At 43.2% G+C, this 72,089-nt stretch overlaps 1 protein-coding gene across 2 annotated transcripts; it reads left to right on the top strand.

Moving 5' to 3' along the window:
• Positions 1–17,403: 17,403 nt before the first annotated feature.
• Positions 17,404–50,898, top strand: LOC127647568 (interferon-induced very large GTPase 1-like). Of its 2 annotated transcripts, XM_052131890.1 has the most exons (5): positions 17,404–17,449; positions 26,331–26,433; positions 26,542–27,171; positions 44,005–44,051; positions 44,474–50,898. In XM_052131890.1, the coding sequence occupies exons 2-5, from the start codon at positions 26,382–26,384 to the stop codon at positions 49,346–49,348; spliced, it is 5,604 nt and encodes a 1,867-aa protein (XP_051987850.1). In that variant the 5' UTR covers positions 17,404–17,449; positions 26,331–26,381; the 3' UTR covers positions 49,349–50,898. The 2 variants fall into 2 exon arrangements, with proteins under 2 accessions (XP_051987850.1, XP_051987851.1); XM_052131891.1 differs by lacking the exons at positions 17,404–17,449; positions 26,331–26,433; positions 44,005–44,051 and having other exon boundaries at positions 27,140–27,171.
• The last annotated feature ends 21,191 nt before the right edge of the window (positions 50,899–72,089 follow it).

Below are 72,089 nucleotides of genomic sequence, written 5' to 3'. Positions count from 1 at the left end.
GTAACCGCTGTGGACAGATGCTGTGTGATAATAATAAACACTAGCATGGCACTTTGACCTGTTCGGTGTCATCACTAGTGCGGGACAAGCCTTCAATGAACTTTGGGATGCTGCACGAGACAGTAGTGCTGATTTACAATAGCTAATAATGCTGCATAATGAAGATGAATGAGCAGAGGAAAGTCATATTGCTGAGCAACACTTAAACTACATTAGTATTGCCATGGCAACAGTGATAAAAGCTGGAGTCTGCGGCGCTGATTGGCTGTTTATTAAATATGAATCTCCATCTACCGCTGTGCAAGTTAACTTCAGGTTTAATTCAGTCATATTATAATTAAAAACTCAATCAAATACAAAATCATTGTTTAATCGTGCATATATATGACATATATTTTAATGAGATTACCATCAAGATTTGTGAATATTTATTTAAATGGTTTTGTAGAGAGTAGGAAAGAAACTGGTCACAATTAATAAGTCACTTTACTTTAGAGAAAGTTAAAAGTGAAACATTGTTTATCTCAATGATCCTAATGAAAGGATTTTGACAGATGAATTATTCTCATAGAGATGATGAGAATTATATACAGTTCGATGCCATAGTGTGTCAATGAACTAAAGTCATTCATGTATTGCTTTAACTGAGGATCTTATACATCATTTTGACTATTTATGTCAAAAAATATAAATTATTTATATTCAATATTTTTGTACCTCACTTTACTCACTATAATATAACTCTTTTGTGATGACTTTATGTTAATGTACATGAAAATTCAAGAATCATGATAGATATTAGGGCAATCCCACTGATCTGCTCTTCCCAATACATTTTCTTCAATGGTATTGGTCTATAATTTGACATATGTAGCACTTGATGAATTAGTTGTTTGAAGCTGATTTGCAATAAGTTATGTGCTGTATCTGTTCTTTTGCATCACAGATGATTCAGGGAGGAGAGAGGATGTTGAGGATAGTACTAGAGTGGAAGATTTAGGAACTGTAGAAACAGGCCCAGCCAGAGCAAAACTCAAAGAATACCCTCTCACCAGCTTTGGACTACAGGGAAGTGGTTGCTAGTGTGAAAATAAAATTGTCTGGGCTAAGCCCCGGATGTCCCTCAATGCTGGAAACACCTCTGCACAACACAATAATTATATACAATGAACAGTATACAATACACAAAATATATAATACACATACAATAAAATAAAGTGTATATGAAAAAAATAAAATTATATATATATATATATATATATATATATATATATATATATATATATATATATATATATATATATATATATATATATATACAGTAGTTGTATTGAGAATATGTTGACAGTCCAGTGTGAGATTATAGATGAATAAAGTGCAGTGCTAATTATTGATCCTGATAGATCAAGTGTTCAACAGTCTGATTGCTTGGGGGAAGAAGCTGTCATGTAGTCGGCTGGTGTGGGTCCTGATGCTGCGATACCGCCTGCCTGATGGTAGCAGAGAGAACAGACCATGACTCGGGTGGCTGGAGTCTCTGATGATCCTCCGAGCTTTTTTCACACACCGCCTGTTATAGATATCTTAGAGGGAGGGAAGCTCACCTCCGATGATGTGCCTGACAGGAAGTCCAGGATCCAGCTGCACAGCGAGCTGTTTAAGCCCAGAGCCCGGAGTTTCTCATCAAGCTTGGAGGGCACTATGGTGTTGAATGCTGAGCTGTCGTCTACAAACAGCATTCTCACATATGTGTTCGAGAGAGCAGTGTGTATTAGAGATACAATGGCCTCATCAGTGGAGTGCTTTGGTACTGGCACAATGGTTGATGTTTTAAAGCATGTGGGGACTACAGACAAGGAGAGGGATAGGTTAAAGATGTGTGTAAAACACCAGCCAGTTGGTTCGTGCACGCTCTGATGACTAATGCCGCCTGGAACCGTGGTTTTACGGATGTTCACCCATCAGAAGGATTGGGTTACATCCACAACAGAGACGGAGAGTGAACCAACTTCTGTAGCGTCAGCCGCGAGTGCTCTCTCCGTGAGGGTGGTGTTATTTCCCTCAAAACTAGCATAAAATGTATTTAGCTTGTCCGGGAGAGAGGCAGCGGTGTTCACGGCGGAGTTTTTATTCCCTTTGTAGTCCGTAATAATGTTAATTCCCTGCCACATACTTCTAGAGTCAGTGGTGTTGAACTGTCCTTCAATTTTGTGCCTGTACTGGCGTTTGGCTGCACTGATAGTCAAGTCAATTTTATTTGTATAGCGCCTTTCACAACACACATCGTTTCAAAGCAGCTTTACAGAATATCAGCATTAACAGACATTGAATCATTGAATTATAATCATAATTGAGCATTTCTCACATCATGGATGCGCACTATTTCCTCATGATCTATGTGTTTGCTCGTGTGCATGCGCAAGAGGGTACTATAATCGATGGCCGTGAGAAATTCATAATGATAATTATAATACAATGATTTTTGGGAACGTGCTTCCCCACTGATTTTGCATAACCGTGGTAGACATGGTACTTGATACATTTCTAGCAGGTGAAATTTTTACTGGTCTATTACACATTGACACAGAGCGATGCATCTGCTTGATGGTCTCGTTATAAAGCATCAACAAGGTATGCAGTCTTGCAGTGTGTGGTTATGATGGTACAGAATTTTCATGACCATTGAAGATCCAAGAAAAAGAAACTCACAAGCATTTGTCCATGCGACAGCCAGCTGTCATTATTCAAAATGCTGTCTGTAATTTTGACACATAATAAACAAGCAAGAAACTCATAAACTTAAACCATCTTCATGTGGCATCTCTCCCTCGGTGTCTGTGTGCATGTGAAAGAAAGAGCGTGAGGGAAAGGACAGTGCTCACAGCTATGTGAGAGTTACATTTTTTTACTTTTATGCATTAATAACTTACACACCTTTTTTAAATGTATTTTATACATTAGGGAGTTTAATTCTGATGGTGTGGTGTATTTTTATCAAGTTAAGTATACATTAATCAGGTGTAATCAATGTAAACATTGTTGATTTGTACCACAGTTATGTCTGACGGGCAAACATGCAGTTTACTGTGTGTGTGTGTGTGTGTGTAAAGGCCTGTGGTCATGATGGAATGTGTGCACAACATATGTGTGACTATTTGAAGGTATGTGCTGGAACGTCTAGGTTACGTATGTAACCTCCGTTCCCCTTCTGTCGCTCTCTCCTCGTTGTGTCAGAGAAGCGACACTAGGGGTCCACTTATAAACGTGCCATGCGCTGAGCCGTGTACGTGAACTGCTGATACAGGAGCGAGCAGGTATTCTTACGTGCAAAGGCGACCAGCTTTATCAGACTGCACGCACCCTTCCCCAATGCCCCATTAAAGCCATCAGAGTCCTTCTGGGTACCCTGGAGGGGGGAACAAGGTGATGGCCGCTAACCTGGGAACGGGCCAGCCTGGCTGGGTCTCTTTTCTCTCTATGTTTCTCGCATAGAGCAACTACGGCCGGGGCCCTTACACGCATTGAGGGAAGGGGGTCTTAGCCCTTCTTTCAGGGGGAGAAGACCCTGCGGAGGCCACACCTACCCTGCAGGGGAGGCAAAGAGTGGCAAATACATCACATGGCCTGTTAGGACCTATGTGGAAAAGTTGGTGCGGTTGTAGACACGGGGCTCCGCTCGTGAGTGGACAGTACTGCGGAATTACACACATCCGAACAGGAGGCCTTACCTGCAGAGCACCTATTCCAGTACAGGGCAGATTGGGTACCCGTAGTGGCTTGGGTCGGCGAGTTCCTCCGCTGAACTGCGGACCCAAAAGGGCTAGGGAGGAGTCAACCAGGGACCCGAAGATGGGATCTCCTGGGAACGGGGGTGCACTATTTTACCTCGGCTGAGGGAAAGGGCGCCAGGCACAAGCGATTCACCCGGCCAGATCGTCAGCGTGTTACCGAGTTCTACGGGCTCGGACCTGAGAAAACACGGGACGATACTGACTCAACTCGGAGATTGTAAAACCTCGAAAAAGTGTTTAGGTGTTGCCCACCCTGCTGCTCTGCAGATGTCTGCTAGGGAGGTGCCCCTGGCCAGTACCCACGAGGACGCAACACCGCTGGTGGAGTGAGATCAGATCAGCAAGGGGGGCACGGCCTGGGTGTGATAATCCAATGAAATGGCGTTGAAAACCCAGTGGGCAAGCCTCTGTTTGGAGACAGCGTTTTAATTTAATTTAATTTAATTTAAAAAAATTTCTGAATGAACTCCCGTATTTCCGGGGCATAAGTGGAGTGCAACTGCCCTATCCACCTGGGGAATCGTCGTGTATACGTGGCGCAGTCCACCGTCGAGGGTGGCGAGAGCGGATGAGCAGGTGGTGGTGTGACGAGTGGAGAGGGGTGCTCTCCACGATGTCATCAGCTCATCATGCACCTCCGGGAAAAACGGGACCGGGGGGGGGGTGGTCCGAGGGGGCGTACCCGGCGGAGCTGCACCCGCTGCCATCCCCAAATCGCCTCCATCACCAACCGCATCGTCCTCAATCCCATGGGAAGAAGGAGCAACACGGGGCGGCTGGAGTGGCTTGCTTTCGGTTGAAAGCAAGCTGCGACTGCAGTGAGAACATGAACCATCCACAAACACAGCCTCGGTGTGATCGCTACCCAGACACACGAGACAATGCCTGTGGCCGTCTGAAGCAGAGAGCACTCTACCGCATCCAGGAACAACACAGGGGCGAAAAGGCATCTTTATAAAGACGCATCCTTAAAAGGACGTTCAACTCCGCTGTGTTTTGCTCTTTTAGAGGAAATTACTCTTTTAAATAAAATCACTCTTTTATGGAAAAAACTCGTCTGAGTTTTTTTTTTCTGCGCTGTCGAAGCACCCAGGGGCAAGAATGCACAGCCGTGCACGAAGGAGAAAGCCGCTGTTGTGCGCCGTCAAGTCCAACAGCATGCAAAGCGTCAGAGGAATAACAGGAACTTGGTGTGTAACTCGCAGCAACTGCATACACGACCATCGGCTCCGAAGAAATTTTCTGAATGAACTCCCATATTTGCCCCGCTTAAATACCCGTATGTCCGGGGGCGGGATATGCAAATACCGTCTGCCAACTTCTCATTGGCCTTTTTTCATAGAATAGAGGTATATATATCGGCGCTCAAGAGAGACCCCTAGTGTTGCTTCTCCGACACAATGTGGAAAGAGCGACAGAATGGGAACTTCATGTGTCTAAGCATTGTGTAAGTCATTTCAATAACTCATTCTGGAACCAGACTCTCACCATTGCAGATTGCTGGGACAGATGATTTATTGAAGATACTTATATTGCAGGAGAAAGAAAAAAGACTGAGAAATACAGTATCTGGGCTGTTATATGATTGGTCCTCCTAATATCATGAATGCTGGTAATCATTACTGAATTGACATTTCAATTGTGGATTCAAATTTCTCTTGATACGTTGATTTCAGTCATATATGACTAATTGGATGTTTGATTCTCCAACTGCAGTGTCATATGCATCAACCCCAGCGGCGCGACCACCGCAGAGGATGTCATATGCCCCAGAAGCTTGGAAAGGTTTTAAAGGGACCGCGTGCCCGGCCTGAAGGAGGCGAGGCATTTCAGCACTGACTGCGCACGCTCGTTGGCGAGGCGGGCTGACATTGAGACTGAGTCTAATTCCATGCCGAGAAAAGAGATGCTCTGAACCAGGGCGAGCTTGTTCTTTTCCCAGTTGACCTGAAGCCCCAAATGGCTGAGGTGCCTGAGCACATCTCTGTGAGCGCATATGAAGATGCAACGGGACGGAGACATGCCGGAGGGGAAAGATCGTCCGTAAGCCGCCGCGCTTCCTTGGGTACGATGAAGTAAGGGCTGTAGGGAGCCTTCTTCATCTCGGTTGGAGGGACAGGCTCTATCGCGTCTTTGAGTAAGAGACGATTTCCACACGCAGGGATTTGGAGTATTTGCCGTGTACTGCGGTAAAGCGGACACCCACGAAGGGGGCGGAGGCCTGGCAAACTGAATTGCATAACCGAGTCGGATGGTCCTTGCCAGCCAGCGTTCCGTTGAAATCACAAAACAAAATGCACCCAAACGTGTACCTGCTCTTGATTTACAACCACTGATGAACATCTTTGGCTTTAATGAGAAAAATATTAAAATATACTATAATATATTAGACAGGGCCTAAAATGAACACTGCCAAGCGCCAAAAGCTCAGGACAGTTTACAGGCCAGTGCTTCATCATTACAAATTAAAATTCACACCAATCCAATTTTATTTACAAATAAATAAATAAATAAAATAAAATGATTGAACAATTTATACTGTTAAGTATTTATGGGACGTTTTACTCCAAATCAGCAAATACAGTTGATACAATTATAGAAATCTACATCATGTTTGGGAATTTGCAAGCGTGATATATTATCAGCCTGTGTGAATTTATGAAATTTTTAGTGGCAGATAGGTTACTAATCTAAAAGAGGAGAAAGGCATACTATAACCACTTTTTTAGTTTTCTCCAATGTGAACGGAGAAGTTTGTCCTTTTTCGGGCCACACGTCTTTTTTTATTTCCGCTATGAAATTTGGCTTGTGGTAGCTCATTATGACTAAATGCTACCTCCTGCACTCACGTTCATTCTCAACATCTGTAAATTTCTGTATTAGTGATCAAGCTGTCTTATTATAAGCATATTTGACAAAATCCATCTTTCTTCTAAATGTTAGCCTATGCTCGTGATGGAGTGCTATTGGAGCAACAGAAATGCTGATGTCCTGACTTACAGAGAGAGAAAAAAATGCTCCTCCGTGCTGGGCAAATTTCGAAATTTCCCTTCAATTACGCAACACTCCCGTAACGTGACTCACGTTCACTGATCAGGACGATTGGAACCACTGTCGGCTACAATGTGTATAGTGCAGTCTGACATAATGTCGCACAGTGTGCCATGTCCATATCAATGCATTCATATTGTACAGCCTGCAAGCAACAATCGTAAAGGACTATTATAAATCGTACAGTGTGCACCCGCCTTAAGACGCGAGGAAAGGAAACGAGGATGCACAAATAAGAAATGAGAAGCACCCGAAGTGATAAAACGGGGATAATGGCCATTTTGACGAATATCAACCATAAAACTAACTTAAGCACAGTCCGTAGGCAGTGGCTGTATCCAAAATCGCCCCCTATGCCGTCGTTATGTATTTCCTACATTAATAAACTATAGTTCACTTGAAGGAGTGAATGAAAATGAGAGTGAAATCGAAACCTGTGAATGTCTGAAGGGCTGCCGAGACACGGGAATTCATTCAGCGCTTTCACTGCCTGAGTATTCACCAACCTTTAAGTGTACCTCGGTTGTACACTCTTTATAAATGTATAATATGACTGAATACACTACAAATGGTTGTCCCCTCAAATCGTGCATTACATAAGTGTAACAGGGTGATTTGAAACACAGCCTTGTAGGTACAGCAAGGTACAGCAATACAGCAATAATACTGTGAAAACAACAGAAATCATTTACAGTGCTGGTAAGAAGCACAATATTTAGGCATTAACATTTCTCATAAGATGTCACATCTCTTCCACCTCAACTACACCCCTCTGTTAAATAAAATAGAAGATGACTTTAAACGATGGACCAAACATCCACTCACTCTCATTGGATGAATCGCCTCAGTTAAACTGAAAATATTACCTTAGATTAATTACCAGTTCTCAATGCTTCCCATCACTCCTACAGACAAATGGTTCAAAATGTTAGATTCACTAACCACTCAATATACTAGAAAAACAAAAAAAACTAGAATTTCACTCTCTACACTACAACCTCTCAACTACACTGACCTCAGTCAGTCCGGATCGGGAACAGCATCTCCAACACACTGAGCACTGGGGCCCCCCAGGGCTGTGTGCTCAGTCCACTGCTGTTCACTCTGCTGACTCACGACTGTGCAGCAATGCACAGCTCGAATCACTTCATCAAGTTCGCAGATGACATGACCGTGGTGGGTCTCATCAGCAAGAACGACGAGTCAGCATACAGAGAGGAGATGCAGCATCTAACGGACTGGTGTAAGGCCAACAACCTGTCTCTGAATGTGGAAAAAACTAAAGAGATGGTTGTTGACTTTAGGAGGGCACAGAGTGACCGCTCTCCGCTGAACATTGACGGCTCCTCTGTAGAGATTTTCAAGAGCACCAAATTCCTTGGTGTTCACCTGGTGGAGAACCTCACCTGGTCCCTCAACACCAGCTCTATTACCAAGAAAGCCCAGCAGCGTCTCTACTTTCTTCGAAGGCTGAGGAAAGCACATCTCCCACCCCCCATCCTCACTACATTCTATAGAGGGACTATTGAGAGCATCCTGAGCAGCTGCATCACTGCCTGGTTTGGGACTTGCACCGTTTCAGACTGCAATGCCCTTCAGAGGATAGTGAGGACAGCTGAGAAGATCATCGGGGTCTCTCTTCTCTCCATCAAAGACATTTACAAAAAACACTGTATCCGCAAAACAACCAGCATTGTGGACGACCCCACACACCCCTCACACAAACTCTTTATCCTCCTGCCGTCTGGCAAGAGGTACCGAAGCATTCGGCCCTCACGGCCAGACTGTGTAACAGCTTCTTCTCCCAAACCATCAGACTCCTCAATACTCAGGGACTGGTCTGACACACACACCCCTGTACACCATCCAACTTTTTCACATGTCCAGAGTTGCACTTTAATTCATTGTCACTTTACCTCGCTGCTACCTCAATAACTGCTATGTCCATAGAACCCTATTTCATAGTATGTTATGTTTACATTTAGCATTTGTTTTATTTTTTAGAAAGTGTCATCTTTTTCCACTATTCATTACAAATGTTGAACGCCACTGACTTTAGAAGCATGTAGCAGGCAATTAATTTCATCACGGACTTCAAAGGGAATAAAAACTCTGCCCTGAACACTGGTGCCTCTCTCTCAGATGAGCTTAATACTAATTTTGCGGGAAACAACCCCCGCCCTTGCGGAGAGTGTTCTCACGGCCGAAGCTACAAAGGTTAGTTCAATCTCCGTCTCTGTAGCATATGTAACACGATCCTTCCGACGAGTGAATATCCGTAAAGCCATGGGTCCAGTCGGCATTCTGGGCCGTGTCATTAGAGTGTGCACGAACCAAATGTCTGGTGTTTTTATGGACATTTTCAAACTTTCCCTTTCCTAGTCGGTGGTCCCCACATGTTTTAAAACATCCGCTATTGTGCCTGTACCAAAGTAACTCAAAATCACTTGCTTAAATGACTGGCGTTCTGTTGCTCTGACCCCATCATCAGCAAATGCTTTGAGAGGTTAATCAGAGATCACATCTGCTCTGTGCTGCCTGCCTCACTGGGCTCACTGCAGTTTGCTTACCGCAACAACTGCTCCACTGATGATGCCTTTGCATCTACTCTACACACTGCTCTCTCCCACCTGGAATAAAGGAGCACATATGTGAGAATGCTGTTTCTAGACTACAGCTCAGCATTCAACACCATAGTGCCCTCCAAGCTTGATGTGAAACTGTATTCCCTGTACACACATAATTGTGTGGCAACACATAGCTCCAATGCCATCATTAAAATGGCTGATGATAAAATTGACGACAATGGTAGGTCTGATCACTGACAATGATGAAACAGCCTATAGAGAGGAGGTGCACACTCTGACACACTGGTGTCAGGAGCACAACCTCTCCCTCATTGTCAGTAAGATCAAGGATCTTGTGGACTATAGGAGAAAAGACAGAGAAAACAGCCCCATCACCATCAATAGAGCATGGGAGGAGAGAGTCAGCAGCTTCAAGTTCCTCTGAGTCCACATCACTGAGGAACTCACATGGTCTGTCCACACCAAGCATGCCGCACAAGCTCTCAAAAGTGAAGCCAAAACGTCTCGATCGCCCCCCGGTGACTGGTCTTAGTATAGGTCATAAACCCCTCCTCCCCATGTTATTCAACGGGACGTGAGACCAACTAAACAATTAAATGACACTTCACATATCTTTTTTCCAAAGATAGAAACTACAGTAAATTACAGAAACTATCACGTTGATGTCATTTCAAGTGTTTGTTTTCAAAATAAGTTTGTTTTTAGTTATTTGATGCTATATAAACGGTGCTGTGACATCATGATTGACAGCTGTGATTGACAGATTCTCTGAGCGAAGTAGTCACTGAAGCACCAACATAATTTTTTTCGGGATCTTCGGAGGACTGAGGAGATTGGAGCTTTAAATTTAATATAAAAATTTCTATAATTAATTATTTCACACCATCATAATGGGTTGTTCTGCAGTAGAATGTGCTAACCGATCTGGCATGTCCGATCAATCTTTGAGTTTTTTTCGGTAAGTAAAATTTATAAGCTAATTAGTAAATAAATGTGACTATGTGGTTAGTAGTTGTATTTACCTTATTTTAACGAGGTACTGCAATCAGCAGACATCAAAATTGGAAAGTAATGGAGCAGACAGAGGCCACTTAAGAAAAGTGCAGGGGCGTGTGCTTGCGATTGATTCAGCGAGAGTGAGGGCGGGGTCTTGATTTCGCGGCTTTACTTCCTGCTCACTACTGCACAGGTCTGGTCCCGAAATCACAACTGCGCAGACTCAAGTCCCATGATGTCAGCGCCATATCGGGACACTGGCAGCTTCAGTTCTCACAATGGAAAAGAGCGAAGGGGCGTTGTCCATCTTTTTTTACAGTCTATGGTCTACACAGAGGCCATTGTCAAGAAGGCTCATCAGCGCCTCTTCTTCCTGAGACGGCTGAGGAAGTTTGGAATGAACCACCACATCCTCACACGGTTCTACACCAGCACTGTAGAGAGCATCCTGACTGGCTGCATCACCGCCTGGTATGGAAACAGCACCTCCCTCAACCACAAAGCCCTGCAAAGGGTGGTGCAAACTGCCAGGAACATCATCAGAGGTGAGCTTCCCTCACTCCAGGACATCTACTGTATACCAGGCGGTGTGTGAATAAAGCTCGGAGGATCATCAGAGATTCCAGCAACACGAGCCATGGGCTGTTCTCACTGCTACCATCAGCCAGGCAGTATTGCTGCAGGGGGTACAGTGCAGGCACAGATTTAGAAAGCAGAGGCCCCTGGGCACAAAATCTGAGATATTACGTGAAAGTACCCTGAACTAGAGAATGACTCCCACATATTATGCATTGATAAGTCTAGACCGCATATCTGGTCATAAAAATTAACAGTCAACATTAATACAACTACGTTACATGATTTAAAAAGCAACTTTTTCAATCATACGGGGACAGAGGGGTGGTGAAATGCGGGTGCTGGACTCTAGCTAAATCAGAAAAAATATTTATTTAGGTGGATCGGTGCACGTAGATTCTGAAGGCTTCGGCGCCGATACGGGCATCTATAATAATCAGGGTTTTTAATAAGGGAAAAAAGAAATAGATAGACCTACAATTTGAGGCTGTCAAACTGGTAATGTACGCTAACCTACCCGTCACCGCCGGGTCTCTGCCTCCTTCAGCGGCTTCCGAAGCACCTGCTTCGGTTTCTGTCTCAAGCGGAGTCGGAGATTGTGGTGGTCAGAGTCGGAGATTGTCCAGCCGGGCTGTGGTTCTCTGTCTTGTCGTGCTGGTGCTGATGCTCAGGTTCATCTGAAATAGCAAGGCTGGAAGTTGTGGTAAACTCCTCTTCGCTAGCATCACTGCAAGCGCCGCCAGGCTCTTTATTTGCGTCAACCCGACTTTTGGTGGAGAAGTGGAGATGGTGGGAATATTTCTCTGAATTAAATCCTCTCTGCTATCCTTCTCCCTTTTAGCTTTCCGTTTTGTGGCTCGACTGGTCCACTGTTTTTTATCCATGTCCTCAATTCTCTTTAACCGCCAGTCTTGCCACTATCAACAGTTTCCGCGGTAACCTAACTCATTTGTCATCATCAGACCGCACAGTTAGTGGGGTCTTGGAGGCCCCCTACAGGTCAGAGGCCCCCGGCCCAATCGGCCTGGTGGTAAATCCGGCCTTGGTACAGTGTATTTTTATTGTGTACAGTCTTCTTATTTTGTGTATACTGCATATTGTATATTGTGTTGTGTAACAAGATGGTGTGATGGTGGCATAGTGGGCTAAAGCACATAACTGTTAATCAGAAGGTTGCTGGTTCGATCACCAGTGAACTGAAATTAAGCAGTGTCAATTTACAGATATCACTTTACAGATAAACCACTGAACTTAAGGGTGGTCCAAAACATTAATTTATTATCAAGGAAGGAAAAAAGCTTTTATTTAGCTTGCCTATGCAAAGTGGCCATATTTCATCAAATAATATTCAAGTATTATGTATAATTAAGGGTCAAGAGACCAAAAGTACATATGTTGTCATATGAACAACCAGTAAGCTGTTTAATACATTACATATTATGAGTTCGTAACAGGGTTAAGGTTGGGGAAGGAGGAGGTGGGAACAGTCAAAATAATATTTCATTTAAACAAAAAGACACACAACACAAACACACATATGGCAGCTGCATGAGGCTCTCTCTCTCTCTCGAACTGCCGCTGTACTTATCTCCCTCCTCGACTGATTAGCCTGATTGGGGGCCGAGTGTGCATAGCCCCACCCTCCTCCTCATCACAGAGATTTGTTGGAATAAACTAAGAATCAGAAAAAAAACCTTTTAGACAGTACTTTCAGGCAATTAAATACTTAATGAATAATACAATTATTTAGTAGAGAAATTAACTTTTAAACTTTCTCACAGTATCTTATATTTGCCTTTCATATCTATTAAATCAACATGATCACACAGGATGTTGTTTCCGACACTTGTTGGATCGTAGAACCAAAAGTTGGCCCCTGTGCACAGAACTACTTTAGGGGCCCCAAAGCAGAATAGGAGAACTCTTGAGATATGTCCATCTACAGAGCCGCAGAGCCATACGTTAGATACTGTACTATTGGGAACTCCCCATTTTTATTTACATTTTTATTCCCAGCAATAGCTTGTTATTACAATATATATTGTTTTTATGAAAATATCATTGAATATCAATCTTGCCTTTCTGGGGCCTGGGTATCTTAGTGAGTAAAGATGCTGACTACCACCCCTGGAGTCGTGAGTTCAAATCCAGGGTGTGCTTATTGACTCCAGCCAGGTCTTCTAAGCAACCAAATTGGCCCGGTTGCTAGGGTGGGTAGAGTCATGTTGGGTAAACCTCATCGTGGTCGGTATAATGTGGTTCGCTCTCGGTTCATGCTGTCTCCGTGGTAATGTGCTCAACAAGCCACGTGATACGATGTGTGGATTCACGGTTTCAGATGCAGAGGCAACTGGGATTCGTCCTCCACCACCCGGACTGAGGTAAGACACTACACCACCACGAGGACTTAAGAGTGCATTGGGAATTAGGCATTCCAAATTGGGGAGAAAAAGGGGAGAAAACAATAAAAAAAAAATCTTGCCTTTCTGTGGACATTTCTCCCATGAAGGCCCCTCTTACTCAGGTTTACCATTACCTATGGTTCGATGCCTCTGCCTGGCATCAGGCACATTATGCAGACTTACTAACTGTTTCCCATCAGACATGTTTGCATTGGTTCAAGTCTGTTTACCTTCAACTGTGACACAACAAATCTCACCATTTTAAAATCAAATGTTCAATGTTTGTAGAACAGCATTCTTCCGCCTCAGAAATATTACTAAGTTACAACATATCCTCTCTGTTGCTGATGCCGAAAAATGAATTCATACATTCATGACCTCAAGACTAGATTATTGTAATGCATTACAGGGAGGATGTCCAGCAAGATCAATAAATAAACTTCAATTGGTTCAAAATGCAGCAGCCAGAGTGCTGACGAGAACCAAGAAATATGATCATATTAGCCCCAATTTATTATCGTTACATTAGATTCCTGATACATTTCATATTAATTTTAAAATTCTGTTAACTACGTACAAAGCTTTGAATGGTCTAGCTCCGCAGTGCTTAAGTGATCTTCTAACACGCTATATTCCAACACGTTCATTAAGATCGCAAAATTCTGGCCTATTAATAGTTCCTAGAATATCAAAATCCACTAAAGGAGGAAGATCCTTTTCATATTTGGCTCCTAAACTATGGAATAGTCTCCCTAACACTGTTTGAGATGCAGACACACTCTCTCAGTTTAAGTCTAGACTAAAGACTCTATTTAGCCAGGCATACACCTCATTTATCCTCCAACCCACAATTAGGCTGCTTTAGTTGGGTCTGCCACAACCAGAAACATTTATCGTCATCTATAACTCTGCAAAAATAAAACAATATGGCATCTACGCTAATATTATTCTATTTGTTTCCCTGTCTCAACCTCGGGATTCCTATCACGAGGTCACCAGAACCAGCAAGACCCAGTTCAGTTCCTGCTTAGTGTCGGACTTCACTGCTATGTGTCTCTGAATGATGATGACTAAATGCAGCCGGTGCCAGATAGACATCACTACAGTCTACTATGATGGACTTCAGAGGATGAACTGTTGCCAACTCCAAACATAAGACATGGAACACATCATACGCCATTGCCTATTGAGGGGAACTGGCCCCCACAATGTTTAAGGTTATTTTTCTCCATTAACCAACATTTTATGGACTTTTGTGTTCCTTGCCAAAGTCACCTTCAGCTTGCTCACTGGGGTTCTATATATTTTTACACCCAATTTAAAATCATATTTAATCAAACTACACAATGATGACTAAAACTTAATAGATATTAGAGTTTAATTTTCTGTTAATGCATGATTTCTGTAAAGCTGCTTTGAAACGATGTGTATTGCGAAAAGCACTATACAAACAAAAATGCCTTGACCATAAGTGCACTGTATCGCCAGCTTGTGATACCCAGGTTAACGATTGCATTATCTGTGACAATTTTGATTTAGAGGTTGCATTTTTTTACCCAAAACATTAAATGTTTCCTTCACTAATGGTCAGGGTTACGTTTGGGGTTTGGGTTGCGGGAACAGTTTATAAAATAGGCATTTCACTTGAATGTATTACAGCCTTTACAGCTGTAATAACAAACCAAACCAAAACACTTCTCTTTGAAATATAACAAAATTTATTGATGCAGTAATATCAATTAATAATCAATACAATGCAGTCAATAAACTTCCGACTTACAACTACAAATGAAACAGTGACATGATTATATATAGTAACCAAAATAAGCCTATAACACATGAGGACGGTGTGTGTGTGTGTGTGTGTGTGTGTGTGTGAGTGTGAGTGTGAGTGTGAGAGTGTATGTGTGAGTGAGTGTGTGTGTGTGTGAGCGTGTGTGTGTGTGTGAGTGTGTGTGTGTGTGTGTGTGTGTAGTGTAGTGTGTGTGTGTGTGTGTGTGTGTGTGTGTGTGTGTGTGAGTGTGAGTGTGAGAGTGTATGTGTGAGTGTGTGTGTGTGTGTGTGTGTGTGAGTGTGTATTTATCACTTTGTGGGGACCAAATGTCCCCATAAGGATAGTGAAACCCGAAATTTTTGACCTTGTGGGGACATTTTGTCGGTCCCCATGAGGAAAACAGCTTATAAATCATACTAAATTATGTTTTTTGAAAATGTAAAAATGCAGAAAGTTTTCTGTGAGGGTTAGGTTTAGGGGTAGGGTTAGGTTTAGGGGATAGAATATAAAGTTTGTACAGTATAAAAACCATTATGTCTATGGAAAGTCCCCATAAAACATGGAAACACTACAAATGTGTTTGTGTGTGTGTGTGTGTGTGTGTGTGTGTGTGTGTGTGTGTGTGTGAGAAAGGAGTGATGTGCACAAAAAGGCGGACGAGACTCTCATGAGGAGTACGTCACACAAGATTTCCGGCCAGATAATCTGTCCGCAAATGTGGACGGAGAGAAGCCGGTTAATGGCGTCTGTCCGTTTACCATGTGTCTCCTCATGGTCTCCTCAGGCGTCGTGCATGTGTGCGGTTAGTGCGACATAGAATAAAGTAGGAGAGAAGGCAGCTAACCGCCCCGATCTTTGGTTCTCTAATGGATAAACTCAGTGTGCCGGTCTCATCCACGATGAGTAAATACACAACAGTCCAACTTGGTTGGATTACAACACAGCAAATCTAATTTGTGGTAATAGTATGTTACATTAATTCCCTGAGTATTATTTTCGCAGCGATGAGAGGAATCGGTGATAAGATTCTAGCTCTGCCCAGACATAAACCTCTTACTTGGATCACGTGAGGGCGCAGGTAGAATGTGTGTTCATCCGTTCAACTCCGAGGCTCGGGTGATGACAGGAGGCCGTTTCCTTGCTCTGTTGGCAGGGGGTAAGGCAGCTGATTCTCTGTGGGCTGGCGGAGAAATCAACAACGTCAACTTTTTTGAAGAGGGAAGAGAAATCTTCTTTCTTCACTTCTGCACGCAAACTGATGAAGATGCGGATCGCTCGGTGGTCTCCTTCAGATCCGTTAGAGCGTTCGGTGGAACACAGAGTAATCTCGACTTGTAAAGCAATATGCCGATTGTATGGCCACAGTTTCAAGTCGTACGTTAATTCCTTGTGCATCCAGGCTACACCTGAGAGCAGCGATGAGCTGAGTCTATGCATGGCAGGTAAAGTCGCTGGAAGCAATGCCCAGAAGGATCTCAGAGGTATTTCTACTGAGTTGAGAGTTCGAATTTCACACAGTTGTAAAGTGAGCAAGACTTCATGGGATTTGTAGTCTGTTTTGGACTCCCTTTGTTTGATTTTGGCATGGTTTTTATCATTAAGATTTATGGGCCTCAGTCAGCCTTTATGACTGTGTTAGGCCTACCTTTGTCTTGTATCTGAATACATGAGGCCCAACAAACTCATTCCGCTTTTGTCCCAGTGGCATTGTTCCTCATTTTGGTAAGCACAGGCCAACTTCACTTGTGAAATGCAGCTACAAAATTGGCTGGAACGAAATCTGATTTGCTGGTAGTTATTTTTGGACCCTTACCTGTGATATTGAGTTGCTCTACTGCTGTGTGTCATTGGTGGGTGGTTGATCCATTGTCAGATGTATTTTTTGTTACTTGTTTTAACTATAACCCTCACTAAATGTATTATTTTATGTTAATACTGTGTGAAATACATCTTCCAGAGATGCTTGGCTTATTTCCAAATTGTCATGTGATTTACTGGAACAAGAGAAGAGAGATCGGTTATTTCTGCAGCCTACAGATCCTGTCTGACTGGTTGACATGTCGGCCTATATCTTACATCAGTACAAAGGACGATGACATTCAAATAATGTTAGGACATAAACAAAGAGCAACATGCTTGCCTTTCTGTTATGTCATGTGATTTTTAAGAAACCAAGACACACCCTTTGTATGTGTTTGTTTTTATGAAAGCTAACATTCATTTACTGGTTAAAGACGATGGAGAGATGACAGAGAGAGACTTCAAACTCAGGTTTGACTTTATTGATTCATAGCTAGAATTGTATTATTCAATTGCTTTGTCTGTATTTAAAGTGTAATTTTTTTTGCTTTTTTAAATTGATAGAACTGATCCAGTCAATTTGGCAAAGACAAGAACAACTGTATAAGACAGTTTAAAACAGAATGAAAGTTTAAGGTTTTGTTGTTTTCCGAAGAAATCAACTACAAAATGAAACTCTTCCAGTTCCACATATTTGTACAATAATACAATTTAAGTTTTATCTGAACATAATCTGAATTTAATTGTACTATTATGTTACAGTATTAATCAAAAAGTGCTTCTCCATTATTCTATTTCTGATATTTTTAACCCTGCACAGTGTTTCAAAAAGCTGTTGAAGTATGACATGTTAAATTTGATAGTTAATCTTCTTTTTAGAAATTAATCAGATACTGTCAAGTAAACCTAAGATACCTATATGTTTATACATGATAGTGAAGAAAGTTTTTCTCCTGAAGTGAATTATTATAATGGCACTGACTATCTCAAGCACTCGCCCATGTCTGCTCGCCCAGTCTGAGCCTGACGCCTACATGGGACCTCCTCCTCAGTCACTACCCGCCCCCTGCCGGGTGTGCGGAGGGAAGTAATTGCTTTGAGTCTTCTCTCAGCACCAGAGCCTCAGGCACACTTTTGCCTCCCGATGCCGCATTACCTGCTCCGCCCCGCTGCTCCGCCCTGCCGGGGACGTCAAAGATAATCGTCCCCTTAGTGCCCCTAGCACGGAGCTTGGACGTGTGGCTCTCACTTCCCAATCCATCACGCTGGCTGGCCGGGACCATTCGACTCGGTTATGAAATTCAGTTTACGGCGTAGATCCCTTTGCAGCAGGTGTCTCGACGCGTCCTGGTCACCACAGACTTGGTCGGGGCACCGTGTGCAATGGGCACGCAGCCGCGGGCCATTGGAAAGGGCCCCCGTTGTGCTGGTACATCAATTGCCTATAGTTGTTGGCTGTACTTCTTGCCCTGTGGAGGTTTCTCCCACTAGTTCAGGGCAAGCACGCCTTGACTTGTCTGTTGTCTCCTCCTTTGGAGCCAGCAACGACTCAAGTAGCTGTGTGCGATTCACATCCCGGGCAACCTCAGTGAGGTAGCGGACATGCTATCGTGACAACGTTCGCCCAGCGGAGAGTGGAGGCTTCACCCCCAGTCGGTCCAGCTGATTTTGAACGGTTCGGCAAGGCACAGGTAGACCTATTCGCCTCCCGAGAGACCTCCCACTGCCCGCTCACGTACGCCCGAACGGAGGCTCCCCTCGGGACAGACGTGCTGGCACACAGATGGCCCACGGGCTGCGCAAGTACGCATTTCCCCCAGTGAGCCTTCTTGCACAGGTGCTATGCAAGGTCAGGGAGGACGAGGAACAAGTCACTCTGGTGGCCCCCTATCTGGTGGACCTCTCGGACTTGATTCTCGGATCTCATGTTCCTCGCAACAGCCCCTCCCTGGCAAATTCCCATGAGGAAGGACCTTCTTTCTCAGGGACGGGGCACCCTCTGGCATCTGTGCCCAGACCTCTGGAACCTCCACGTCTGGCCCCTATGAAGTTATTTTTGGACCCTACCTGTGATATTGAGTTGCTCTACGACTGTGTGTCATTGGTGGGTGGGGTTTTGAGGAGCAACTGTCTAGCTAACACTCTTGCATTTTTGTTGATCCATTGTCAGATTTATTATTTTTACTGGTTTTAACTATAACCCTCACTAAATGTATTATTTTATGTTAATACTGTGTGAAATACATCTTCCCGAGATGCTTGGCTTATTTCCAAATTGTCATGTGATTTACTGGAACAAGAGAAGAGAGATCGGTTATTTCTGCAGCCTACAGATCCTGTCTGACTGGTTGACATGTCGGCCTATATCTTATATCAGTACAAAGGACGATGACATTCAAATAATGTTAGGACATAAACAAAGAGCAACATGCTTGACTTTCTGTTATGTCATGTGATTTTTAAGAAACCAAGACACACCCTTTGTATGTGTTTGTTTTTATGAAAGCTAACATTCATTTACCGGTTAAAGATGATGGAGAGATGACAGAGAGAGACTTCAAACTCAGGTTTGACTTTATTGATTCATAGCTAGAATTGTATTATTCAATTGCTTTGTCTGTATTTAAAGTGTAATTTTTTTTTGCTTTTTTAAATTGATAGAACTGATCCAGTCAATTTGGCAAAGACAAGAACAACTGTATAAGACAGTTTAAAACAGAATGAAAGTTTAAGGTTTTGTTGTTTTCCGAAGAAATCAACTACAAAATGAAACTCTTCCAGTTCCACATATTTGTACAATAATACAATTTAAGTTTTATCTGAACATAATCTGAATTTAATTGTACTATTATGTTACAGTATTAATCAAAAAGTGCTTCTCCATTATTCTATTTCTGATATTTTTAACCCTGCACAGTGTTTCAAAAAGCTGTTGAAGTATGACATGTTAAATTTGATAGTTAATCTTCTTTTTAGAAATTAATCAGATACTGTCAAGTAAACCTAAGATACCTATATGTTTATACATGATAGTGAAGAAAGTTTTTCTCCTGAAGTGAATTATTATAATGGCACTGACTATCTCAAGCACTCGCCCATGTCTGCTCGCCCAGTCTGAGCCTGACGCCTACATGACCTCTGGAGGTCCGAGCCTCGGGCACGCTTTTGCCTCCCAACGCCGCATTACCTGCTCCGCCCCGCTGCTCCGCCCTGCCGGGGACGTCAAAGATAATCATCCCGTTAGTGCTCCTATCACGGAGCTTGGACGCGTGGCTCTCACTTCCCAATCCATCACACTGGCTGGCCGGGACCATTCGACTTGACTCGCCTGACGTCTCCTCCTTTGGAGCCAGCAACGACTCAAGTCGCTGCGTGCCACTCACATCCCAGGCAACCTCAACGTGGTAGCGAACACGCTATCATGACAACGTTCACCAGCGGAGAGTGGAGGCTTCACCCCCAGTCGGTCCAACTGATTTGGGAACAGTTCGGCAAGGCACAGGTAGACCTATTCACCTCCCAAGAGACCTCCCACTGCCCGCTCACGTACGCCCGAACGGAGGCTCCCCTCGGGACAGACGCGCTGGCACACAGCTGGCCCACGGGGCTGTGCAAGTACACATTTCCCCCAGTGAGCCTTCTTGCACAGGTGCTATGCAAGGTCAGGGAGGATGAGGAACAAGTCACTCTGCTATCACGGTCCACCACGACACAGTAGACTGTAAGTCTTTGGGTAAGCGCGACTTGATTATCATGTTCCTCAGAGGTGCCCGGAGATTGAATCCCTCCTGGCGAAGCCTGTTCCCCTCCTGGGATTTCTCAGTGGTCCTCTCGGGCCTTCAGAGACCCCCCTTCAAGCTGCTAGAATCAGTTGAACTCAAGGCCCTCTCCCTGAAGAGCCTCCATCAAGAGGGTCGGGGACCTGCAAGCGTTCTCTGTCAGCAACACCTGCCTGGAGTTCGGTCCCGCAGACACTCATGTGATCCTAAGACCACGACCGGGCTACGTGCCCAAGGTTCCTATGACTCCCTTCAGAGACCAGGTAGTGAACCTGCAAGCGAAGTTGCCCCGGGAGGAGGCAGACCCAGCCCCTTCGTTGCTGTGTCCGGTACGTGCTTTGTGTATCTATTTGGACCGCACGCAGAGCTTTAGACGTTCTAAGAAGCTCTTTGTCTGCTTTGGTGGACAGTAGAAAGGAAACGCTGTCTCCAAACAGAGGCTTTCCCACTGGGTAGTTGACGCCATTACATTGGCCTATCACACCCAGGCCGTGCCCGCCCCCTTGCGGGTTCGAGCACACTCAGTGTGGCATCCTTGTGGGCACTGGCCAGAGGCACCTCCCTAGCAGACATATGCAGAACAGCGGGTTGGGCAACACCCAATACCTTTACGAGATTTTACAATCTCAGGGTTGAGTCGGTTTCGTCCTGTGTTTTCCCAGGTCCGAGCTGGTAGAACTCGGTAACGCAGGTGACAACTGACCGGGTGGACTGCTTGCACCTTGCGCCTTTTCCCTCCACTGAGGTAATACCATGCGCTCTTATCCCAGGAGATCCCACTAACTCGTCTCCCTGGATGACTCCTCCCTAGCCCTCTGGTCCGCGAATTCAGTGGAGGAATTCGCCGACCAAAACCCATGCGGGTACTCAATTTACCCTGTACTGGAAAAAGTGCTCCACAGGACAGGCCCCTATGTGGACTTATCCCCCTGTGTGTATTTTCCGCAGTACGGTCCCCTTGCGAGCGGACCCGCGTCTCCCTTGGGCAGTTTCCACTGCCCCCCGGTCGCCGTGTTTGGAGCAACTCCTCCCTCCCAATGAGGCAGGATCCACCGCGCCATTTTCCACATGTGACCTATAAGCCCATGTGATGTATTTCACCACACTTTACCTCCCCCAGTCTGGGCAGGTGTGCTCTCCGCAGGGTCTTTCCCCCCTGAAAGAATAGGAACTGGGAAAGAACGCCTTCCCCGATGCATGTGATAGCGTTAAGATGGCCACAGCTGCTTTAACTCTATGTAAGAAACATAAAGAGAGAAAAGGAGCGGCTGGCGTGGCTTGCTCCCATGCTTGGCATGTCGACTTGTTCCCCCCTATTGGGGTGTAAAGAACCAGAAGGTTTTGACGATTTTATGGGGCATTGGGGAAGGGTACGTGCAGTCTGACACAGCCTGTCATTTTGGCACGCTAACTACCTGACCGCACCTGTGTCAGCAGGGCACGTACACGGTTCAGCACATTGCGTGATTTAAATTGGACCCCTAGTGTCGCTTCTTCAACACAACGTCAAAGTGACCGACAGACGGGGAACGTCTAGGTTACTGTTGTAACCTAGGTTACCTTGTGTCCTCCCAGCCACGTCGCTGAACCGAGCCACTGTTGCAGCCGAACCTCATTGTCGGCTCCTCAGACAAATCCGTAATGAAACAGATGTATTTACCTTCCTTTATACCCATATGTCTGGGAAACTAGGAGGGAAATTAATGTTATCATGAGAATTTATATGTATTATATAAATGTACTGTTAGGGGTATAACAGTTATGACCCGGATCAGATATGGAGAAAGAAAACCAGGAGTCAAGAAGTTCAATCAAAGAATCCAAAATTTACTGAAGAATAGTTTGCAGTGAAATTGGTAGAGCCATAGGCAAAGTCTCACGAGGAGATCGAAAGCTAACTCGTACATTACAGAAAATTTTACATCAATTATACCATTTGCAAGGAGTACATTCTATTATTTAACTCCTGATTGGCTAAAAGAACATAAAGTCACAACATATAGATTGCTATGCTCTATCAACATTAATCAGCGCAATTGTCGTCCTGGGGCCCAAGATTTACATCTGAAGTGACCTCGCAGATGATCGCGGGCGTCTTCGAGTCGGCCTGGTGTGCCTCCCTAGGTTCAAAACCTGGGTAGAAGGTCAATACGCACACACAAAACACTGACGAACGACAGCTCTTCTCTGCGCACAAGGGAACCAGAGCCCACATTATCAGGCCATTTTACCCAAAACAATGAGATAAAAATATTCACTCCTCAGGCAAAGGAGAGGGAAGAAATAATAAGAGAGAAATCACACTTCTACTATTTAAGTGGTATTACATAGGATTTTAAATCATATAATTAGTTATGGACATGTAACGGTCAAACACAAAACATATCTATCACATATGTTTAACATTCTACCTGCCCCCCTCTCATCACAGCTAAGCTTATTCCCAAGAGACCTTCAACCTACGTGCAGGACAGAGAAAAAGGCTTCTGGAATGTTCCTAAAAGAGAGACTAGTTAACTCTTAACCCACATATAATTCAAAGTATATTTCAGTTATGCATAAGAAAATAGGATTGATTATGTGATCATGCATATAGTTAATTCATCACTTTATTAAAGAAGTTAAGCAACAGAATATAGATATATAGTGATATAAAAGGATATATGTATATGTATTGATATAACTGAAGAGACAAGGGATTTTTGACCCTCACCCTTCAGTACATAATATATGTTTAACCCCTTCATAACTCGGAGTTGTGAAGTAAGGATTTATTAACAAGTGCTTAACTTAGGGAAGATAATTTCAACAACAGCCTACAAAGGTGGATGTACTAAGATACTAGCATGCATCTATTCATTTAAAAAAGAGGGAGCTTGAGATTGCATACTGAATGTTGCAATAAATAGCTCTCTTACACAGTTAGAACCTATGAAGAGAGAGAAATTAGAGCCAATAGAAGTGTGGTCTTTAGCGAGATAATATGTAATTCAGCAGATTGCAAAGGCTTGATCTAGGGGACCTGTGAGTGCCTTCAGCACCAGGTTAAAATCCCAGGTTGGGACCATAGTTGGGCGAGGTGGGTTTAAGTGCCTCATGGCCCTGATGATCTTTATGATCAAATCCCGCCCCCCTACAGAGGAACCCAGATTAGAGTCACTACATAAACTGTAAGTGTACGTGAAGTCAGACCTGTGTCCAAACACTCTTGAAGAAACATTTGCCAGTGCAGAATTGTATTCATAACTGATTGAGCCAATGCTGGCACTTTGGCGAGTTCCATTCAGGGACCAAATGAACAGGTTCCAAAGTCCTGGCTGGGGATGTGTTTCTATTCGCCAGGCACTATTCATCGATGTGACAGCAGGTCTGCTGAGCAGTTCATGCGGTCTAGGACATATGTTACGCAAAAGGAGAGCAGATGGAACTCGCTCCATTAAAGGAGACGCCATGCCATGCTCATCATCGATAGTGATCGGATTCCATCCTGGTGATTTATGAACGATACTACTGTCATATTGTCCAGGTGAATCAGGACGTGGAAATGTAAGGACAGATATTTGTTTATGGCAATTCATATGCCATTACCGCTTGGCACCTGTCTAGATCCCGAAGGCTGCGCATCCATTACACAGTGAGCCCCAACCTGTGTTTGATCCCTGTGTCTTTGGTCACCACTTTCCACTTGAAAACCTGACACAGTATGACATCTTGCTGTTAAAAGGTTGGAGCTGTTCATGGTGCTAGAGCAGCTACAGAAGATAGCGGCATGTTATGCTAATGCACACACAGTGTTTGAGCCAGCACTGAAGAGGTCTCATATGTAAAAGACCTAATAGTATGATGGCAGATGCCGCTGCCATAAAACCCAGCACTTTCTGAAATGACTTCAGAGTGAATATTTTCTTTCTCAGTTTGAACTGAGACAGAAACTGAAGAATGCCCATGACGCAATCGCTTGTGAGGGCGAGGACTCCCAGAAAGGAGATGTGCTGACTGGTTGAGGTGTGCTTTTCGCCCAGTTGACATTGAGGCCTTGGCTGCTCAAATGAATGAGTAATAAGTCCCTGTGCCTGCCCTGCAGCATCTCTAATTGAGCTAGAAACAGCCAATCGTTGAGGTAATTCAAAGTGAACATGCCGTATAGTTTCAACGGTGCAAGCACCACATCGATACACTTTGTTAATATGTGGGAGCCAGGGACAAGCTGAAAGGAAAGTTCTTTGAACTGATATGCCGTAAAACCCTTTGTGGGCATTGCAGTTCAGAACAATCTCTATTGCATCTTTTTCAAGGAGATTGTACATTTCTGTGCATGTCCATTTACAGAACCGTAGAGGACAAAATTCAGTTGAAGCCAGGGACCAAATTGGACCATACACCCATGTTCGATCATTGTTAGCACCCATCCGGACATGCCCTTGAGGGTCCGCTACACGTCTGAATAACGGGACAATGAGCACCTCATTTAATTTGCTAGAGGAGGTTCAACACTGGGAAGCAGTTATTCACAGTGTACAAATGGGGAAGCAAGGCAAATTCTCAAGAATAGCCTGAGCTGAAGGGAAATATGTTCAAGAAAGTATGCATCCTTCAGGTTATGAGCTTGCAAACATGAGAGAGATAATTGTTTGCGCGTGATCATTATGAATTGAACCCAAAGAGGGAGAAATTCAAATGTCACAGATTCAGACCAGCAGAAGTCCACCGTCTTTCTACATTTTGATGAGAAAATAACTGATGTAACATCCTCTCTATGCACCGCATAGGGAACAAACACTATTGCATCTCTCATGAGGAGATCTACAATCTCAGAGTGCAGAATTGGCATTCCCTACACTGTAACCGTGGAGGAAAAAATACCACTGAAGCAAGGTGGCCGGCATGCAAATTGGACTGTATACCCCTGTTCAATTGTTTTTAGTTCTATCCTCCATGGCTACACTGTAACAATGTAGGATAGAATGCCATTGAAGCAAGGCAGCTTTCTCACCAACCAGAATGTGTAACCACACTCTACCATTTTTAGAACACACTGAGAAATGCTCGATAACCCAGGCCACTCGATCACGTAATGCGCAAGTGGGCGCAGTGTGTTAAGGGGAGCTGCTGGTGAGATACTGGTGTGCTTGCAGGGCTTACGCCAGCACAAAGTCCTCCCCATCGTCTTACAGCTCGACCTCACGGGCCCACTGTGCCTCCTTGTGTGATCACTGGGAGTCACAGACAAGGCTGGTTGGAGAGTGCGAGAGGTAGAATCGTCCCTCGGTATGTGGGCGATTCTCGAGCGAAGTGTCTTGAGACTCTTAACTCATAAATTGTGTTTTCATGTCTGGTTATATAGGCCAACTATGCGCCTAAATGGGTGGGGATCAAACACCATTTTTATGGTATAAAGGCTTCATCTTGTTCACCAGAGAAGGATTTCTCCATAGCTTCAGCTTAGTGACGCAATGTCGTGAACTGTAATTGAAAGGGAAGTAAATACAGAGGAAACAAAAAAAATCTTTTTTTTATTTTACTTCCACTATTTATGAATGTTATGATTATAATTTTGCAATGTTTCTTTCAAGTACAAAGAGGACCTTTTAGAAGAAAGAAGCAACACTAAACCTCACGCAGCCATGAGTGGAACATCAAAACAGTTGGACTCCAGTTTATCACTTGGCAACATCGGTAACAGAACAAACATACCTGTGACAAGAACCATCAGTTTATCAGAGCTGTTCTTATATTGGGGTGTATTGATGAGTTTGAAAACAATTATTATGTTGTTTATTGTAGATTCCAGTGCTTCCAATCTGACCATTGTACTGTTTGGAAATTCTGTGGCAGTCCAGTTTGGGCATGACAATATTCTGCTCAGAAATGAACAGCCATCTCTTGAAAATGCAAGAATGTCTGAGATTATTCCAGAACAGAAGAAGATATCAGACCGTTACGTATCAGTGATCAACATGATTGACTTACATGAGGCTGAAAGTAACCTGGACTCTGTGAATCATCTTATTGGTCAACTAGTGAATGACCATAACTTCCATGCCTTTATCTTTGTCGTGCGACTGGGCCAGTTAACCGATGCTGATAAAATGGGTATTGATTGGCTAAAGAGAGTGTTTGGAGAAAGAGTTCTTCAGTTTGTGATGATTCTCTTCGCCTATGAGAAAGAGGAAGAGTGGGACTCTATAATAGATGATCTGAAGAAGAACCCTGTTCTGGAGCAACTGCTGGAGAAATGTGGAGGAAGATATCACACCTGCAGCAATATCATGAACAACCAATCAGAGATGAAAGAACTCATGAACAAGATTGACCAGCTGTTTATTGAGAATAAACAGCAGTGCTATACCAGTGAGATGTACAACCAAGTATTACAAAAGAGTGATGATATGCAAAAGGTTACATTTCAAAGTGGTAAGAACTCAGATTTGGTTTCCTGATGTTTTACATATTTGTCCTTTGACATGTTTGTTTGCTCCTGATTGTTTTCTAAAAATGTAATTCATGAATACACATTACCATTCAGGGCTCGACAATAAGGACTGCAGTGTTAGAGAGCTTCATGCCAATTGCTATCACTTGCCCGATCGGGCCAGTGCTGCATTTATAAAATTAGTGCAAAAAAACAACAAGTGAGAGAACACAACTATTACACTGAGTGAACGAAGTATTCTAACCGACGAATGAGCGTGATTCTATTTAGCTCGCAAAGATGCACGAGCACATAATATACTGGACGCGCCAAGGCACAGTCGCGTGCACGCACAAGATCATGCAGTGACTGAACGCACTCTCCTATCACTGTCCTCGCTCTTTTCCAAGTGTCTTGGCAGCAGCTATTACCAATGTTTAGAAAATAGAAGGAAAAAAACCCACTTAATGAATTTCATAGTGGGATTGCATGTCTTACGCAACATTTTAAGTATCCCTGCACATTCAGTGTTCACAGTGTGTGAAATCCCCACATTTTTTGTTTTTACATGTTGGTGAAAAGCAGTAATCCACACATTGGAACAAAAAATCAACAGTTTCATTCTATAGGACTGAAAATCCATGCCGTGTATGTCTCATCAGCATCTCTCTCCGTGCAGCGTAGACTGTTTAATGTGCATGTGCTCTCGTAAACGGACAGAGCGCTAGTTTTAGTCCCACTGTAAAAAAACAAACACATTTTCTCTCATTAATTTTACAGATCAAGTGCGAATGAGACATAATGAACTTTGTTAAAACCCAGTTATACACGTGTCTGGAAATCAAGAGCTGCTCAATATTCAAAATGTAAGTACACATTTAATTAGGTTAGTTACAAAACATAAAAATTAATTAGACATGATAATGCCGTTTGATATTAAAAGAAGCAAGATCTCTCGGACTATTAGGCTATTATTATCAGAACTGTTCAGCTGCAGGTGAAGATGAATATTTGAAACAGTCTACTTCATATCATCCTCATAAAACACCTGTTACATGTCTCATTTCTGGACCATACAGGTATTTTTGTTTTTGTGATTTGTGAATCAGGCTGTATTGGTCTTAGGTTGTTTTTGCAACTGATTTGGAAGTCTCTTCTCAGGGTTTCACATGTTTATTACATTCAACCAATAATCAAATCTTTAACTCAGTGATTTAATCTTTGATCCTGTGTGTGAAAACACTACACATGGCCAAAATTTGCATGACAGCATGACTAAACGGGTGACCGAAATCCATCATCTGCACAACAGAACAGGAGGTTAATATGATGTATTTATGAATTTATATCTGTAAAGCACATACATGGAGCTTTTATATGAGGCATAAATCATATCTTGCAAATTATAAATGTGATTCAGTTTGGGGGGACATTGTTTTAAAAACATAATATATGTAAAAAATTATTATCTTCTGACACTTTTTTAAAGCCATGATGGTAACAAGAGCTATTTATCATTTTTGTATTGGGCCAGTGAAAATTTTGGCAGGGCCAGTAAAAGAATCTGCCATTCAGTGTTTACATCAAGGTCTTCAGTCCTTTTCACACATTTAATAATTGTAGGCTTTATTTTGTGCATACCTCTCGAGGGATCTGCCTGTGAAAGTTGTGAAGCACTACCCATGAGAGTGCTGCGCTCCCGGTTGGCGTGCTTTGATGAGCACGGTCAGGCTCGCGTTCCCCACGGTTTTGGTCCCGCGTCTGTTGAGGCAGCGCGGCGATTGAAATCGCGGGGTTCGCAGTGGGATTTTGCAGATGAGAATGAGACTGCTGCGGCACTTTCTCATTCTTCGTTTGAGGATCCCGAGCCTACTGTGAGTGGTGCAGAAGCCCGCGTCGCGGCTTCTTCTGCCCATGATCAGGTCCCGATGCTTGAGCTCTCTGCTTCCGAGGAAGTGGATATGCTCAGCATCGATGCGGACGACCGTGAGCCAAGCACGCCAGTTTTTGGCCAAGCTTATGAGGAGCTGATTGAGGTTGTGACGCGTGCGTGGCCAGACTGAATATCAGCTGGCCACAAAATGAGCAGGGAACGCAAGTTGAAAGCAAATTAGACGTCGCGTTTCCTGCGGCGCAGATCACAACCTCAGCGCCGGGGTTTGCCGTTTTTCCCCATCTCCACAAAGATATCTAAAACGAGATTGTGGGGTAAACCGCATTCGTCCCGTATCTCCAGCCCCAGTGTTTGATTACAGACGATGTTTTGGGGGCACGGGATATGGGCTAAAACCCCGGCGCTGCCTAGTAAGCCCTGCAGAGATACATCTGCTTTAATAAGTAGGGCTTACATGGCGGCAGGTCGGGCTGGTTCATGCCTGCATTTAATGGCTGTTGGTTTCCCGCCGTCTCTGACACTTCGGGCCACATAAATTTCCAGCGAACGCACACCGTGCCGTTCGTGTCAAAAAAAACAAAAAAAACACCCGAGACCAGCCTCGAGAGGCTGGTTTCCTTAGTTGAAGCTTCGGGAAAGAGGTCCTACCGAGGTGGTAGAACCTCGGAGGGCTGTCCCCCCCCGCTGCAGAGCAACCGAGGTTGCTCTCGCAGCGGAGTCCTCAGGAAATCGGTGTCGGTTCCCGCCGTCTCTGACGCTTCGGGCCACATCAATTTCCAGCAATTTCAAAAAATAAAAAACACACATCAATTGTGGTCACAAGAACTGTATCGACTAAATCCTGCCGGTCTTTCGCTTCAGGAAGTCGAGAACAGTGCTTGAAAAACACCCGAGACCAGCCTCGAGAGGCTGGTTCCCTTAGTAGAAGCTTCGGGAAAGAGGTCCTACCGAGGTGGTAGAACCTCGGAGGGCTGTCCCCCCCCCGCTGCAGAGCAACCGAGGTTGCTTTCGCAGCGGAGTCCTCAGGAAATCGGTGTCGGTTCCCGCCATCTCTGACGCTTCGGGCCACATCAATTTCCAGCAATTTCAAAAAATAAAAAACACACATCAATTGTGGTCACAAGAACTGTATCGACTAAATCCTGCCGGTATCTCGCTTCAGGAAGTCGAGAACAGTGCTCGAAAAACACCCGAGACCAGCCTCGAGAGGCTGGTTCCCTTAGTAGATTTTGTAGAGGCATGGAATCATCTTCCCAACATATCTGCATGGGTCCTGCATATAATAAAATCAGGGTACAGACTGCAGTTCGGGCACCGCCCCCCCAAATTCTCTGGGGTAGTGCAGACTACAGTGGTTCCGGAGCAGGCTCAGGTGATGGAACAAGAAGTGCAATCTCTGCTGCTGAAGGAGGCCATAGAACGTGTTCCTCATTCAGACAGGGAGTCCGGTCTTTACAGCCGGTACTTTATAGTTCCAAAAAAGGATGGGGGGGTTGAGGCCGATTTTAGATCTCAGAGTTTTGAACCGGCCTTTGAGGAGGTTCAGGTTCAAAATGCTTACTATTCCTGTCATCGTGAGTCAGATCAGATCCGAGGACTGGTTTGTCACGATAGATCTAAAAAAACGCCTATTTTCATGTACCCATCCTTCCATGTCACAGGAGGTTCCTGAGGTTCGCTTGGGCGAAGCTTACCAATATCGGGTTCTTCCGCTCGCCTAGCACTCTCTCCCCGCACATTCACCAAATGTATGGATGCAGCTCCTGCTCCTCTGAGACTTCAGGGCATCCGCGTACTGAATTATATCGACGACTGGCTCATTCTGGCCCAGTCACGAGAAATGGCGGTTTGGCATCGAGATGTCGTCCTGGCCATATTCGAAGTTTGGGGTTGAGACTCAACACAAAAAAGAGTGTGTTACAACCATCCCAGTGCACAACGTTTCTGGGTGTTGTGTGGGACTCGGTTACGATGCAGGCACGCATGTCTCCTGCACGTATCGAGTCCGTTCTGGCGATGGTGTCCGGGTTAAAGCTAGGCCAGGCCATCACTGTAAAGCAGTTTCAAAGACTGCTGGGCCTCATGGCAGTGGCATCCAACATTATACCTTTGGGCCTTCTACACATGAGGCCCCTCCAGTGGTGGCTGAAAGCCAAGGGGTTTTCCCCCAAGGGGAATCCATTTAGTATAATCAGAGTAACGCGCAGATGCCTTCGTTCTCTGCTAATATGGAAGAAACCTTGGTTCCTGTCCCTAGGGCCAGTGTTGAGAGCGTCATGTCGCCGGGAAACCATTTCAACAGACGCCTCCCTCACTGGCTGGGGCGCGGTCATGGACGGCCACTTTGCCAGGGGTCTGTGGCAGGACCATCATCATTCTTGGCACATAAACTGTCTAGAGATGTTGGCTGTGTTCAGGGCTCTGAGGAGCTTCCTTCCAGACATCTAAGGTTACCATGTCCTAGTACGTTCGGACAATACATCAGTGGTAGCTTATCTGAACCAACAAGGGGGACTCAGATCGCGCCCTCTGTGCAGACTGGCACATCAGACAATTCTTTGGTCCCAAGGGAAAATACTGTCTATCAGAGCAATGTATGTTCCGGGGGTTCAGAATCAGGGAGCAGACATCCTGTCGAGGCAGGGGCTGAGGCCCGGGGAATGAAGACTTCATCCAGAGGTGGCGAAGTCGATAGGGGACAAATTTGGACCATCGGAAGTGGATCTATCCGCGTCTCGAGGGACGTCCCACTGTCCACTTTGGTTCTCCCTCTCACATCCAGCCCCACTGGGGTTGGATGCCATGGTACAGGCCTGGCCGAGGCCTCGCCTGTACGCATCTCTCCCGATCGCTCTGCTCCCGGGAGTCCTGGAAAGGGTCCGCCAAGAGGGCATCAGTCTACTTCTGGGTGCCCCGATGTGGCCGGCCCGAGTATGGTTCTCAGACATAATTTCACTCCTGATAGCTCCGCCACGGCAGATTCCTCTGAGGAGGGATCTGTTGTCTCAGGCAGGGGGCACAGTTTTCCACCCTCGTCCAGAGCTGTGGAAACTGTGGGTCTGGCCCCTGAGGGGGTTCAGTACCTAAATGCTGGTCTATCAGCGGGGGTGGTTGAAACCATACTTAGCTCTAGGGCTCCATCTACTAGGAGATTATATGGCCTCAAGTGGAATGTGTTCTCCACTTGGTGTAGAGAACATGAATTAGATCCAGTTAACTGCCCGGTGGCTTCAGTTCTGGAGTTTCTTCAAAATCGTTTCTCTGCAGGTCTCTCCCCTTCCACACTTAAGGTTCCACGTTTTCTCCGTGGTACATGGAGGATGAGACCGACAACCAGGTCCAGGGTTCCTGCCTGGGACCTGGCGGTGGGTCTCGAAGGGTTATCCCTGGCCCCCTTCGAACCCCTTCAGTCGGCTTCGCCCAAGGACCTGACGTTCAAGATGGCTTTTCTCTTAGCTATTACCTCTCTAAAGAGGGTGGGAGATCTTCAAGCCCTGGCAGTAACACCAGCTTGCTTGGAGTTTGCCCCTGGCGGAGTTAAAGCCATTCTGCACCCGAGACCTGGCTATGTGCCTAAGGTGCCTTCTAACATGGCACGGTCTCACGGTCCTGCAGGCTTTTCATCCTCCACCTCATGTGTCGGCAGAAGAAGAGAGGCTCCATTTGCTCTGCCCTGTCAGAGCTTTGAGCATTTACCTCGAGAGGTCCTCTTCTTGGAGGAGGTCGGACCAACTGTTAGTGTGTTTTGGGTCACCTAAGAAGGGGCTCCTGCCTCGAAACAAACCATTAGTAATTGGATTGTTCAGGCTATTATCTCGCCTACAAGGTGCACAATTTGCCTTCACCTTTGGCCATAAGGGCTCATTCAACTAGAGGCATGGCGCCCTCTAGGGCTCTCTTTATCGGGAGTGCCCCTCCAGGAGATCTGGAGGCAGCCGGTTGGGCTACCCCAGACGCTTTCATCAGGTTTTATAGTCTGCACCTCCCTAGTACGCCTGGCGCACGGTGCTCTCGCCCTAGTTGAGTGCCCGAGTCAGTTTCACTCTAGGGCAGGACTTTTTCGGTGCGTGGCCTAGTGGGCATTTGTTCCCCAAAGAGTCGTTTTCAACGACGCAGTGCGAAGTTCCCTCAGAAGGGAACGCCTGGGGTTATGACTATAACCCTTGTTCCCTGAGAAGGGAACGAGACACTGCGTCGTCCTGCCACGCCCCTCAATGCCTGAGAGCGGCTTGCTTCATCGCTAGGCTAATGTGTGTGTGTACCGGCGTCACTTTTATGCATCCGGTTATGCCGTCACATGTTACGTCATGACGCAACACCAATCAAGATTGGAATAGTTTCATTCATAATTCAGAGGCGCACGCTAAGGAGCGTTCCCCAAAGAGTCATTTTCAACGACGCAGTGTCTCGTTCCCTTCTCAGGGAACAAGGGTTATAGTCATAACCCGAGACGTTTTAGTGTATTTCACTTCTTTCTCTCCTGGCTGAACGAGATTGAATTATGCGCAAAATGTAACAAATTATATGCCAACTTTTGTCATTCAATCGGTCAGCAGATCCTCATTCACAAATTAGATAACTGATATATTTATTTCAGTAAACTATGATGAACAAGTGTTCACTATCAAGATGCTGCGCTTTGGGAACGTCTTTAGGAGTGACCAGCTGTGAATATGTGTGCAACACGTCAATGAAATTGACTAGAATTTATAGCCTCTGCTGGTGAGATCATTGGATGCACCTGTAGCAGGGCTATGAATAGATGCATCACAGGTGCATCATCAGATCTTTTGTCTTCTGATCATTCTGTGTCTGTTGTGCTTCTTGACTATCAGAACTTTCTACTTTCCTCTGTTATAAGTTAGAATTGTTAGGCAGTGCACAGAAACCTTTCTCTTTTCTTGAAAAAGAAGAAGAAAAAGAATGACTGATAAACAAAGCAAGAGGTGTGTGTGTTCCCATGCTGAAACGGACACACACCAGTTTTGTTTTGTGTGTTTGAGGGAAGAGCATGCTGCTCTTGTGTTGGGGCAGGGCGGGTCCGAGCATTGCGATCTGTTTACAGTCAAAATGCTTTGCACTCGTCTTGCTTACTTCCAAGAGCCAGCACCCACTCTTTCATCATGGGGCTCTCGCATACAGTGAGGGAAAAATGTATTCGATCCCCTGCTAATTTTGTAAGTTTGCCCACTGACAAAGAAATGATCAGTCTATAATTTTAATGGTTGGTTAATTTGAACAGTGAGAGACAGAATAACAACAAAAAAATCCAGAAAAACACATGTCAAAAATTTTATAAATTGAATTCTATTTTAATGAGGGGAATAAGTATTCAAACCCCTCTCAATCAGAGATTTCTGGCTCCCAGGTGTCTTTTATACAGGTAACAAGCTGAGATTAGGAGCAAAATCTTAAAGGGAGTATAAAAGACACCTGTTCACCGAAACAATCAATCAATCAGATTCCAAATCTCCACCATGGCCAAGACCAAAGAGCTGTCCAAGGATGTCAGGGACAAGATTGTAGATCTACACAAGGCTGGAATGGGCTACAGAACCATCGCCAAGCAGCTTGGTGAGAAGGTGACAACAGTTGGTGCGATTATTCACAAATGGAAGAAACACAAAAGAACTGTCAATCTCCCTCTGTCTGGGGCTCCATGCAAGATCTCACCATGTGGAGTTGCAATGATCATGAGAACGGTGAGGAATCGGCCCAGAACTACACGGGAGGATCTTGTCAATGATCTCAAGGCAGCTGGGACCATAATCACCGAGAAAACAATTGGTAACACACTACGCCATGAAGGACTGAAATCCTGCAGCGCCTGCAAGGTCCCCCAACTCAAGAAAGCACATGTACAGGCCCGTCTGAAGTTTGCCAATGAACATCTGAATGATTCAGAGGAGAACTGGGTGAAAGTGTAGTGCTGCCTATGACCCCAAGAACACCATCCCCACCGTCAAACATGGCAGTGGAAACATTATGCTTTGGGGGTGTTTTTCTGCTAAGGGGACAGGACAACTTCACCGCATCAAAGGGACGATGGACAGGCCATTTTCTGTCAAATCTTGGGTGAGAACCTCCTTCCCTCAGCCAGGGCATTGAAAATGGGTCATGGATGGGTATTCCAGCATGACAATGACCCAAAACACATGGTCAAGGAAACAAAGGAGTGGCTCAAGAAGAAGCACATTAAGGTCCTGGAGTGGCCTAGCCAGTCTCCAGACCTTAATCCCATAGAAAATCTGTGTAGGAGGGATTTTGTCCCACTCCTCTTTGCAGATCTTCTCCAAGTCATTAAGGTTTTGAGGCTGACGTTTGGCAACTCTAACTGTCAGCTGAGTTGCCAAATGTCAGCCTCAAAACCTTAATGATTTGGAGAAGATCTGCAAAGAGGAGTGGGACAAAATCCCTCCTGAAATGTGTGCAAACCTGGTGGCTAACTACATGAAACGTCTGACCTCTGTGATTGCCAACAAGGGTTTTGCACAAAGGACTTAGTCATGTTTTGCAGAGGGGTTGAATACTTATTTCCCTCATTAAAATGCAATTCAATTTATAACATTACTGACATTTTTTTGTTGTTGTTATTCTGTCTCTCACTTTTCAAATTAACCAACCATTAAAATTATAGACTGATCATTTGTTTGTCAGTGGGCAAACGTAAAATATCAGCAGGGGATAAAATACTTTTTTTCCCTCACTGTAGATCTGGCTGAAGAGCGAGAGACAGGTCTGTCCCTATCGCTCGCTCTCTCCCCAGATCCAGCTGATCCTTCTCGTAAACCTGAAGCATGCTTCGGCGCCTCTTCAGTTCACGAGGGGGACGCTGAACCTCTGAACATTCCACGCACAATAATAAAGCTGAGGAATTACTCGAGGTGGTTACTCGGGCTGTGGCCAGACTACAGTTAGACTGGCCACGTGAACAAGAGACCCCCAAACGCTCCAAACTAGAAGACAGATTTCTGTCTGCTGGCAAAAAAAAAGAAGGGAACGCTATATCAGTCCCTTCCTTTCTTTGATGACCTCCATGACAAGCTCTCTCATTCATGGAGGAAACCTTATACTTCCCATGTCTTCGTGCCATCGACGGCGACATATACGACTATCGTGGGTGCCGAGGCATGGGGGTATTCGGTGATGCCGCTGGTAGAAGAGACACTTACGGGTTATTTCTCGCCTGGCTCGGCATCATCACTAAAGAGACCCACTCTCCCCACAAAGCCATGCAAGACCACCTCCATGCTTGTGGGGAAGGCTTACCAGGCGTACCAGGCTGATCTGTTGAAGGAAATGAGTGCGGGCACCACGGACGACGAAGAGCCATGGATCTGTTTCTCCGTGCAACCAAGCAGACAAATTGCGCCATTGGCCGGTCAATGTCTGCTTTAGTCAACCTAAGTGGTGACGCTATGATTGTAGTTATCACCAGATTCCAGGAGGCAGAGTCACAAGGAAGCCTTCGGGCAATTCCTTCCTTGCCGCACTCAGGGGGAGGGGCCGTCGGCCACCCAGCCCCGTCCCGGTCCTTCTAGAAGGGAGGTTCAGAAAAAAAGCATAGAGAGTCGCACTCCCCCTCGTAGAGACTGGGGGCCGGCTCGTAGCCCTCAGCAGCACCCAAAGGAAGACCGCAGGGCAGTCATTTCTGAGAAAAAAACCCTGACGGTCTTGCGCCCAGCCTTGTGGGGGTAGCCCTCCTCGGGTCGGGCCGTGTGAAGCATTCACCTGTACCTTCCCGATACCCCCACGAAACCTCTCCATTCCCGCCGCCTCTGGTGTTTCGGAAGATAGAGGTTTCCAGCAAAATGTTGGGTGTTCCATTGCTTCCTGCCTTAGTCCAGGATGCAGAATACTCAACACCCCCTCAACAGGAAGTGTCAAAATTGAAACCCATCTCAGAAAACCTGGCAGCGTGGAAGCTACTGCCAGGTGTTTCTATGTGGGTTCTAAGAACAGTAGTCAATTTGATCGCCGTCCTCCACGTTTCAAGGGCATTTTCTCCACTACCATTAAACCGGCAACAAGCATGTCTACTATGGAAAGAACTGCTAAATTTCTTGGTCAAAGGGGCCATAGAACAAGTTCACCTTCCAGAGGAAGAGTCAGGTTACTACAGCAGATACTTCCTGGTTCCAAAGAAGGATGGGGGGTTGTGTCCTATTTTAGAACTTTGAGGCTTGAATCGCTCAATCAGGGTGTTCAAGTTCAAGATGCTAACGTTCAAGACGGTCGTGTCTCAATTCCAACATAACAATTGGTTGGTCACGATCGATCTCATGGACGCATATTTTCATATAGAAATTCTGCCACAACACAGGAAGTTCCTGAAGTTCGCTCTTGGGGTCGAAGCTTTCTGGGGTGCGGTCTTAAGTGGTCATCCAGCTCAAGGAGAATGGGAGGGTCATCGGCTCGATTGGCACATCAACTGCCTCGAATTGATGGTGGTATTTCTGGCTCTGAAATACTTCCTCCAGTTTTTGAGAGGCTGCCATGTCCTGGTGCGGGTGGACAACACAGCGGTAGTCTCTTACATAAACCATCAAGGAGGTCTACATTCACGGCAGATTCCCCTTTGGGCCCAGGGCAAGCTCCTGACAATCAGAGAAGTTTATATCCCTGGATTCCTGAATGTGGGAGCAGATTTACTGTCCAGACAGAATATACCAACGTGGGAGTGGAAACTCTGGGTGAGATTTTACAGAGCAGAAGTGGACCTCTTCACCTCTCAACAGACAGCGCAATGTCCCCTCTACTTCTCTCTGAATCACCCAGCCCCCTTGGGTCTGGATGCGATGGCACATACAGGGCCCAGAATGTGCCTGCATGTGTTTCCTCCAGTTTCTCTGCTCCCGGGAGTCTTGGCCAGAGTTCGCCAGCAAGGGTCTTGCCTCTTACTGATAGCGCTGCATTGACCGAACAGGGTATGGTTCTCTGAGATAATGTCTCTCCTTGACGGCTCACCTTGGGCGATTCCAGACAGGAGGGACCTTCTGTCTCAGGGGACATTATTTAATCCCCGGCCCGAGCTGAGGAACCTTCATGTTTGGCCCCTGAAGTGTACCAACTGAAGGACACTAGGCTTTCACCTAAAGTTATCGAGACTATTCTAAGTGCTAGGGCTCCCTCTACTAGAAGAAGTTAGTAGATGGAGTGTCTTTGAAAGATGGTGCAGTGCACATAATGCAGATCCAGTTAACTGCCAGATTTCTCCATTTCTGGACTTTCTTCAGGAAAAATTAACAGCAGGAACATGCCCCGCCACTCTCAGGGTTTACATGGCTGCTCTATTGGCTTGCCACGCCCTGATTGACGGGATGCCGTTGAGGAGACATCCTCTGCTCACTCGCTTCGTTCGTGGAGCCATGCGGTTGAGACCTCATGCTAGGACCAGGATCCCTTCATGGGACTTAGCAATAGTCCTTGAGGGTCTGGATGAGACCACCTTTGAACCTCTAGAGTTAATGTCTGCTAAACTTCTGACTCTCATGATGGTTTTTCTTATGGAAATTATTCTCTAAAAAGAATAGGGGATCTACAGGCTCTGTCTGTCTTGCCAGGCAGCTTAGATTTTGCCCCAGGAATGGCTAAAGCAATTTTGCCCCTTTTATCCTGACTACTTGCCTAAGGTTTCTTTCTCGAACGTACATCAAAGCCTTTTGCTCCCCGCCGTTTACAACACCGGAGCATGAAAGACATCACAGAGTGTGTCCAGTCCGTGCCCTTCAGACTTATGTCCTCCGCACTAGCTAGTGGCATAAGTCAGGACAACTATCCGTTTGCCATAGCGCCGCAAAAAAAGCGGCAGCCCCACCAAGCAAACTATGTCTCATTGGGTGAGGGATGCTATTGCCCTGGCCTACGAGGCGCGCGGTCCAGCTTTGCCAGTAGGTATCAGGGCTCACTCAACCAGAGGGGTCGCCTCCTCTAAAGCTTTGCCAGAGGTGTCCCTCTACAACATGTTTGTAATGCGGTGGACTAGTCCTCTCCACATACATTCATAAGATTCTATAGTTTGAATGTTCATGCCACTCTGGGCTCTCACATCCTTGAGTCAACATCACAAGCTCATGTCGGAGACCTCTTTCGCTCTTGTGAGTGCAACTACACAACCATAAGGTGTCCGGACACCCACAGTGTGGTGGCTTGGGTATTCTCGTTCCCAAAGCGCTAAATCAGCACAGCATCAAAGTGTAGCTTTTTGATAGGGAATGTCTCGGGTTACTTAAATGTAACCCCTGTTCCCTGATAAAAGTGGAACAAGATGCTGCGCTTCATTGTCGCACTGAGGATGCCCTAGGACTGCTCTTCAGACAAAATTCCTGACGATGCACCTGTGGCGCATCTATTTATAGCCCTGCTTCAGGTGCATCCAATGATGTCACCAGCAGAGGCTATCAATTCTAGTCAATTTCATTGACGTGTTGCACACATATTCACAGCTGGTTACTCATAAAGACGTTCCCAAAGTGCTAAATCAGCGCAGCATCTCGTTCCACTTTTAGCAGGGAACAGTGGTTACATTTAAGTAACCCGAGATGTACCAAAACATTCGGCTCATTCATATCTCTCATTCAGATTCAAATTGCTGACTAATTCGGTGAGGGACATTTTCTTTCAGTGGGACCGGAACGCCACTGCTCCTCAGCAAGATCCTGCATCTCTGGATAAGTCAATAGTTTACCAAATTTCTGATAAAGTACTCATTCATTAGCTGACCACTCACAGCTTGAACAAATATCTCATCTGGTTGATCAAAATATGTGGCTGTAAATGTTAACTTGGGGCTGTCAAGTTCCACAGAGAGAATAAACCCACCATGAAACCACAAAAATAGTCAATATGACTACACATTGTGTTTCATTAACAAGGTTCAGGAGGAGCAAGTTCATTTAATCCGACCAAATCACACTGCCAGAGTAAGCATATATAAACAGCTGCTTACCTCTACGTGACATTGAGACTTCTGGCATCCCTCCACCTCTCCTTCTCATCCTATCTGTTCATCAATAACTAATCTAAGTCTGGGGGTAATCTAGCTCAGGTCTCAAGCCTTGACCCCCTTTCGCCCAGGACAGCGAGCCACACACATTAACACTATCTTCAATGTAGGATTACATTAACTTGTGAACTACTGAAACTGTATTCCAGGTCTTTTAAAGCAGTGCAATCCCTTTGTGTGATAAACTGAAATTTACATTGTTTTAACTCAATCAATATATTGATAAACTTCTGTAACTGTTGTGTGCTTTTTGCCCCAATAAAGACCAAACACATAGCAGAATGCTAATTCCTTAACTGTTTAACAAGTTACTACTGTAAATATAGACTAGGCTATATGTAGTCAGATACTGGGAAATACATTTACATATATTCATTTGGCAGATGCTTTTATCCAAAGCGACTTTCAAAAGAGGAAAACATAAGTGAATCATCTTAAGGAGACAGTGCTACGAAAAGTGCCATACTACAAAATTTCACTAGCATCAGAATAGTATTCAAAACAGATTTAAGTGCAACAAGATTTTTTTTGTGTGACTTGTTAAGTGCTCTTGGAAAAGATGTGTTTTTAGTCGTTTTTTGAAGATAGAGAGTGAGTCAGCTTCACAGATGGGTAGGTCATTTCACCAACGTGGTATGATGAAACTGAAAGTCCGTGAAAGTTTTTTAGTGCCTCTTTATGTTGATTAAAGACCAGATGTGCTGCTGCATTCTGGATCATTTTCAGAGGTCTAATTGCATATGCAGGAAGGCCTGCAATGAGAGAGTTACAGTAGTCCAGTCTAGTTATGACAAGGCGACTGAACGAGCAGTTGTGTGGCATGTACAGAGAGGAAGGGTCTTATCTTCCTGATATTGTAGAGGGTAAATCTACGTGATCTTGCAGTCTTGAGATGTGATCTGTCAAATTTTGCTTTTTAATCGATGGACGCCACTAGATTTCTGACAGTTTTGAAAGGTAATACTATAGTTGTACCCAGCTGCATGGTGATGTTGTGTTCAACAGCAGGATTGGCTAGAAAGACAAGGAGTTCGGTCTTGGCTGGGTTGAGTTGCAGATGTTACAAGCCGAGATGTCTGCCAGAGGCAGGCAGCGATTTGAGCGGTCACTGTGGTGTCGTTGAGCTGGAAAGACAAGTAGAGTTGCGTGTCATCAGCATAGCAGTGGTAATAGAAACCATGTGACTGAATGATGGGTCCCAATGATGTTGTGTATATAGAGAAGAGAAGTGACCCAAGCACTGATATCTGAGGTACCCCAGTAAGTAAATGATGTGGCTTGGATACCTCACCTCTCCAGGCTACCTTGAAGGAGCTATCTGAGAGATAGGAGTTATACCAGTCAAGCACAGTTCCTGTGATTCCCAGAGTAGAGAGGGTGGAGAGTAGGATCTGATGGTTGCCTGTGTCAAAGGCTGCAGAAAGGTCCAGCAGAATCAGAACGGATGATCTGGATTCCACTTTCGCCTGTCTCAGAGACTCAGTGACAGACATCAGGGCAGTCTCGGTGGAGTGTCCACTTTTGAAGCCTGACTGACTGTCATCCAGCAGCTTGTTCAGTGAGAGATAGGCAGAGATTTGATGGCAGATTTGAAAACTGCCCTTTCGAGTGTTTTTGCAATGAATGGGTTGAGAGAGACAGTCTGTAGTGTTCTCTCTGTGTGGGGTTAAGTGCAGGTTTTTTCAGCAGCGGGGTTACTTGAGCCTGCTTAAATGTAGTGGGAAAAGTGCCTGTAAGTAGAGATGTGTTAATTATGTGTGTGAGTCCAGGTAAGAAGGACGGAGAGATGGCCTGGTGAAGGTAAGAAGGAATGGGGTCAAGGGAACAAGTGGTGGAGTGGTTGCAGAGGAGGACTTTAGAGACCTCCGTGTCAGTCAAAGGAGAGAACATAGAGAGAGAAGGGTTGCATACAGGAGATAGGTGTTTGACAAGATGTGGTGCTTTGAATGTATTGCTGATGGTTGTAACCTTATTGGTAAAAAAATGTGAAGAAGATATCTGCTGTCAGTGATGTGCCAGGTGGTGGAGGGGGAGGGCAGAGAAGTGTGTTAAATGTTCTAAACAAGCTACGAGTGTCTGTGGTGCTGTTGATCTTGGTCTGGTAATAGGAGGTTTTTGCAGCTTTAATGTTATCTGAAAAAGTTGCAAGCAGAAGCTGATACTTACCTAGATCTGCTAGATCTTTAGATTTCCGCCATCTCCTCTCAGCTGCCCTGAGGTCAGTCCGATGTTCACAAAGGATGTCAAAAGACAGCCAGGGGCAGGGTGGTGTAGTACGTGCTGGCCTAGAGGAGAGAGGACAGGTGTTAACTTGACAGGTTGTTAAAGTAGAGTTAAGTGTGTCTGTGGCAGTGTTTACATCAAGCGTGGAAAATACATTTATTGTGGGAAGAGAGGAAGAGAAATTAGTGGAAAGGCGAGAGGGTGAGAGGGAACGGAGGTTACAGCAAAAGGAAACCAAATGTGGAGTCTGTTTTAATGTAGATAGGAGAATCATTTTAAATTGAACAAAGTAGTGATCAAGAGACATGTAAAGGTGTAACAAGAATATTTGAGGTGGTACAGTTACGTGTAAAAATGAGGTCCAGCTGGTTGCCCGACCTGTGAGTTGCTGTGGTGTGTAGTCTTTCCAAGTCAAATGAGGCCAGAAGAGTATTCAGTTCAATGGCTTGGGGCTTGTCTTGGTGTATTTTGAAATCGACAAGAACCACAAGTGGCCTGCCATCCTCTGGCAAGGAGGACAGCAGGACATCCAATTCCTTAAGAAAGCTTGTCAGCTGACCTGGGGGGCGATAGATGACAACAACATGTAATTTTGTGGGTTGCATTGTAGTAATGGCATGGAATTCAATAGATGTATTGTATAGTGAAGCCAGTGGTGAAATAGTCGAGTTATTATGAATGAGCAAACCTGTTCCCCCACCCCTACCGGTATGTCGAGGGGTGTGAGAGAAGGAGAAGTTGTTGGAGAGAGCAGCAGGTGTTGCTGTATCCTCAGGGCATATCCATTTCTCTGTCAGTGCCAGGATGCTTAGGGTGGACTGTGTGACAAAGGCTGGAATGAAGTCAGCTTTGTTCACAGCAGACTGTCAGTTCCAGAGTCCCACTGAGAACGAGAGCGGAGCAGGTGCTGAAGTGCTGAAGTTTAAATAAACACACTTACAACTGCAGACTCCTGTAGATAGATCGCTTCTCCTGTATAATAGTAATATCTTAAAGGGTAACTAAACACCTGCTCAGAGTCTGACTCCACCCACTAGAAATATTTGAAAATGCTGGAAAAGTGGGCAGACCCCGGCGGGGATAGAGGGAACGAACCGAGTCAGGGGCTGAGCGGGGGGGCACCTGAGACTCGTAGTGACGGATTAATTGACAGCTGCTGTCAGACTCTATGTTATTATTATTCCTCACACGGTCGCAAGACGACATGTACATGAATCTGGCGTGGTGAGCTGGAACCTGCTTACGTCAGCTGTCACCGCTTACGTCACGAGTACCGCAAACAGCCAATAGGAAAATTCAACTGCAGTAGCCACCGTTCAACCTGAAGAGGGCAGCACTCAGACGTTTTTACACCATATATTGTAGAATTAAAACACTTTATACACAAATGTCAAAAAAATTACTTGAATCAATGACCAGTACTAATAAAGCCCCATGCTTACAGATCATTAACTAAAAAAAGTTGGTTTAGGGTTTAGTTACCCTTTAATAGTAACAGTTGTACCTCAAAACAAATTATTAAGTTAATATAGATGAACAAAGTCACCTAATGTAAATTCCTGTCTCTGCTTCAGGCTGGAAATTCTCACTTGGAAATTTTCTTTAGTAAAGCATGGATTTGCTTTCAAATTAGTTTAAAAAATATGCAGTGCTATTTTAATATTTATCTTTCCTTTTTTGTTCGGTCACAATATCAATGCACAATTACTAAAGAGAGTATGGACTTCAACATGACAGCAGAGAAAAGAAAGATACATAGGGTAAGTGCTGAATGAAGTGTACAAATACAATATATGTATGAAATAGTTTAAATGGCCTGTTGAAAAACAGCACAGCTGGTCACCAACATATGTTGTTTTTATTCCTTGGTTAACCATAATTACAAGAAAACTGTTTTAAAAAATGTTTTACAGTTGAAAAACATGCCTATGCTGGTCCACCAGCTAGACATCAAATTAGCACTAACAAGCATACACCATCCTAGACCTGCATGGGAAATGCATGCTGGTTAGGATGGTCTTTTCATCTGTGTAACAAGTATGGTTTGCATGGATTCAAGGTTTTTGTCAGCATATGCAGGGGCAGTAAAAGAAATTACAAAGATTCAATTTAATTCAAAAATATTTAAATTGCACAAATAATACACAGCTAATTGACTTTGATCATTCCATTTATTTCTCAGGGAATTCTGGAAGAGCTGTCAATATATTGTGCAAGATTGAATCAAAACAAAGGAAAAAGCATTCTGGAAAAAACTGTGAAAAAACAACTTTTTCACACATTCCACAAACTGAAAACTGCAGATGTTCTCCAGTTATCTGCACATTCATTAGAGTCTCATGAGTTCTGTGCTGAGGAGGAACTGGCTCAGACTTTCCTTCAAAAACTACTGATGATAAACTATAGAGCAAGACACATTAAAACTAAAGAGGCCAATGGACGGCAGGTCAGACAACAAAGAGACAATGGCTTATTTGAAGATGAGGGTGTTGCTGATATTTTCAGAGAAATGTCTTTGTCTAATGAAGAAATAAACAGGAAAGATGCTGTTCACCCGATGGATGTTCAGATGGCCGTGTTTCATTGTGCTGATGGTTTCCTAAAGCAGCTGATGGTGACTAAACTGTCACAGTGTCAGTATGCTCTGCCTCTGCTTGTACCTGATCCATTAACACAACACATTGACTTTCCTCTCTGGACATTCAGACAAATCAACAAGAGCTGGAAGATGAAAAACACCAACAATGAAATCATCAGTAAAGTCCAGTCAGTCTGTAAGGCACAAACTCCAATGGTGTGTTTCTTCAGGTTTGGCTCAGTGTCCTCATCCAAGTCTCAGCTGATGAACAGTCTGATCAATGAGAAACACAACACGTTCTTCCACAGGAACTGCCCAGGCAGCAGCAGAACCAGAGTACTGATGGATGGAGTGGTGGAGATCGCCTGGTACTGCCCGTCTGGAAAAAACATGGATAAATTTAACGACTGTGTTGCGTTCTGTAATCTACATGGAGATGCAGGAGACAATGAGAAACAGCTGCAGATCCTCATGGAAATGTCCTCAGTCAATGTTGCTATTTTACCAAAGATTGACAGAAATGATAGAAATGCAACAAAGATCCAAAACCTCTACTGTGACAAAAAGCCCACTATTTTCCTTCTAACTGAAGATGAGTCTACTGTAATTCAGATAAGAAAAGGAAAATACAAAGTAGGGTTGAAAGACCAAAATCCGTCTGACATTTCAGAAGAACTCGGAAGAGCTATAAATGATTGTCTCTCTATATCATCTTCAGAATCATCTTCCATTTTCAGACTTGAAGATGTGTCCAAACACTCAGATATCAGAGTAGATGAAGATGATGAAGACTGCAGGAGAGGAAAAGAAGCAGCACAGCAGATGATGAGATTACTGGAGAATAAAGATCTGACAAAAATCAAAGAATCATTTCTGCCCTGTCAGGGAAAACTGTGGCATCAGTGGTGTCAGAAGAACAAAGAACTGCATCGACCTCAAGGAAATGAACTAGAAATTGAAAGAAGTAAAAAACAAACAGAAATGAAGACAATTCGTGAGTTGCAACATGAATCTGACATCAGTGAGTTTATCAAGTGCTTTATTAAAGAAATTAACTCTTCAGATTCTTCAGATAAGAAAATCTATTTTCTTAAATGGATCAGAATTTATCTGGATGAATACACATCAGCTGACCTTTCTACTTTGCATCACAAGTATAATAAAACATGGTTAAGAGTTTTAAAAATGACAGAGAACAATGAGCAATCAATGGCATCAAATATGACACATGAACAAACACAACTTGACAGGATATCAAAAGAGCTTCAAGCTGCAACCTTTGGTTTGGAGCACATCCTGAGAGAGATCGGTCAGATCTATGAATCATGTTCATCTGTGAAGAAGAACAAGGAAGGTCTGCAGTTTCACTTCTCTTCTCTCCCGAGTCTTGCAGCAGAGATGATGATCTCTGGATTTCCTCTGGAGCTGATGGATGGAGATGCTGCTCATGTTCCTCTGGTCTGGATCTCTGCTGTTCTAGATGAACTCAAGGAGAAACTGGGAGACCAGAGAGTGTTTGTGCTGTCAGTTTTAGGGGTTCAGAGCACTGGTAAATCCACCATGCTGAATGCCATGTTTGGACTGCAGTTTGCCGTCAGTGCTGGCAGGTGCACCAGAGGAGCTTTCATGCAGCTGGTCAGAGTGTCAGAGGAGATGAAAGAACAGCTGAAGTTTGACTATATTCTGGTGGTTGATACTGAAGGACTTCGTGCTCTAGAACTGGCAGGAAGATCAACAAGACATCATGACAATGAAATGGCCACATTTGTTGTTGGTCTTGGGCAACTGACATTGATCAACATCTTTGGAGAAAACCCATCTGAGATGCAGGACATTCTTCAGATTGTTGTTCAGGCCTTCCTGAGGATGAAGAAGGTCAGACTGAATCCCAGCTGCATGTTTGTGCATCAGAATGTTTCAGACGTCACAGCTGGAGAGAAAAACATGGAGGGAAGGAGACGACTGTTGGAGAAACTGGATGAAATGACAAAACTCGCTGCTAAAGAGGAAGTCTGTGATGAAGAAAAATTCAGTGATGTCATTCATTTTGATGTACAGAAGGACGTGAAATATTTTTCACAGCTGTGGGAGGGAAGCCCACCAATGGCACCACCAAACCCAAACTACTGTGAAAATATTCAAGAATTAAAGGAATCTGTTATTTCTCATGCATCTAAATCAGATGGCATGACACTGGCAGACATAAAAGTACGTATTCAAGATCTCTGGGAGGCTTTACTGAATGAACGATTTGTGTTCAGCTTCAGAAATTCTGTGGAGATTTCAGCATACAAGAAACTGGAGACAGAATACTGCAAGTGGACCTGGAGTCTCCGGAGTGCCATGCTGGAGACTGAACACAAGCTACACAACAAAATAGAAAATGAAGCAATTCATGAGGTTGATGAATCAAATCTACAAAGAGAATTAAAAGAAAAGCGAGAAGAAGTGAATCAGTCAATGTCAGATTTCTTTGAGAAAGACAAAGATAAAGACATTTTGATTAAGTGGAAAACTTCATTTGAATTAAAAATCAAAGATGTTCAAGAAAACATTGTGAGAGAAACAAAGAGGAAATTAAATGAGATTCTTCAGCAGCGAGACCTGAAGAAAAAGATTGATGCTCAGAGAATACATCATGAAAACACTCTCTTTGAAATGAGCAAAGAACTTGCCTTAACACTCAAAGACAAAGCAAAGGATGAAACAATCCTGAAAAAAGAGTTTGATAATTTTTGGAAAGAGTGTGTTAAGAAGATCAGTAAAGATACTCCACCATTTGAAGACATTTATATATTAAGAGATGTGAAACAACTGCTCAGTGAGATCTATGAAAGTGCAGCTGTAGATCACAGAAAAGAGAGCAGGGATATTTTCTCAGTGCCGAGTTATTCAGATTATATACAGTTAAAGAAATCCAGTGGATTTACAGGATCTGTTAGAAATCTCTACAGAGGAGCTAAAGAGAAGCTTGGATATGCTCTGTCTAATGATGATGAAACACAAATAAGAACCTTAATCAGTGACATTGCTCAAGAGACAGAAACAATTATCATGTCATTTAACATTGCAAAGATCGGCTACAACAAAAGCTACATTCAACAACTGATAGATTACATCAAGGCAAGGGTAATAGAACATGAGGAAGGTCCCATGAAATGTGTGTTCACAAATGAATTCTTCATGGATTTGGTGTTTTCCATCTGTAAGAGATCAAACAAGACATTCACTGACCAACATGAAATATTCAGAGAAGCCAATGATCCTGTTTTCTACTTTGAAAAGAAGAGTGAAGAGTACTTCAGTGTTTTCCAGAAATATTGTAAAGGCGCATCATCAGCTGCTGTATTTGGTGAAATCATCTGTCAGAAACTGAAAGATCCCATTCAACAGAGTGTCTACAAAAACACTGCCAGAGATTTAGCAGATGAAATGAGAACAAACTGTGAATCACTGAATGGAAACAGATCAAAACTGGAGAAACACATCCTGAAGACACTGGCAGAAGAGGAGAACTTTAACAAATACATGAACTACATTTATTATCCCAGAGATCACTTCAAGAGTTTCATCAGAGATGAAGTCAGTCAGTACATCACTGATAAGTTCAGTGTCAGTGTTCGGCCCAAGATGATGAAGAACATTAAACTCCTGCAGCAGAAGATCATGAACGCAGCTCATGAATCTACTGAACATGTTCAAGTGAACAGTGGAGATGTTGGAACGGCTCATGAATCTACTGAACATGTTCAAGTGAACAGTGGAGATGTTGAAGCAGCTCATGAATCTACTGAACATGTTCAAGTGAACAGTGGAGATGTTGATTTGTGGTTGAAGTGTTTCACACAGAAGCTCTCAGATGTGCTGATATTCTCTGTTAAAGACTTCAGTGGAGTGAGTTATGATGATGTTGACGATTTCAACCTCCTAGAAGATGTGATCAGAAAAGAACTTCCTTCTGTAATGTCAGACATAAGTAGTATATGCAGTACTGAAACATTTCCAGGAAAGTTGGAAAATAAAGACAGGCCAGATGAGATTCTGACCGATCATTTGTGTCAGTGCTGTTGGGTTCAGTGTCCTTTCTGTGCAGCTGTCTGTACTAACACGATAGAAAATCATCCTGGAGATCACAGTGTCCCTTTCCATCGAGTCAATGGACTCAATGGGTGCTGTTACGATGGAACAGAGAGTCTCAGTGCAGATTTTTGCACAACATTAGTGGCAACTGGTAAACTATTTTATACAGGTCATTGGTTTCCATGCAAACTATACAGATCAGCTGGAGACGTTTATGCAAAGTGGAGTATCACTCCTGATTTCTCTGAGCTACCATACTGGAAGTGGTTTGCATACAGATTCAAGAAAGAGCTGGAAACGTACTATAGTAAAAATTTCCACTGTTGGGCTGAGATTTCATATGAATGGGAACAATACTCAAAAGAGGATGCTATTGAGAGTTTGAATAAATACATTTAATAGAACAAATTAAAACAAGCACTTTTAGGTCTCTGATTCACAGAGCACAGTTTGAAATTTACTTGAGAGTGATTCTGAATTAATCTATCCCTCAGTTCTGTGGATTCACAGTGCTTCTTCTTTACTGAGGTAAAGGATTAAAGATGAAAAGAAAAGAAATGTTTTAATGAACATTGTGGGCTGTCTTTTCAATACAATGGCAGTCAACGTGAAAGCAAAGTTGACCTGTTCACTTCCTTAATGAATGTTTTTTTATCTAATTGTGAACTATTCATCCATGCATTATATTTAGTCTTAAAATCAAAATACAAAAACTTGATCTTCTGTTGAAATGACATGCAAGACTACATGACATTGAAGCCAATAGTCAAAAGTAATAAATGAAATAAAATACTTAGCATTATAAACTGTTTAAAAACTGGTAAACTGGTTTATTTTGCATCTTACATTGTATGTTATTCAATTTAGTTTAAAAGTGGCCAGAATTAATAAGTTCTAAGTTATCCCTGGCTGAACACCAGCTCTGGCATGACAAGCAGCACCGTGTGTGTGTGTGTGTGTGTGAGGGGAGGGGATTGTTTGTTTTTTTGTTTGTTTGTTTTGTCAAGGCTGTGATGTAAACAAAAGCTGAGTGGCTAATTTTAAAAAGGGGACGGACCATTTGAGATGTTTCAGTAGGAAATATGACTATGCTAAAGAACACTGTGCTTGTCAAGAAAATTCATATGGACTAAAAGTATAATGAAAGTAGTCAGACCATACCTGTCAACACTCCCGTTTTATCCAAGAGTCTCCCGTATTTCACACCGATCTCCCGCCCCTTCCCGTTTTGCTATTTCTCCCGGGAAACTCCCATAATTTGTATGGCACAAACCTCGTTATATGAATAATCACATCAATATATTATTCAAAGGTTGTCCAGTTGCCAGATCTTGTATGTAAAGCATCCTACTCACACAATCAACACATCCTACAAATTTCAACCCATTTGTGACCTCAAACTAGTAGACGTGGGAAGTTGAATCAAGCATCACTGGTAGATGGGAGGAGAAGACATAGGTGGTACTCCGGCGAAAAAAACAAAATATACATGTAAATTTAACAAAAGCTGTACGGAAAAATTTAATTTAATATTTTGAAGCCATATCAACAATACCCACGCCTTTTGCAAAGAGTGTTGCACTGATTTTAATATCAGACACAGTGGGAAAAATTACGTTATTCAGCAGATTAAATCACAGCGGCAAAATTTGTATGTATTTAGCCTGCCCCTGCCCCCTGCCAGCACCCACCACCCCCCGGATTTTGGTACCCAATATTGACAGTTATGGGTCAGACTTGTACATCATATTCCAAGTCTTTAAAAAGGTTTTGGAAACAACCTGAAATTCAAGTAATTTTTCAGTAAAAATTATGTCCATAAGCGCTATGAGGAATTATTATTCACAGCGGGTTATGTTCATGTGAGAATGTTCATTGTTTAGTGCTAAAACAATGCAAAATTTAAGCACATTGTGATTTGCATTTCTTTATTAATGCATTCTGAATAAAATATTTAAATTCTCAATAATTTCTGTGCCTTTCTCCTTACTGTAGACCATCAACTATAGTTTCAACACACTGATGATGTTTGCATGTAAATACAGTATACAGTAGATTGTATCCTAAGTGGTGTTATTTAGAATATGCTGATTCTACATTAGAGTCTCATGATGAAAAAAGTACGTTATACTGTACAGCTGTGGCCAAAAGTATTGGCAGTGACATATATTTTGTGTTTCGCAAAGTTTGCTACTTCAGTATTTGTAGATAATTTTTTCACATGTTTCTATGGAAAACTACTGGAAAACAATGATATGCGTTTCATAAGTTTTAAAGGCTTTTATTGGCAAAAACACTACATTTATGCCAAGAGTCAATATTTACAGTGTTGACCCTTGTTATTCATAACCTCTGCAATTTAATCTGGCATGCTGGATATCAGCTTCTGGGCCAAATCCTGAATAATGGCTATCCATTCTTGACTTATTACTAATCGGATTTGATCACAATTTGTGGACTGCTTGTCCACTCGCCTTTTGAGGATTGACCACAGGTTCTCTATGGGATTAAGATCTGGGTAGTTGCCTGGTCACGGATCCAAAATTGTAATGATCTCCGAGCCACTTCATTATCACTCTTGCCTTGTGACATGGTGCTCCATCATCCTGAAATGTTGCTCTTGCAAGACATTTTGATACCATTCTTTATTCATGGCATTGTTTTTGGAAAGAATTGTGAGAGAACCCACTCCGTTGGATGAAAAGCAACCCCACACATGGATGGTCTCAGGATGTTTCACTATTGGCACGACACAGGACTCATGGTATTATTCACCTTTTCTTCAACAGACTATCAATTTTCCAGATATCCCAAACAGTCGGAATGGGGATTTATCAGAGAAAATATCTTTGCACCAGTTTCTGCTGTCCAATCCTTGTACTTCTTGCAGAATTTCAGTCTGTCCTTGATGTTTTTCTTGGAGAAAAGTGGCTTCTTTGCTGCCCTTCTTGACACCAGGCCATTGTCCAAAAATCTTCGCTTCACTGCTGACAATATTGAGCAAGCTCTGCACTGGTGGTGACATGATTCCGTAGCTGACTCCTCCGGAGGAGACGGTTCTGGTGCTTGCTGGACACTCTGGGACGTCCTGAAGCCTCCTTCACTGCAATTGAACCCCTCTCCTTGAAGTTCTTGATGATCCATTAAATGGTTCTTTCAGGTGCAATATTCTTTGCAGCAATTTCCTTGCATGTGAGGCTATTTTGATGCAAGGAAATTGCTGCAAAGATTTGATGCAAATCTTTTTTTAGAGGTAACCATTGATAACAAGAACACAATGATTGGAAGCACTTCTTCCCTCCTTTTATAGCAATCAGTCTGCTCTTATAATCCAATCAGAATGATAGAGTGATGTCACCTGACTAGTACTCGTTCATACTTTCCCAGGTGCTGCTGATATGATTAGTGAAATTATGTTAGCTGGTCATTTTGTGCCAGGACCTTAAAAAACAGTGACATTTTTGTGATAAAGTAAAATTTTTTGGCCAATTAAGATTTTTGCAATTATTTAAAATGCATCTGATCACATTCCATTAACATGCCAAAGCTTGAAATGAAGAATTCATAATGGTCTGTGTTACTGAATAAATGTATATACATTTTTATATACATAAATTTAGTAGTGTAAATTAATTGTATAAAAGGCTGTCTGCCATTTATTCTTTTTCATTTTGTTTTTATAATGTGAAAAAAATGTGTATTAAAAAGATCTTGTTCCCCAACATAATGAAATGTATTATCCCTGTTCGAAATAATTATAATATCTTTATTCATTGCCCACATTTTTGAGAAGGGTATAGTGTCGTGGTTTCTGCCCGCTTTGTGACAAACTCACTCTCAAAGAAAGTTTTTGATTTCAGAAGAATAGACTTTATTATCAGACCATAAAGCCGAGTTGCCTCCAGAACAACTAACATGTCTTGAGTTTGCACCCGCTTACATAGGTCTCACAAGGCGTGGCTAAAATAACCCATATCCTGTTTCTATCATGTTTTGAGCAGAAAAAGATCTTTAGACCAGAAGGCTTCAGTTACATCCTGTGAGCAATTTTCACACTATGTAAAAACACTCTACTCTAAGAGGGGGCCTCATCATATATCTTCTTTAGCTTCAACAGAAGTAAATAGGAAACATCTGCAAGCCATTTATGTGTGAGTGTCCATGTACCTCCGACATTCCATTCCCAGACTTTTTGCTGAGCCACTCACATACACAAAAAACACCGTAAAATGCATACTTGACCATCAGAAATAATTGTAGAATTAAATGCATCGATTATACTTGATTAATGTATACTTAACTTGATAAAAATACACCACATATCCCCCCTTTGTGACATTCAGTGTCACAACTTTACATATTTCACATATTTAAACATGCGTGTGCAACTGGTTCAGCCACGTGTTTGGTTGTCACAGTTATGTAGAGTGTATCATACAAAATATTCATCATAATTTTAAGAGTTCTTGCTTGTAGTGTAGATGTCTTCAACCCAGATACTTTGCGCATCGAAGAGGGTCACCCTTTGGGGAGAGGTTAGGCTAGCACTTACACCCAGTGCATGGTTCTTCATATCTTCATATATATATTCATTAGAGAGATCAATTTCCTCCCATCTTGGTCTTTCTGTTCATCCAGGTTAGTTTGAATTGCATCTTGGGCAGGTTTCCAGGGCAGTGGCGCCCTGTCTTAGGCCGCTCTCATTTTGCCATTGGAGAGTCTTTCCCGTCTTTGGGTCACCACCTCTTGCCACTGGTCTGATACCGCTCAGTCCTATCAGCCAATTCTTAATAATTCGGTATCCGTAAACAGATATTTTCTGTTGCTTCAACCTTTAACCTTAAAGGTTGCCAAAGCACTTTACACTGTGACCCAATCACCCATACACACTCACATTCACATTCACACACCAATGACAGCAGAGCTGCTATGTAAGGTGCTAGCCTGACATTGGGAGCAACTTGGGGTTCAGTGTCTTGACCAAGGACACTTCGGCATGTGGAGTCATGTGGGCCAGGAATCGAACCACCAACCTTGCAATTGGCAGCAGACCCGCTCTACCACCTGAGCCACAGCCACCCCACAAAACAAAATACAGGGTAGCCTCTGTCAAGCTTCTAGGAAGCTTAATTTAAAACATCACCTTAATCAATAATGGTCTCTAGATAGTTTTGAACCTACATTTATTCTCAGATGAACGTTCAACTTAATCTCTTATCTTTAATATAAACACTTAACTTCAAATTGTCCTCTGAATTGAGAAAACCTTAATTGCCCTTAAAATCTTTAATCATGATAAGTGGTTTGAACCTCTCCTTCATATCACTGTATCTAACATTAGTGTCACATCACATCATTTTACATATAAAAGAAAATTAAAAGAAAATTCAACAATTTAAAGATGTGCCTTTAGAGTACACTTCAACATCTGTTGTTGAGGTTCTTGTTTCAAGCAGACACTTAAACACAGAGAGTGAGAAAGGGGAGGGGTTCAGAGGGGGACATTGCATCTCATTACAGCTGTTACTTCTTTTTCATTCTAGAATCTCACAACAATATATTTAAGTTATCCTTCAACAGTGAAAAAAGTGATCATTATAAGAATTCATTATATTAACTGCTTTCAAACTTTTCCATTTTAAACCATCTTCAAAAAAACCTCTTCCAGAACTTTCAACCTTCTTCTCTTGTTGAGATCCTGACCCCTGATCAGCTGATGGCACTGCTTCCAGCCATGTGTTAAATCTATCTTTCTCATGTCCATATAATACATAACCAAATGCTTGAATGGTTCTTCTGGCACTAACATATGAGCTATGGGTGGTATTATTCCTTTTCTGACATTGTTTTGTGCACAGACTTCACATGTTGACAAAAACTCATCAACCTAAAAATGAAGACCAATATTCTTGTTATTTAATTCTCCTTATCACTGTTATTTAATTCTTTTTATTACTTCCCCCCCTATGCATTGGTTAAAGCCATGCATTAATATTAGTTGATGCAACCATCTATGCTTCATGAAAACACCATATACCTTGTGAGTCTTTTTCTCTCTTTTTATCACATAGTATGTTCATATAGACCTGCATTATTTCAATTAATGATTTCTAAAATAACAGCCATCAGATCTTTAATAACCTTTTCCTCTCCTTTTTTAACATTCTCTTTACATTCAATTCAACTTACTTTAGCCTTCTGTTCAAGCTGAGCTTTACATTTACAGCCCCTATCTTTCTGTTGAATAACTTTGTTTTCTTACTCTCTCATGAGAAGCAAGTTCCATTCCATCTATTGAAACAACCAAAATCATCTTTATAAACTAACAGAAAAGTAAATGTTTAAACTAAATAAGGTATAAAAGAGGCACAACTGAAATTCATCAAATCTCTTCAGAAAATACATTAAATCCTTTTACTTTCACATGACTCTCATCTTTTAAATCCTAAAGTTAACATAATTTAACAATACCATTTTTCAGTTATTATTCTCTTATATTCCTCAGCATTTCCTGATAAATGATTCAGTTAAATAATAGAGACAAACATCATTGTCCAGAAACTGTCTGCCTCTAAACTGATACTTTCATAGATTTATCTTAAAATGGAAATATTTACACTAGAAAAAGATACTCTATCAACTCTTTGTAACACCCACTACCCTTTTTCTTTAAAGTGAGGGTACGCTCTGATTTAGGCGAGTACCAATCCAATAGGTAACTCTTACTTTGCCATACCTTTGTAATATTTGCTCTTTAAATCAATAATTCAGTGATTAATATGCTGGATTTAAATTTAGACCCTCAGAACAATTTAGACATGGGTATTGAACCCATGGATGGCAGTTAGAAAGTCAAACATCCAATTAGTCATATATGACTGAAATCAGCTTATCCAGAGAAATTTAATCCACAATAGAAATGTCAGTTCAGTAATGATTACCAGCATTCATGATAGTGTGAGGGCCAATCAGATAATAGCCCACATCTTTCAGTCTTTTTCCCTCTGACTTCCTCCTGCAGTGTTAGCCGCTTCAATAAATCATTTGGCAGGTCATCTACAATGGTGAGAGACTAGTTGCAGAATGAGTTAGTGAACAACATACACATAATGATGACATCATGAAATTATTTATGATATTCAATTTAATCTCAATGTTTCCCATGGGTTTCACCTGCTACCAATGACCAATTTTTTATTAGCATTTTCAATTATTTTTATAATTAAATACTCTACATATTGGGACTTTATTTCAATTTTATCTGGCATGATTGGTCACAGAACAAATCCAAGAAAAACTTCTCAAAGCAAATTTGAAAAGTAGAGAACATGAAATGATCTAAATAATTCTTAAATTTATTTTCTTTAATTCTAGTCTCAGTGGCAGCTCTCAGTGTACCCATGATCAACCAATGCCTACACTGTATATATAAAACAAGAAATAAAAGAAAAATATCTAATCTTAAAAGAATCTGCTATCTATCTTTTCTAAATTGGGGCGCCCCTTTGTTTGAGTGAAGACATCAAGAGACAAGATTTTTTTTACTCAATCTCTCCAGTCAGACATTCCCTAGCAAAAATAATAAACGCTATCTGTCTTATTTTTGTTGGTTGATCAAGTTTACACCAATAAAGTTGCACTCACATGTAAATTGTTCTCCAGACATATTTAAACACATAAAAAAATAAAACATATAATCATGGGTTTTTAAATGTATATATCAAGACATTATAGTTGAATTTAATATTGTCAAAAATTGTGTTTTCTCATAAATTTGAATAGACTGCACTTAAAACAGACACATGAATGTGAAGTTTTCTCATTTAAGATTTACTTTTCATACTCCAGTTACAAACTCCTTCTTTTTAATTTCTCTTTCCCATTATCTTGAAATGTTGGCATTTCCATTGTGGTTTTCTGGTATACGTATACTGCTTACCAGCATACGTGAATGCAAATACGTGTCTACTTCCTTCCACCACCGGAACACTGAAAAAGGCGGAGCCTAAATCAATCACAGTAAAGTATTTGTCATCAAGAGGGACATTTGTCAGCAGCGTGTGCAGATTTGGAACATCAGCCGGCCAATTTTGTACTATATCATTGATTGCTCGTAAATCATGAACAAGGCGCCATTTAGATTTGTTTGTTTTGATCACAGGCAAAATTGGAGTATTACAGTAACTGTTAGTTTCCATTAATACTCCTGCTTTTACTAAACCATCTATAGTGTCTTTTATGCCTGGTTCAGCCTCAGGCCGCAGAGAGTACTGTGATTTTCTTCGAGAAGTGCATCTAGCTTAAGTCGTATTCTTATTGACCGGCAGCCATATCACCCTGCAGCACTTGCCTGGTTGCCCACTATAGCTAAGCAGGGTTGAGCCTGGCCAGTACCTGGATGGGAGACCTCCTGGGGAAAACCAAGGTTGCTGCTGGAAGTGGTATTAGGAAGGCCAGCAGGGGGTGCCCACCCTATGGTCTGTGTGGGTCCTAATGCCCCAGTATAGTGATGGAGACACTATACTGTAAAAAGGCACTGTCCTTCAGATGAGATGTTAAACTGAGGGCTACATCAATCTACCATCTCCTCTCTGCCAATAGCTAGTGTGTGGTGGGCGTTCTGGCACACTATGGCTGCCGTTGCATCATCCAGGTGGATGCTGCACACTGGTGGTGGTTGAGGAGATTCCCCCTATACTATGTAAAGCGCTTTGAGTGCCTAGAAAAGTGCTATATAAATATAATGAATTATTATTATTATTATTGGACTGGCTGAATTTACCAGTCCTACATCTGTGTCATGCTGAGACCATAACTTATTTGGTACCTGATGCTCCAATTCTTTAAATAGTTCAGCATCAATGGTCTCTATGAATTTGTTTGAGGAGTAGCCATCAATGGAGTCCCACACAACATTTTCATGTAATTTTTGTCAGCAGAATGGAAAATCAATGGATTTACTGTTGTTTCCCATTGGCACTGTTTAGTTTTTTTCATCATTGGCCACCAATATTTTGCAATACAATTATTCCCTAAATATGAGGATACATATGGATCAGAATCTATTACATTAAACCAATTTTTTATAAATTCATTCTCAGTTATACTCAAAGCTGCTCCCTGTTTAACTATTATGATGTATACATTTCTTTAATTCTTTTATGTGGCAGGTTTTTCTCTCTTTTTTCCTTCGGTCTGACTTCCAGTCTTGTTTGTCTTTCTTTTTCTAACTCCACATGTCCCTCCATCTGCATTTCTCCTAGAGCATTGGGAACTGGACCTTCTGAGGACACATATGGAGGTGATTTGACAAGGGCCTCTTCTCCTTCCCTACTCATCTCCCTATCTGCATCCTTCAGTATTTTTCTAGCCTGTCTTATATTTTTCAGATAATTTTCTCCTTCTGTTTTGAACAATGCTAACACTTCTTTCCCCCTTTCTCTTTTTGCTTCTCTCTTTTTATTTTTGTTTTCATTTTCTCACACAAACATAAATGTCCCTTCCTTAAATGTTCCTACAATTTTTTGGTTCTTTTTTGCCATTTGTTTGAGAGTTTATCTATATGTTCTTTACACAATTGATATTTTAATCCTAATATGTCCACAGCAGTGGCTGCCATAATTATACCTTATGTATTATGACAACACTTATCCAACACTTATACAACCTTTGTTTAAAATCCAATTACTTAGTTGAATTTAGTTTATTGCAAAACACTGGAGTCAAAGTTTTTTCTCAGATAATGTGATTTCCCAAATGAAATTCAAGTACTTTATAGAGTTTTTTTTATATATATTATTTTAATATTCTTACTTGTCCCTATGAAATGAACTTATAAGCACAGTTATATCACTTAACTGTATAAATTCTCTTGTATGAAGTTAAATACTTGTCTTTGCTTCAGTCTAGTTAGGAGTTATGACCAGTCAACAGCAACTTTTTCTCAGTTACACCAGGCTTCCTGTGTTTCCTGAATAGAACAGCCCTTGACTAAATCTTGTTCTGCCAGCCAACAGTTAATGTTTCTCTTCCATGCACATTTTTACAGCCGTGTTGTCTTACAGTTTTTATTATTTTCCCTATTGTTAATTTATACTGTTTTACTCTTTTGCTTCTAGGTTAAAAATTATTGATGTAAATAGATTTTCTTTGCTATAAAAACTCATATACTCTTCGTTAGAGTTTTTCTCTCTGGATCACAAATATTGCAATTTTGTAGAATTGCCAAACAACTAATAAAGCCAAGATTTCTGTTAACCAAGGAAATTCCTCTCCAAAGTTTCACAAGACAGGCTTTCATTCCCAACATCCATTCAACATATAAAAGACAAATCTTCTTTATTAGACAACATGTACTCCATTTATCCTGTCCCTTTTATTTTTTAGGGCTCATATAACATCCACTCTGTGTTCCTTTTATTGTTTAAGGATTCATCAGACATCTCAATCCCTGTATTGGGCTTATATTTGTACTCAGTCGTACACTTCCATACACACACTTTCAAACACAGACTCAAATACACAAACAACCACAGAAATGTCACACTTATTACGGATCAAACATCATGGCTGAGCAGAGGCATGCAGGTGGATCTCAGGTATGTAAAGTTGATTGTTTCCATTTATTTAATTAGCATTAAATGTGCTTTAACAAACAGACAGACCAAGGGAGCACAGGGGGCAAACAGACAGACCAAAGGGGCACAAGACAGGCAGGCCAAGGGGGCACAGAGAGCAGACAGGCAGTCCAAGGAGGCACAGGGGGCAGACAGGCAGTCCAAGGAGGCACGGGGGGCAGACAGGCAGTCCAAGGAGGCACGGGGGGCAGACAGGCAGTCCAAGGAGGCACAGGGGGCAAGAAGGCGGTCCAAGGGGGCACAGGGGGCAGACAGTCAGTCCAAGGTGACCACAAGAGGACTGGATCAGGGGGTCTGGGAGCTGGCCACAGAGCAAAGACAGGTTCAGCAGGCCTGGGAGGCGGCCTCAGGACCACAGCCATGGGGGACTCCGAGGGCGGAGCCGAGGTAGGCGGAGGGAGCTGAGGGAGGTTCTGGAGGCTCAGGAGGCGGAGCTGAGGGAGGTTCTGGAGGCTCAGGAGGCGGAGCTGAGGGAGGCCCTGGAGGCTCAGGAGGCGGAGCCGAGGAAAGCCTAGGAGGCGGAGCCGAGGGAGACTCAGGAGGCGGAGCCAAGGGAGGCGGAACCATGGAAAGCCCAGGGGGCTCAGGAGGCGGAGCCGTGGGAGGCTCAGGGGACAGAGCCGAGGGAGGCTCTGGAGGCTGGGCCGAGGAAGGCTCAGGAGGCGGAGCCGCGGAAGGCGGCGCCTTAGGAGGCTTTAGAGGCGGAGCCCTGGGAGGCTCAGGAGGCGGAGCCGAGGAAGGCAGCGCCGTAGGAGGCTTTAGAGGCGGAGCCCTGGAAGGCTCAGGGGGCGGAGCCATGGGAGGCTCAGGAGGCAGAGCAGAGTGAGGCTCGGTAGGTGGAGACCTGGAAGGCTCTGGAGGCGGAGCCGAGGGAGGTAGCGCCGTAGGAGGCAATAGCGGTGAAGACCTGGAAGGCTCTGGAGGCGGAGCTGAGGGAGGCCCTGGAGGCTCAGGAGGCGGAGCCGAGGAAGGCCTTGGAGGCGGAGCCGAGGGAGGCGGAAACCATGGAAAGCCCTGGGGGCTCAGGAGGTGGAGTCGTAGGAGGCTCCGGAGGCAGAGACGAGGGAGGTGGAGCCGTAGGAGGCTCGGGAGGCAGAGCCGAGGGAGATGGCGCCATAGGAGGCTCTAGAAGCGAAGACCTGGAAGGAACAGGAGGCGGAGCCGAGGGAGATGGCGCCGTAGGAGCCTCGAGAGGCTCAGGGTGCTCGGGAGGCGGAGCCCTAGGAGACTCGGGAGGCGGAGCCGTAGGAGGCTCGGGAGGCGGAGCCATAGTAGGCTCGGGAGGCGGAGCCCTGAGAGGCTTGAGAGGCGGAGCCCTGCAAGACTCGAGAGACTCGGGTGGCGGAGCCCTGGAAGGCTCGAGAGACTCGGGAGGCGGAGCCCTGGAAGGCTCGAGAGACTCGGGAGGCGGAGCCCTGGGAGGCTCGAGAGACTCGGGAGGCGGAGCCCTGGAAGGCTCGAGAGGCGGAGCCCTGGGAGGCTCGAGAGACTTGAGAGGTGGAGCCCTGGGAGGCTCGAGAGGCGGAGCCCTGGAAGGCTCGAGAGGCGGAGCCCTGGGAGGCTAGAGAGACTTGAGAGGTGGAGCCCTGGGAGGCTCGAGAGACTTGAGAGGCGGAGCCCTGGAAGGCTCGAGAGGCTCGAGAGGCGGAGCCCTGGGAGGCTCGAGAGACTTGAGAGGCGGAGCCCTGGAAGACTCGGGAGGCGGAACCGTATAAGGCTTGGGAGGTGGAGCCCTGGAAGGCTCGAGATGCGCTGGCTCGACAGGTGCCGGTCATGGCTACAGGTGCTGGCTCTGGGACGGTCGAGGCTACAGGCGCTGGCTCTGGGACGGTCGAGGCTACAGGCGCTGGCTCACTGACGTTTGAGGTTACAGGCACTGGCTCGCTGACGTTTGAGGCTTCGGGCTCTGGCTGGTTAACCGTGGTATGCGTGAGCTTGGGTCTGCTGGACACTGAGGGCAGAGCCACGGGGGGTTCTGGGGACGGAGCTGCGGGAGGCAGAGGCTGGAGGGCAGAGGACTTTCCCCTTCTCCTCTTCCTCCGGGCGGATGAGACTGGCGACGCTGGAACGCTGTGCGTGGTTGGCGTGGCATCAGGCTCGCTGACCGTGGCTGACGAGGGTTCAGGCTCGCTGACCGTGGATGACGAGGGCTCAGGCTTGCTGACCGGGGCAGGCGTGGGCTGGGAGGCAGAAGCCCGTCTTCTCTTCCTCCTCCGGGCGGACGAAGTTGACCGCGCTGGCTCATGGACAACGATAGGCGTGGGGGTTAGCTCGCTGACAGGTGGGGCTGGCGTGACAGGAAGTGCCATGGATGACTGGAGAGTCACCACTATGGGAGGAGTAGCAGGGTCCTCCTCAACGACGGCCACAGTGAACGGCGAGCTGCAGACCCGTAAAGTTGCCTCCATGTAGTCACGGAGAGTCCAGCCGCGCGTCGCCGGTGGCAACCGCTCCTGCAGCGAACTATGTAAGTTGCCCCTGAAGAAGACCACCAGGGATGAGTCCGGGAAGTCCGAGATATTCGCCAGGTTGAGGAAGTCGCGGATGTGGTCTTCCACTGGACGGTCCTTTTGCTTCAGGCTGAGCAGCTGGTAGTTTGCACGTTGCACCGCTAGATCCATTTGTGGTTGTTCGTTCTGTTACGATGAGTAGGTGAAGGCAGACGAGGGTGAGGATCTAAATGCAGTTGGTTTTTATTAAATGTGAAAACAGACAAAACAGGAACAAATGAAACATCCACGATGGGAAAATAAAAATAAAAGCACGAAAACATCAAGGGACCACGAACGGGGAGAACAGGTTGAACAGGGCGAAGAACAAACATCCATACACATCAACAATCGACAGGGGAATGGAGAAACAGCAGGGTTTAAATACACAGGAGACATGATGATGACAAACGACGATCAGGTGAGCACAATGACACAGGGATGGCAGTGATGAGGGCCGGGAATCATGGGAAGTGTAGTTTTTACAAAGGGAATAGGAGTTTGAGACAAAGACTAGTGAAACACAGGGCAGACAACAAGGGAATCGTGACAATTAGTGTGCATGTAAAGAGGCTCAATGCTTTTCTCATCTGTCACCACAATGTAATGCTTGTGAATTAAATATTTTAATATAGTTTTGATAATGTAAACACTGCTAATTATTTAATCATTATATATTAGCCTTTCTCAGCAAATAAAAATGATGTGCTTAATTGCAATGAATCAATGAATCAGTATATAATGTAATTCATTCAATTAAATAACTTACCTTAACTCTGCGATAAAGCTGTTAGGAAGATGTATTCTCTGCCTCGGCCTCGATCTGTCTGCTTAACTAAAACTGATCCTTTTCATTTTCTATCCCATGACGGAGAAATCGGGTACATCATGGCTGCGTTATGTTTGGTCCCGCCTTGTTTACACTTGAAACTGACACCACAACACGTCTAGGATCCTGTTCCAGCTAGTTTCTTTTCATAGAGCTTCAGTCCTGCTCTTTTAATAATGAGCTCCACAATAGTGGTGTAAAAGCAGCGACACCCTCATAGCGAGATAAAGTTGTCTGAAATATGGATAATCGTCTATGGTGTTTAAGGGACCATCTGAAAACTCCACTCACTGTACTGTAACGTCACGGGCGTCTCAAGATTCATTGAAATAACTTCCATGTTCATGAAAAACACTGACATTGGACAGACTGACTTACTACAGATTAAATTATTACAGTATGCCTTATGATATGAGTACAGTAATCAATTATTTTACATATAAATTCATAAAAATTCAACAAAATGATATTTGGACATTAGGTTGTTGTAAGCTGATATTGAAGCTGATATATTCCTGTCAAGACAAGTTAAGTTTGACTGACAGCATTTGTGGCATTATGTTATTAACCACAAACATTGATTTTTACTTGTTATTGTGGGCAATTAACAATGGAAGTGAATTGGGCCAGTGTAAACATTTGAAGATTGAACATTTATGAATGCTCTCACAATTGTAAAGTTGTTTAAACAGTCAATGTCATTTATATAGCACCATTAAACACAACCAGGATTGACCAATGTGCTGCACAATAAAAACAAAATAATTAAAATAAAACAGACCAATTACACAATACAGTATCATTACTAAAATGCAGTGCAATAAAACGTTGTCATTGTTTATATGCCAAATCAAAGAGATAGATTTTTAGCTTAGATGTAAAAACAGATAGTGATGGTGCAGATCTAATACTGAGGGGCAGAGCATTCCACAATCTGGGTGCAGCTACCGAAAAGGCTCGTTCACCCCTACATTTCAGTTTCAACTTCGGGATGCACAACAATCTCTGGTTGGATGACTGGAGAGAAAAAGTGGGATGATATTCATTCAATAAATCTGAAAGATAAAGAGGAGCCAAACCATTTCCGGCGCATTCTGATAATGTCACCGGCGGAGGCTATAAAGTCAATTTCATTGACGTGTTGCACACATATTCACAGCTGGTCACTCCTAAAGACGTTCCCAAATTGCTAAATCAGCGCAGCATAAAAGTGTAGCTTTTTTGATAGGGAACGAGCCGGTGCGATGGTTAAACTCTGTCAGCACTGCGTTTGAACAGCACTGCCGAGCATTCATCTTGCGAATCTACGCTCTCTTCCCAACAAAATGGACAAACTACATCTCCTCACATGTACAAATAAGGACTCTTCTGAAACTTGGCTGAGTGAAGCCATCCGGACAGTGCATTACATCTGCCGGGCTTTCAGCTGTTCTGAGCGGATCGTGAAGTTAACTGGGAAAATGAGAGGCTGTGGAACATGCTTTTACATCATGAAAGTTGGTTTACAGATGTAACAACTTTAAAGAAGATGCGCTGTCCTAATTTGGAAGCGCTCTTTATTAACTTAAGCCTTTATACGAGTTTTCTTAGTTTATTCTGGTGTGTGTTTACATTCCTCCAAATGCGGGTGGGAACTTAGTGCTGCAACAGCTGGCTGAGCAAATCACAGACACCAAACAACAATACCCGGACTCAGTTATTATTATTCTTGGGGATTTTAACAAAGCAAATCTCACTGCCCAAATACAAACAGCACATTACATGCCCCACCAGAGACAGAAATATACTGGATCATTGCTACACAACACTAAAGGATGCATATCGCTCTGTCACTAGAGCAGCTTTGGGACTCTCTGATCACTGTCTGGTTCATCTTCCGACAAAAAGGCAGAAATTAAAATCAGCAAAGCCAGTTGTAAGGACTGTAAAGAAATGGACTAATGAAGCAGAGCTGGAACTACAAGCCTGCTTTGACTGCACTGATTGGAGTGTTTTTGAAACTGCAGATACAGACCTGGACGAGCTCACAGATACTGTTACATTTACATTTATGCATTTGGCATTTTGTCCAAAGCAACTTACAGAGCCCTTTGTTACAGGGACAATCCCCCTGGAGCAACCTGGAGTTAAGTGCCTTGCTCAAGGACACAATGGTGGTGGCTGTGGGGATCGAACCTACAACCTTCTGCTTACTTCTGCTTACCAGTTCAGTGCTTTAGCCCACTACGCCACTACCACTCCACCTGCACCACCAAGGACCCCTCTGTCAAGCTCCTGAAGTTTGCAGACAACACTACTGTCATCGGCCTCATCCGAGATGAAGATGAGTCTGCATACAGAAAGGAGGTTGAACGGCTGCAATCAAAACAACCTGGAGCTGAACACGCTCAAAATGGTGGAGATGAATGTAGACTTTAAGAGGAACACCTCAACACTGACCCCCCTCACCATTCTAAACAGCACTGTGGTAGCAGTGGAGTCATTCAGGTTCCTGGGCACTACCATCTCACAGGACCCGAAGTGGGAGACACACATTGAGAGTGGAAAAAGGCCCAGCAGAGGTTGTACTTCCTTCGCCAGCTGAGTAAGTTCAACCTGACACAGGCACTGTTGATACAGTTCTACTCAGCAGTCATTGAGTCTGTCCTCTGCACCTCAATAACTGTCTGGTTTAGTTCAGCTTCGAAATCAGACATCAGAAAACTACAGAGGACAGTTTGGACTGCTGAGCAGATTATTGGTTGCCCCCTGTGTCTGTGTGTATATGTATAATTATATATATATATATTTGTATTTATTTATTTTATTATCTATGTCTTGCTGCTGTTTTTGTATTGTTGTACACTGGAAGCTCCTGTCACCAAGACAAATTCCTTGTATGTGTAAGCATACTTAGCAATAAAGCTGATTCTGATTCTGATTCTGATGTTGCAGTCCAGGGAAAATGCATCTACCCTGTGCTCACACATCTCTTTGCATTTTTAACCGCTATACGGTTTAAGCTGCGTTCACACTTCCAGTGACACAACGACCTCATCTCATTAATTTTCAATGAGAGCTGGAGACTTCTGGCAACACAAGCGGCTGTGACCGTTGGCGACCGGATATGGGCGTGTCCAGCGATGAAACAAAGTTGAGAAATGTTTAACTTTATGCAAATGAAGAGCGACTTTCGGGAGCTACAGCCAATACGAGAGAAGATGGTAGAGCCCACGTGATCCTAATATTTTAATAATAATATTAATTGTAAAGAAAGTGCTGTTTAGACTCTCCATACACACCAATAGCGACCTAACCAGCAGACACTGGCGACATGCAGCGACAAAGTAGCTGTCAGTGTGAACGCATCTTTACAGTGCTAGGCAAATGTAAAATAATAATAAGGGCCTCCAACAAAACGTCTTCTCTTGTTAGTATAGTGTACTTGGCTGTTACAAGACACAGTTGATGCGTTTCAACAATGCAAGCTGTTTCCTGTTTTGAAGGGTGTGTTGGTAAACTGCAATCTATAGAAATGTGTTTCCTTTATCTATACTCTCTGTCCTAAGAACTAACGTATTTCATATCAAACAAGTATGTCACATCCAGATAAGGTAAAGAATGATTCTATTGGTTGTCTAGTAGAAGTGTTGCTTTGCTGAACAATATATAATGACATGTTGAACAAATAAACATTTGAGAATGATCTGATATGCTCTGGTGTGCGTCACTTTTTCTCCCCTCGCGAGCATCCAGATAGATACAGCGACTGCAGACCTGACTTAAAACTTTTCCAATTCTAAAATTCCTTACAGTTTTGGTGTCAGAAGTGGTTCTCTCCAGATGGGTAAGCCTGATTTGATTATCAAGTATTACCTGTCTGATGAGGGATTGGAGAGAACGTAGTTTTCGAAATTGTTAATAAGTCTGCACATGGTGGCCTCTTCACAGAGATGATTTTGCCCTATTATAAATAAGAAGGAAGGTTTTAAAACCTCACGACCGCTGCAGCAGTTTAAAGGTCATCCCTATTTTGAAAGATAAATAGGAAGGAGGTTTTACACCTCAAATACGACTATAGTTGAAATTTTACTGGGTACAAAAACATAGATATTGGTCTCCGTCTGGATAACATTTTACTAACATGGTATACATCATCTACAGATCCTCCTGACAAACATTTCTCAAAATTATTTTGATACGTCAAATCGTTCGGAAGATGTTTTGGGGTGTGGCCTGTAATGCATGTATCTTGTGAGTGCAATTTTTAAACTTGAAACTTTGTACACATGGACAATTGAACACTCCGAGTTTACATGCTGAGTTTAATTCATTTTTTATGCTAGGGGGTGCTATAACTTAAGAAAATCCTACTTCTGCAACTGTGCTCATAGCAGTTGAAATGTCACACCACAATCACATCCAAAGAATCTTTTCTGTCAGATATGATTATTTTGGTCATCTCGCCAAATGTGCTTGTCCCCGACAATATAGCTTGCGGTTATATTTACTATTATAAATATTATTGAACAATTTCAAGCAGAACATTATGGAAACATAAAATCCTCCTCATGCTTTTGTTAACAGCCGAACCCGCTGGACGTACAGACACTGGCAGAGGCCTGCAAACTCAAGAACTATAAAAGTAATTTTGAAACTGGCATAAAAACGATCTGCTATTACAATGTGATGATAGACCTGCAACATGCCACCAGTGAGAAACACCATTTTGACAGTGAGAAATTTAAAGATGGGAAAGAACTCATAACCAAAGGAATGGGAGAAATCCACAAAAATATTACAAGTGGAAGATTTGATAATGCAAGACAGGCATTTGGTCAAATTCTGCATACTTTACAGGTGAGTTATGCAAAAAGCTGCATCATTTCAGTTATTAACTACACTTTGAGAATGTAAATGAAGCAAATAGAAGCATGCATACATTAGTGTAAGATTGTCTTTTCATAAGCGTCCCTTGGTCATTTAAAAAGGGGAATTTAGCGTGATTGTCTGTAATGCTTCACTAATTTGTTTAATTTGTATAGCAAGTTTTTTCCCCTAACACAACACCTTAGAGGAGCGCACATTATTCAATCAGTGTGTATTTTTGTCTTTCTCTCCTTTTTTAAACCTTCATATCTCAGGTTGGTGGGACTTCATGGGGAAAAGCCAAAAGGAACAAAAACTTTTATTTCCTTTAAATCAAGATATCCTAATGCAACTGAGAAGACAAATGAAAATGTGGAGCCTGAAATGTTTTTGAAAATCTTTTCAAATCTCTGTTGTTTTCTATCTTCCTCTCCGTTATGAAGAAAACATTAAAATTTGATCACAACAACATACTACAGGCAAAATGTTGTTATTTAATAAATGTTTTATTAAATACTGATTTAATTATTTGTATTATTTTTATTGTATAACTTTATAACTGATGCAATTCACAAATGATTTGATTGGTTCACAAATGAATCACTCTTTTGAGTCAGTTCTTTATAATGAACTGGTCACGTGTAATAGCAATACGGTCTGAATTGGTTTGTGATTCAATCAGATTGACTCATGTGTGCAGTGAATGGTTTGGAGCAGATTCTCACTTCAACACACTAACAGAATACAGCACAGAAAACAAAGATAATGATGATTGCAGTGGACAAGGCAAATGTAATCGTATTCATCTAGTGTTCAGGGATTTATAACCAGTAAATGTGCTTCTCATACATGACACACAGATCTCCACCACAGCGCACATCAGTGTGCTCCAGAGCGAATCTAACGTGATCCAGTCGGGCTTTACTCGATACCTGTGACCCATCTGAATTCTACTGACAATCTTCTACTTTAACCTCACGAGAATCCACATTCATGTGCACAGACGTTACGATTTGGCTTTGATACCGGCAATGCATAATTTAATTTCTTTAAAACCCACTGATATTAAATCTGCAAAACGAGAATGGACAGAGATTCAAATACATGGTTGGCAGTGATTGGACAATGCTGACCATTACTTGAATTATAATTAATGACAGAAAATCAGCTGTGATGTCTGTAATCAGGTGCACTGTAACGAGGGGAAGGTTAGGATGATTCTGAGGGCCCTGGACAGACGGGGGTCAAGCCGAACGCCAGCGAAGACTAACATTTATTGTTGCAGTTTTATTAATCACTGTTAATTGTCATCAGTATTCATAATCGATGGCGACGTTATTAATAATCTGTATTATGTTATTGCATTTGAACTGTTTGAAATGCATGCATAAGGGTTTGTATAGAGTGCATTCTAGAGAGACATGCTGGTGCTACGGGACGGGTGTTAAAATGAAACATGAGGAGTGCATGTATGAGAATGTGCAAGGAGATTTAAATATGAAGTATATGCCTCACCCAATGAGGAGACATCTAAGAATGTGCTAATGGAGTTGATTTCAATAGAAATATGAAGCAAGCATTTATAAGGAGATGAAGTATGATCTATGGTCAGTATTTATACTTCTGAAAATTCTCTGAGAATATTTCAGCAAAAATGACGTGCGTCCTGTACTGATGTTGTCTGTTTAAAAGACGCTTCTGATTTGTGAATGAATCGTTTTTTGAGTCGGTTCTTTTAAGTGAATTTCAGGCGTTCAAAACACTCTGAATCGATTCATACAGTTAGTTCATTCGGACTGCTCTCGAATGAAATAATTTGGAGGAGTTTGTCACTTATTAAAACAGAATCATGATATTTAAGGACAAAGAGAACAAACAACGCTGGATAAAGTTAATATAAACCTACAATCAACTGAAACGAAACATTGCCTTTTTGAGAGGTAACTTGAGCATCTTCAGCTGGTTCAGTGTCATGTGAAGAAGTGACTGTTCAAGTGAATATGTTTTTGTGTCCGCTCACGCTTTTTCAATCGTTTATCATATAGACGGTTTTATCTGGACGCACGCGCGTTGCCAGGGTTACGCGCTGGCCCGAAGTTAACTTCCGGTCTGTGTTTGTTTATCGGTAACAAAGTATGGCGCCGACTACAAACGCAGTTAAAATTAAGGTGATGAGTAGACTGAAGTTGGGCTCAGGTTGTTGTGCTGTGGGATGCAACCTGACCTCTGGAACAAATACCTTATCGAAAATAAAAATGTTTCGGTTTCCTAAAAACGAAGGGAGACGGCGAGCATGGATCACCGCTGTGCGAAGAGAGGCTTGGCAGCCAGGCAAGAATTCAAGGATCTGTAGCACTCACTTCGTTACAGGTAACAAACTCATGATAAGCAACAGATAATAGTTGACCAGTAACAAGCCTGCAATAGTTATGTATTAACTAAATTGATTACTACACACGTAGCTAACATTGTATACATTAATTTTACACAGTAACGTTAGCCCAATGTTGTAGCTGATACGCTTTAGCTATGATTTAAACTAGCGTTATGATACCTGATGTCTATCAAACATAAGAGCCACAATGTTTTTCCATCAATGCTTTACAAATAACCTACATTATTTAACTAACAGTCGCCTTTGGCTTGTTCCCTGGGGACATAAATACAATAATGCTGAATAAAGCTCTTCTAATGAAGCTTTAAATGAAGTACTAAATATGGACTTTAACTACATTTTCACTGATATATTTTATCTGTTAAGCAGCTTTAAAACAATGTGCATTGTGAAATAAATTTGACTTTGACCTAATTTCATTGTACTAGTAGGCTACTAATATTTTTTTTAAATCAATAAGTTGTAATCAATATCATAGAAATGCACATGAAACCAGAAAAGTTATGGATTATGCCAAGCATGTATGTATGTATGATGCTTAGCAAGGTGCAATACTGTCAACACAAACTGTTTCTGTCTTTATTTTAGGTGCGCCATCAGTGGACCCATGCCATCCAGATTATGTTACATCAATTTTCGCTCATAAAAACACCATTGATGGTTCACAGAAGTTGGAGCGATGACAGAGGAGACCATCTGTGTTTGAGTCTATGGATTCACCTTCCTTAGAGGTCACCCATGCTGACCCTGAAGAAGGATGCACTGCTGTGGGTACAGATCTGTCAATGGCAGACATTGACCAGCTACAAAATGAAAATGTTGAATTAAAAAGAAAAATGGCTTCACTGGAGAAGAAACTGCAAAATCAAGAAAAACGACTACAAGATCATATGTTTGGCAGTCCGTCTGATTTTATTTTAAATGATGACAAGCACACTCATTTTTACACTGGTCTACCATCTGCTTCTGTGTTCTTCACCCTCCTCACTTACCTGACAACAACATGTAACGCATCATCAACCATACTTACCCTTCCCGAGCAGGTTCTTGTGGTCCTGATGAAGCTTCGCCTAGGCTTAACTCATAAAGACCTCGCTTTTCGCTTCAGAGTGAGTTGTGGAACTGTCTCAAACATCTTTCATGAATGGCTCGATGTAATGGCTAAAGAGTTACAATGCCTTGTCCGGTGGCCATCCAGGAAAGATATCAGAAGAAATCTCCCTACCCTCTTCATGACTACAGGTTTTCAACAAGTTAGATGTATAATAGACTGTACTGAAGTGTTCATTGAGAGGCCAACTAGTTTGCAAACACGGGCAGTCACATACTCCCACTACAAATCACATAATACTGTGAAGTTCCTTGTTGGTATTAGTCCAACAGGAGCTATTACATTTTTATCAAAAGTCTGGGGTGGTCGTGCTAGTGACAAGGTTATAACCAAAAATTCAGGGTTAATTGACCTTCTTGAATAAGGAGACCATGTAATGGCTGATCGAGGCTTCAATTTTCCTGAATATTTTGCCACCAAATGTGTTCGTCTTCTTGTACCAGCATCTACAAAGGGAAGAAAACAATTGACAGGATTAGAGGTGACACACTCTAGAAAAATGTCCCGAGTGAGAATCCACGTGGAAAGGGCCATAGGAAAACTGAAGACATTCAGAATTCTGCGGAACACCCGGCCAGTCAGTATGGTCAAACGGAGAAATGATAACAGTCTTTGCACAATAGATAAAATATGAATTGTTTGTGCAGCACTTTCAAATCTGGGGAAACCACTTGTACCAAAATAAAGCTGGACTTCACCACAACTTAAAGGGATAGTTCACCTAATAACCCTCATGCCGTTCCAAACCTGCAAGACCTTTGTTCATCTTTGGAACACAAATTAAGCTATTTTTAATTACTTAGGCTGTCAATGGAGGGACAGAAAGCTCTC

Source organism: Xyrauchen texanus, chromosome 8 (assembly GCF_025860055.1).
Source record: "Xyrauchen texanus isolate HMW12.3.18 chromosome 8, RBS_HiC_50CHRs, whole genome shotgun sequence".
Taxonomy (NCBI): domain Eukaryota; kingdom Metazoa; phylum Chordata; class Actinopteri; order Cypriniformes; family Catostomidae; genus Xyrauchen; species Xyrauchen texanus.
Note: the sequence above shows the minus strand (reverse complement) of the source record. Positions and strands in the feature narration are given on the sequence as shown.

Coding starts and splice junctions, on each gene's coding strand:
- LOC127647568 (XM_052131890.1), top strand. CDS start 26,382: ATGAGTGGAACATCAAAACAGTTGGACTCCAGTTTATCACTTGGCAAC. Junction 26,434..26,541: donor TTTATCACTTGGCAACATCG/GTAACAGAACAA, acceptor TGTTTATTGTAG/ATTCCAGTGCTTCCAATCTG. Junction 44,052..44,473: donor AGAAAAGAAAGATACATAGG/GTAAGTGCTGAA, acceptor TTTATTTCTCAG/GGAATTCTGGAAGAGCTGTC.